The sequence below is a fragment of the Pinus tabuliformis genome, chromosome X, assembly GCF_031772625.1.
Source record: "Pinus tabuliformis cultivar Carrire ecotype Pingquan chromosome X, CPIR1, whole genome shotgun sequence".
NCBI classification, from domain to species: Eukaryota; Viridiplantae; Streptophyta; class Pinopsida; order Pinales; family Pinaceae; genus Pinus; species Pinus tabuliformis.
In genome coordinates, this window is record NC_142308.1 from 585,717,398 (window position 1) to 585,789,486 (window position 72,089).

The window sequence follows — 72,089 nt, forward strand, 5'->3', positions numbered from 1 at the left end:
TTAATTGAGGCAACATTGGAAGGAGGAGGAAGAGAAAAAGTTCCCATTAAGGCAGAGTCTTTGAAAATACCTGCTCTGAAATTTTAGTAAGGAATTTTGGTTTTCCCTACATAAGTCACATTACATGTTGAAGAGTTAGAGGAAAAGAAGGCCAATTGATCAATTGTGACAATTTTCCCTTGGTGGGGAAAACGAAGCACACAGAAAAGGGAAGAAACCACACAAAACATTGCATGAGTCCAGCTCCGACCAACTAGAAGTTTGTAATTGAGATTAGCATCAACAACCTCTACTTCTAAATTGACCATCTTTCCTTCCAACTGAATGGGTAAGGAGTTGAGAATACCATATGGGTGGAAACCTCAACCATCGAAAGCTTCTAAAGTGTTTGGAGACTGGTTGAGAGGAGGGGAACCAATGGCTTTCCAACATGATATGAACATGATGCATGTGGAGGCTCCTTCATCAACAAAAGTCTGGTGGATAGTCTTGCCCATAACAACAACTTGTATAAGAAAAGCAAGTTGAGGTGGTAGGCGAGGAACATGGTTTTCAAGATCAAAAGTAATCAAACTAGAATCCGTGGGATCAATTCCTCCAATAGCGAATAGAAAACCCTTCCATTGTGACAGACATGTTTAAAGGACTTCCAAGGCCGACATCCCTGAGGGTGCTTGAGCCAATTCTTACACTACTATAGTGTTGGGAAGCTCGCGCATTCGGATTATAGGATGATTTCCAAAGAACACCTTTAGAGGGTGGTCGGATTATGGAATCAGTGCTAGGTTTCTCAATATGGGGAGGACCAAAACTGGGCAAAGTGGAGGAAGAGGGTACATCAGTGATATCTTTCTCCACCACAAGTTTCTCAGGAGGCGGATAATATTTTGACCTCGTGGCTACTAAAATCATTATGAGCCACTCATGAACACTTGAGAGCTTCCAGAAGTTTGAGTGTGGGGTTGGTCTACCAGTTTCATTTGCTAAGATGGGAAAGGTTCCTTCAGCACAACTGGCATCCCTGTGGTTCCTTTCAGAAGATGACTTGCTTTGGCACGTCGAGGGAAATCCTTAGTGTAATGATCTTCATCACAGATAAGGAAAGGATATTTAGGCTTTTGCTTAGATGAATCATCAGTCGACAGTTTTAGGGAATCCTGTTTAGGGGTATCTTGTTTAGCTTTTCCTTTACCCTTCTTCTTTCCTTTTGAGGATTTATCTGCTGCGGTAGACTGGACAACATTTACCTCTGAGGATTTACTAGGATTCTTAGGATTATCAACAGTATTGGAAGTTGCAATGGCCAGAGTAGATTTAGGTTTTGAAGAAGTAGCCAGAGTACTACTAGACCGTTGAGCCACATATCCAATGATGCCATTGATAGGTGGTGATTCTATGGGTTTGGAAGATGCGGGGCCATTTGAAGCTCGTTGGGCACCTGGTAAGAGTTCATATAACATGCGAGATTGTGAATAAACCAAATTCAAATACTAGGCATGGGCGATGCCTTGTTCCTCATTCACACAACCACCCATGGCTATGTATTTAGCGATAAGAGGGATGAATAATTTAGTAAACCATTCAATCAAAATTTGATCTGGGATATCAAATTTGATGAGATGACGCCTACGCCCCCATTCATGGATATGATCAGAGATATGAGTAGAAGTCATTTGTTACAAAGACGTTAAGGGATGGGTTCTAGTCTCATACCGGACAGGAAATTGGAAATGGGTGAGGAAAGCCATGGCCAAAGTATTGAAATCTTGGAAAGCATCATGAGGAAACTTGTGTACCATTTAGCAGTAGCACTCGTTAAAGTGCACTGGAAAAGACGTAATCAGATAGAATCATCGACCCAAGAGTTAGAGGAACACCAAAGGTGGTAAGTCATAACGTGTGCTTGGGGATATTCCCCAGATTTACCTTTGAATTTGGGGCAATCACTAGGTATTTTAGTTGGTACCAGAGGTAAATATAGTGAGTGAAGTATCGAGTCATTCATAAGCCTTGACACATCAAGTAATTCTAACATTGCCAAAAATGGTAGTTGTGGATTGCATGGGTTATAGGGTCTCTGGTATGTACCCAACTAAGTATTCCAACCTTGATGAGTTTGGTTATGCCCCCATTATGGTGGGTTTTGTCCATAACGTGGTTGACCATATAGATATTGACCATATGGAGGTTTACCATAAGGAGGTTGACCATATGGAGGTTGACCATTAGGAGTTTGATAATAAAGAGTTTGGTTATACTAAGTTCGGTGACCATATTGGATGTATGGTGTTTGAAAAGCAAACTGACCATACTATTGTTGGTAAGGTCCCTGTTGCATTTCTTGTGACTATGACAATGATTGTTGGTAAGGCCGTTGTTTGGATTGGTAGGAAATTTGTTTCTACGTCGACTGTGAGTAAGGTCCCTACTAGAGTTGAATAGGAGCTTGTTGTCGCTGTTGCTGGTAAGGTCCTTGTTGGAATTGGTAGGAAACTTGCGGCTGCAGCTGCGGGTAAGACACCTATGGTTGTGGTTGCAGGTAGGAAACCTGCAGCTGTGGCTACTAGGAGGAATCTTGCAACTGTGGTTGAATAGGAATTTGTGGCTACAGCGAAGGATTACCAGTCCCATAATTATATTTCATTTGAGTACCATATTGCATTTGAGGACCTACCTGCTGATAACGAGTTTGGAGTTATTTAGAACCATTTGGAATGTAAGGCTATTGGTAGGAAGGTTGAGTCAAAGGGACTTGATGACCTTGTAAAGGGGTCCCTATGACGTTACCTGATATAGATGGAATTAGCATTCCACCTGGGTTAGAAACAACACCAATAGGTTGACTTTCCCCCGATATGGGAGGAGGGGGTGGATAGTTTCCACTAGAAGCAGGAGGTATGTAGGGCAGAGGAATTTTCCCCCCAAACATTGGAACAGATGAATTTGTAGGTTGTCCACTCACATTGGGGACCGCAGTTACCATGGCTACAGTAGGAGGAGCAGAAAGATTAAGAGGAACATGTGCTTCACTTACCGAAAGTGTAGGTTTGGTAGGGGTTTGTGTAGTTACCAGCATGTTTGGACGAGCTGGTAGTAGAAGTGACACCAGAGGACCAAATGGGAATGTGAAACAGTGAATTTACACGCGAATCGTTTAAAAAAAAAATCACCAAGAAATTTATAACCTGGTGGAACCAAGAGTGTACTATAAGTAGGAGGTGTGCTTGGCCCTATCGTCATGTAGGGAGCATAAACATAAGGAAAGCCTTCAGGAGGAAGAAGTAACAAAGGATCAATCTTCGTACAGGGAATATGAGTTCCAGAAGTTTCCACTGGAATACCTTGCAGTGTCGACCATTCAGGTGGATTATCACCTTTTATTACCATGATTGGGAACAACTCTCAGTTGGGAACCTGAGTCGTTCTGGGAGAAGGACTCAAGGGTGCGTTCGGAGTATCAAAAGGACTATATGGATGTGGAGGTGATAAATACACAGGAGAATCTAATTCAAAGAGTGGATTAGGAGGAAAAAGCAATAAATCCGAAATAGGTTAAGGACTAGCCGAAGGAGAGTCCTGGGATGAGCTTACCGACTCTGGAGGTAGTCGAGAAGCAAGGGGTTGGATGGTTAGGACAAGACCGAGTTTAGCTCCTTGGTTTTCAAGGGATTTAGGCTCAATGGTATCAGAACCTACAACTTTAGGTGAATCGAATCCATCAGTATCTCCATAGATATCTGGGGTCTCGTTTGGGACTCTTAGTGGTTCTGCCACAATGTCTTTTCAGAAAATGAATCAGAAATGTGTGTTGGTGAATGCTTTGGGCTCAAATCCAATTTTACAATTAACCATTAACATTGAGGACAAAAGGAGATTTTCATTTCACGATTATTTGTAATTCCGTGGTCGATTGATTTTATTAACAAAAAAAGAAATAAATCAAAAAGGGGTAAACTAGGCATGAGGGTTTACCAAGCAACCATGAACTGCAATATACACCTTAGTGAAACTGAAGACTTAACGTACGACAGCCAATCTCCCTGAATGTTGTGTTCAATGTATCATGGTATATAAGGTGGCAGACTCTGTTACCTATGGATGGATAGCAACCTATTGGGGACTTCCAAAATATACGCAATGGTACGTGGGAGTGTAGTCAGTAGTAGTGTTGTCTAATGTGTAACCATTCAATGAGAGAATTCCCATATACTTACCATGTGTGTAACACCTCCAATATACTCGAAAGTACTGGAGAACGATCTTATACACTTTCATACATGGAACGGGATTTCACCCCCGAGATACAACACTGACAAATAACGACAGCTCCTACGTTTAACGACGCCAGAACACGTCTCTAGCCTAGACCTCTAAAAAAATTTCTTAATGAAAAATTATCATTAGGTTAATTGAGGTAAATTTTAAGTTGATCTTCAATTAAGTTTCAGTTTTAAGGCTCAAAGACCGATGTCACCTGAACACCTAAGATGCAACTAGAATGAAAAAATGATTATTTTCAGTTCAATGGAATCTATCTAACATAGGGAAGAGGTTCACACACTGACACAAAAATCAAGTATGCCACAAAAAAATATCCCTAACTATATCTTTCACTTTCACTATTTTAATGCACCCAACAAAAAGTAAAATGAGATTCAATTTGTTAACATGCAGCTACATGAATCGTTCACTTTTCTTTTTCAATGCACTCACCGAAGTAAAATGAAATTCAATTCAAATGCACCTACATGAATCTTTTCACTTTTCTTTTTTGAATGAATGAGAATGCACTTCTTTCAGCTTTCAGAATCAAGCAATGTGATCTATGCTCGATTATAATCCAAAAAATGACTTTTTAATGGAATTTAACCTAATGCAATTTCGAAAAGTAAATCTTGAGATAAAAGCTAAAACAAATGCAAGTGTTTTTTCTTTATGATTTCCAAAAGAACTAATAATGCTTAATCAATAGCAAAATCAACATTCATTTCACACACACAAGCAGTAATGAGTAAAACCAATTGACCTAAAACCCTAAGGACCCAACTAGACTTTGCTTCCACTACTTCAAAGAAATGGGATGAATTTTTCAATTCAACAGGAAATCAGCCAAAATACTGAAAAATCCAAAGCACACAAAGTAGGAAGATACCTCAGAGGTCAAGACACACTAGACCTTTCTGACAGAAACCCTAAAAATTCTCAAGTTTCAGGGATCAGCACGACTGTGCCAGTCAAAACCCATGTTGACAGGGCTTTCAGCGCTACTGTAATTGAAAAACTATGCTGGCATCGTGACTGTTCTAGGATAAAATGTGATGGACGCAAGAGACTTGGAAAAATAAAAATAATTTCAAAGAAAAGTCCAGACTTAACACTCCAAAGGGCCTACTTAAAATTCAGACCCATACTGAATCTAAATTACATATTACTAAGGTGTTGGCCAAACTAATCAAAAATACCAAACACAAAAAGGAGGTTGGAAGGGCTATCATATCCCTAGTGGAGTCGCCATTTTGTTATGCGCACAATCCCTTTTGGGGACAAAAGCGATCTCTCTAGTCCTATAAGAGGATCTAGCAGTAAACTAGACAAACATGTGGAAACTTTCCTAGTTTATATCAAAAAATACAAAGTAAGATTGATGACCTACCTCACTCTGATGCTAAACACCCATTGATGTCATCCTTGATCTTCTCACTTCCAAGTTCAATCCTCTTTACGTCGTTGTGGATGAGTACCTATAAGGAAGATAAAAAAAAAAACAACAAAGACATACATAGCATAATTCATTCTAACATAAACTATATGACAGGTCTAGGAGGATCATACCAAATGAATAATGATTTACACACTTATGGAAAGTAAACACATGATGTACTTATTAATAGAAAATGAGGGAAGAATACAACCACTTAAGTCTTGATGTTGGAAGCCTCCTTTGAATGAGTTCCAAAGTCCTAGCCAAGACCTTCAAGCACTCCTTCTTCATAGTTTCAACATAGGAATGCAACCAAGTAATGACCAACTCATTATGGATAGTGGGGATCTCAATTATAGGGAAGGAGAGGGAGTTAAGGATCCATAAAAGGAGGGAGAGGTTCCACAACTCAAGGGGAAGATCCATGAGAGTAGGATCAAGGACCAAGAATTGGAGATCTTGCTCTAATCCTTATTCACCTGTAACCAGCTCGTCGTTCTCGAGGCTTCTAGTAAGAGAAGCTTCTCCTCCACTTTAGGAAAAACTGCTTGAAGAGGTTCAATGCAAGTTTTCCCATAAAAAGTCACACTAGCGGTGCTAGGTCAGAAGAGTGCAACAAGTTACCAGCACGGGTCACCAGTGGTGCAAAACGCATTGATCCTGAAAACTAGGTTTTTGACAAGTTTTCTCAGGAACTCTTTCAGGGCAACTTTTCTTCTATTCTTCAAGGATGCTTCTATATATGTTTCATGGTGAATACAGTGACAACTTTCGTCATTTTGACGCTTTAGGATACAGGACGGGAACTGTGACAAAATATTGTGTAATAAGTACACAGCCCCAAGCATCGAAGGCCTCACGTTCCCTCTGGACTTCGGCATCTCAATTCAATATCAAGCACTCAGCCTCCTCAAGATGGTCCCATAGCTCTTCAAGAGCTACCCTTCAAGGGTTATAAAAGACAAAGGAACCACTGGCATATGTAGTTGTTGATTGAATTTGTCCCCAACCCATATGGTGTTACATATTCTCCCTCGCATGTATGGGCTCCCATGAGATCATCAAATAACCTGACCCTCTCGATGCATTTTCATATTTCATATCAATCACCACATCTCAACATGTAGCCAATGCATTAGTTATAATCCTAACATCATAGAAACTAATCCATATCCCTATATGGCATATCATATCCATCATGAAAATTCAACATCGTTATCATAAAAAAATAAAAAATAAAAAAAATAAAAAAATAAAAAAAAATTAAGTAGCACATATGCTTAACATCATTAACCTCTCATCAAAACTATAACTAATTGCCACATACCATCACATCATGAAATATAATCACAACATTATACTTCAACATTTCCATATTGACATAACAATTAACTGGAACCATAATCTTATACATAGTACCATAGAGTATCAATAAAATTTAGGCAATTACACATGATTAAGATGTTTTAAAAAAGAATTATCTAAAAAAATTCCTTTACACAATCCTAATTTTATAGGAAAAATCATCATTATAATCTATTTACTTCCCTTAATTTATGCTTAAATCTTTATACTAAATCTTCATAAAAACGTTAAAATCCATACTTCACTTTGCATGTCATTTCCATTTCAAAATTTCCAAAAACATTTAACAATTTTATTAACTAGAATAATTTTATGTATGTATAAAATTTTGAGTAACAATTAGAAATACAAACCATATTTCTATTGACAACCAGGTTTATAAAACTTTTACTTACTTTATATATATTTTATAACAATATTATAACATCGTTACTTTATTATCATATATCTCCAAATAAAATTAACTATATTATTCATATTTAAAAATTGTGATAATATATTTAGAGTATATATTTTTAAAATATTTTATAATATCATAATATATGGATATATGAATATTAAATATATCAAAAGCCCTAAACAAATATCTAATGACCCAAACAGCGAAAATAATCTGGGCTCTGACGTGGCCGTAGGCGGGCAGGTGGCACGTGCGCATCCCTGCACCTGCATAGTGACAGCATCGACATTAAACTTGGTAATTTTTTGCTCCCGCGATAGTTGTTACCATCACCTATCGACCTGTCGGCATCCGTTTCCTGTGTTCTCGGTCAACTGACCTTCCGGCGGTTTCGGTGGCGGTTTCCATTATGGACAAGATGGACATCGAAGAGGAGGCCCTAGATTATACCCTGGATCCGTTGGAGGGACAGGCCATTTTCAGTAGTTGTAGCCCTAACCCTAATTTTGATTGCTCTGCTCTTTCTTACCCAGGTTCCTCGCCAATTGTCTCGCTCCCTGGAACTTCGACCTCGCCACTATGCTTTGGATCTCTCTCACTGGAGACATCGGGCCTGGATTGCCCCCGCTATCACCCGACACTCTCGATCTTCTCACTGCCATTTCGCCTCCTTCGCCCACTTTCGATCCGCATCCTGCCCATAACCCGTCGCCCCCCCCTGTTACAAACCCCATACCTCCTGTGTGCCCTAATTCCATTCCCTCGGGCTGTTTCAACTCACCGGTCATCAAGTTTAAAGTCACGACTCCTCAGAAGGATGTGGACTCAGATCCGCTAATAGAACACCCATCGGCGCCAAGAACGGGGAAGAGAAAGGTCAAGTGCATGAAACCCTCGGCAAAGGATCTCACCATCACTTTTGGCGAAGATATCCTGATGGGCGAGGTGGTGGATAAGGCCAACAGGGTTCTTGTTGGGCATGTTAGAGGAAGAGCATATTCAGCGACCAGGCTCACCAATTGGGTAAAAGAAATATGGGGGGGCATTCTACAAGAACTTCCAGAGGTTTAGAGCCTGGCCAGAGGTTGGTTTGCTTTACATTTTGCTAAGGCAGAGTATACTAATCTGGTTCTTGCGAAATACTGGCATATAGAGATGGCACCAGTCCTTCTCAAGCGCTGGTCCCCTTTTTTCAATCCAGAGCGGGAACAAATTGGAGCAAGACCTATTTGGGTGCGTTTACGAGGGCTACCACTTCAATTCTGACCGGAATCAGTGTTTGTCAGGATTGGGAGCACCCTGGGTACTTACCTGGAATACGACAAGACCTATGTTTAGTCTAAGAGCCGTGCACTAGCTAGGATCATGGTACATTTAGACACAAGGGAGGGCCTGGAAGAGAAGATTACCCTAAAATGGAGGCACTACACCAGGGTTAAGATCTTAGATCATGAGGGCGTTTCGTTCCACTATAGAAGGTGCCATAAGGTAGGGAACGTATTCAAGGAATGCCCTTTGCTCTCAAAACCCACAGAACATCTGGGCTCTCCATCGCCTCAAAAAGGGAAAGCTATAGTTTCGGCCACTTGAATCAGCATTCCTGTCTCTAAACAGCTCAATCTTGGTGAATCCTCAAAGGCTGCGGAGGAGACCTTCAAGTTTCCCTCAGCCCCCTGACTCGGGCAAGAGCTGCTGCAGCTGCGGAGTTGGCTCGAAATTCGGGTACTGCTCCTCTCTTTTCCCTTTCCTCTCATTTATCTTCATTATCACATTTCGTTGTTTCGTCATTGGAATTATCTTCACCATTAGCACCTACACTCACTTGCGAGATATCCATCCCTCCGCCCATCATCGCCTCTTCCTCCCCTACCTTGCCTCCGCCCCCATCCTCATCTGGGGTTCAGCCACCTCCCATTCGGTATTACCTCATTCTTACAATCTTCGCCCTCAGCATATACCGAATCCTGACTTTCAATCTGGGCTAGGTCTATCCTACATTGGATCATCTTCACAATTTTCCCGAGGACGTAAATCTTTCCTTTCTAAAGCCATACAGAAAGTCGGTGCAGAAGTTGCTTCTGGCAAGAAATCCACTATGGAAGGGGTTCTTAGAGCATTGTAAACCCCGGGAGGGGTTCCACCATGAAATGCCTCTCATATAATTGCAGAGGTCTGGCTAGTACCTCCAAGAAACTACCCATGCGGAGGTTGATTGATATAGAACCGATGGATATTATCCTACTGCAGGAAACCCTGGGTAATGCTGCATCTATTGAGCAAACCCTATCCACCATCAAGCCTTGATGGCACTTTCATGCCCTGGATGCCATAGGTAGATCTGGGGGATTAGCCATAGGATATAATCCTCGAACCATCAATGTATCTACCACTTGGGGAGGTGTTGGTTTTATTGGATTGGATCTCTTCTCGGTTGAGCTTGGAATATCCATCATAATCATCATTGTAGATGGCCCCTGCCAACGGAGAGAAGATATCTAGCGGTCCTTTCTACAATCAAATATCACATCTGTGGATCAGGTAATCATTAGGGGCGATCTAAATTTCTCCAAAGGATATGGGGAATCCTGGGGATCACAAGCTCAAGTTGACCCCATGTCCGAATTCTTCAAGAACATATTGGATCAGCATAATCTTATAGATGTCCCCATGATCAAGCCTATGCCCACGTGGAGGAACCGAAGAGTAGGGGAAGCAGCCCTAGCTAGAAGGCTTGACCGTTTCCTGGTCAAAATTCCTCTGCTCCAAAGACTATCCAGATATAGACAGTGGGTGGAGTCTAGGGGAATATCATATCACTCTCCTATTTACCTGGAGATTCTTGGAACTAATGCCAAGCCAAAGGCCCCCTTCAAATTCATTCATGTTTGGCTACAAGATGAGGGATATTCAAGTTTAGTCAGGTCTTGTTGGGCCTCCCACCCAATTACAAATCACAGATCAGCGGCAGAAGGGTTCTACCACTACTTATCTTAGCTTAAGAACATAACAAAGCCATGGGCCAAGGAGAAAAAAGCCAAGGATGAACAGTCGATTACAAACATTGAAGCTAAGTTGAATAACTTAAAGGATGACAGAAATCTAGGCTTTACATCAACAGAAGATAAAGCAAAGCTGATAGAGCTTGAAAGGAAGAAAGACAAGATTCTCTAGGAGAGAGAAGAATCATGGAGACTGAAGAGTAGGGCTATATGGTTACAGGCAAGAGATGAAAATACCAAGTTCTACCAAAACTTTGCTAAGGGAAGGAAAACTATGAAGATTATTTGGAAAATGCCTCTACCTGATGGAGGGCAAGCAGATAATTTCCAAAAGCTATCCAGATTGGGCACCTCCCACTTCCAGAATCTGTTTAGATCCCCCCAAGAAGCCAATCTTGCAGAAATCATCCAAGTGGCTGGGCTTTTCCCTAGATATGGGGGGCGGGAAGATGAGAATGAACTTAATTCGCCTGTTACCTTGGAGGAAATTGAAGGGGTCTTAAAGTGGTTCAAAAAAGACAAAAGCCCGGGACCAGATGGGTGGACAATCGAATTTTATCTGGCTTTCTATGACTTACTGGCACAGGACCTGCTTCAGGTGGTGGAGGAATGTCGGACATCTGGCAGAATGTATAATGCCATTAACTCTACCTTCATCTCTCTCATCCCTAAAACTGACTCCCCTGCCTCCTTCAATGACTTCCGGCCCATCTCCCTTTGCAACTGCCTTTACAAGATCATTACCAAAATCATCGCAAATCGCATCAGGCCTATTCTATCTCAGCATATTCTCCCCGAACAATTTGCTTTTCTCGAAGATCGCCAGATACATGAAGCCATTGGTACCGCTCAAGAAGCCATCCATTCCATCCAAGTCTGCAGACTAAAAGGCATCATCCTCAAAATTGACCTGGCCAAAGCATTTGATCAGGTGAGTTGGCTTTATATAAAAATGCTTCTTATACACCTGGGCTTCCCCCATCATTTTACTAATTGGATCATGGCTTGCATATCGACCCCCACCTACAGTCTTCTCATTAATGGCTCTGCCTCTCCTTTCTTCCATGCTGAAAGAGGACTCAGGCAAGGTTGTCCACTATCTCCCCTTCTCTTCCTGATCGTCATGGAGTGCCTTAGCAGACTCATCTATCATGATAAGCAGAATGGCAGATTATCAGGATTAAAGATTACTGATCAGTGCTACCTGACTCATCTCATGTTCGTGGATGATGTCCTCATCTTCTTAGATGGCAGTATTCCTGATTTAGTTGCCCTTGAAAAGATACATGCCACTTTTTATAGGGCCACGGGTATGATGGCAAACCATGCAAAATCTACCATTTCTCAGGCTCACACTTCTGCACATGAGTCCAATTTTTCCCTTCATCGCTTCCCTTATAACCCTTGGCCACTTGACTGGGGCTTCAAATACTTAGGCTTCTGGATCAAGCCTTTGGGACATAAGATTTCCGACTGGACTTGGTTGATCACCAAATTTGAGAAAAAGATATCCCATTGGAGCTATTGCTTTTTATCCTGAGTAGGTAGGCTGGTGCTTATCAAATCCGTCCTGGAGGCAACTCCATTATTCTGGATGGCATTAACCTGGATACCTAGAAGCATTCTAGCTCGTCTCAAGCAAATCTGCTGCAGATACCTATGGACTGGAGGACAGGACAAAAGAGTCTTTGCTTAAATTAGCTAGAACAAAATTGCTTTGCCTAAGAAGTGGGGTGGATGGGGCCTTAAAGATCTCCCCTCCTTTGTGCATGCGCTAGCTGCAAAAATGGAATGGTCTTTACTTACTAAGCAAAATCTCTGGACATACATTTCATATCACAAATACATCAGGCCCCTACAAGTTATGGACTGGATTCGATTGCCTGGTTGGAATAGGACAAGCATATCATGGGTATGGAAAGCTTTATTGAGCTCACTTCCCCTCATTCGCAGTCACCTTGCTTGGAGAATCAACGCAGGAATCGGTGCCCGTATTGGGATGGACCCATGGACTGGAGGAGGGGGTAGATGTTACCTTCCGCAAGAGCTTACCTTATTTCTTAACCGGCAGAACATAAAAACAATTGCCCATATTGTGGATCATGAGAACTCCACTGTTCTTTCACAAGTTTGGAAATCAGCCACTCAGCTTAACCTACCTCCACACTGGCACCATATTTGGAACGAAATTACCAGCGCATTGAATGAATCTCATATTCGCATCAAGGAAGGCCCAGACAAGCTCATGTGGGGTAAGGCTGAATCTGGTTTCTACTCACCCAAGGAAGGCTATTTGTGTCTGATCCAAGACAAACAACCTAAAATCATTCTGAGATGGTGGAAGCACATTTGGAAATTAAAATCACCCCCCCGGACCAGAATTTTTTTCTGGTGCATCCTCCGAAATAAGGTACCTACTGGGGACTTGCTAATGCACAGATCCATGTATGGTCCTCATTGGTGCATACTTTGTAAACAGAGCACCGAATCGACCGAGCATTTGTTTCTCACCTGTAACACAACCAAACAAATCTGGATAGACGTGGCTATTAAGATCAGGTTCACGGGTACATGGGAAGGTGACAACATATCTGCAGCGTGGGAAGCCTGGAACAGAGCACGTTCAGGAAAAAACCTATCGTGCCTTCCTCTGATCATATGCTGGGTAATATGGCTGGCCAGAAATAAACTGACTTTTGAAAATGGCACGATCTGCTGGCAGTCTATTATTGCAAAAATCATTGCTTCATATCATGAACTTCCCGAATATTCCCCACCGCGGCCACGCAGACCATCTGCTCGCGTTCCTATTGACTATTCCATACCATGGCCTTACTTCGATGGTGCTGCTCAGCAACACGGATGTGGGGGGGGCTTCATTCTTCACCTATCAACACAGTATTACTTCAAAGTCAAGATGGGTCTTGGCGAAGGAACGAACAATTATGCAGAACTTATAACTCTTCGACATCTTATGCACTTTGCTTTAAATCATAACTGCAGAGATATACGGATCTTTGGTGACTCAAATATTATTATCAATTGGACCAACAAGATAACTAGGTGTCACGCACACACACTTTTAAATATTCTGGACGAAGTGATGCATTTCAAATCTCTTTTTAATACCATCCTTGTTCGTCATATCTATAAGGAGCATAACCACAGTGTCGACATATTATCCAAGGAAGCTACGCACCTGCCAAGAGGACAGTGGATAATCCACGACCAGAGGGGAATCACGCAGTACCAGTACTACCACAGGCCGTATATAGATCAAATCTACCAACATATGGAGGGTTTCTAATTTTTGCAGAACTACCGCCATACATGCAGATGTAGATAACTTAGTTTTTTATTTATGATCAACACCCTGCGCGGTGTAATATGTTTATAAGAACTTTATACAACATCATCATGTGTGATGATTTTTTTAGTTTTGACATAGCCATTCACAGGAATGGAGTTGCAGATATTTTGGACATACTGATACAAATCTCATATGCTGAACAGCATATACTATATGTAATTTTTCAACATATAATGAAAGATTACGATTTTTCCAATGAAAAAAAAAAATATCTAATGACCCAAACTATTTAAAAATAAAGATAAGGTGACTATATAAAATTTGATACATAGCATTCGTGATATTATTTTTACATATTTTCCAAAATATTTAAAATAATAATTTAAACTAAATGAGAGTTAAATAAAACAAAATACACCTTATAATCATGAAATAACTTAGGCCTAAAAGTCATGTTGTGATTGAATTATAAGTGAATTATAGTAGTCCATTTTAGCAATAGAATTAAGTCAACCAAAGTTAATTTAAACTAACCAAAATTAGAGGTTGTGGATTAAATTAAACTCCCCAAATCAAAGGTTGTGATTCTAATGACTTTATTACCCAAAAGGCATATTTTAGTTGAGGCTAATAAAATATAAAATAAAACAAAACAAAATCCAAAAATAATGATTGAAACGTTGTTTAGGTTTTTTTATCATATTTTTATGGCGCCGCAAATACTTAGACTCCTCCAGATTCGAAGGGTCTCATGAACGCCCAAATATATGTGTTATTACTCTTAGTACTAAATAATCATACAAAAGTTATAAAATATAAGTTGCAACTAAATTTTAGTGATTTGTGCCTTCTCATATATGTATTATTTTATCATCAAATTTTATAGTTTTATATGTATAATAAATAAGGAGAAAATGTTAAGGCATAACATTTTTTTTAATAAGATTTGGTATGTAAATGGTTTTATAAAAGTTTATAGGTCTGTAGGTTGTAATCTAGCTATGATATTATATGTAATGATTCAGAATTAAATATGTAAACTAATTACATTAACATTGTGATAATAATTGATACAAAACATTCATCTGATTTAGCTTTGAATTTTTGAAACTATTAATATAAAAGATTTATCTAGGACGACGACATATCTTACTACTAATTTCAGAATTGTAATTCTACCCGAATCTTGTTAACCGCAACAAAGTTTTGGGGATGACTCTCCACCTAACCATAGGGGCAGCGGCATAGATTCCTTCTACAATTGGTCACCCCCGAGCCTTCAATCAACTACTGATGCCATGAAATCTTTTGTCTTGCAACAATATCTTTCGAAAAGAATGAATGCTTCTCATCTCCCTTTTCAACCATTAAATAGAACCAATTGTTCCAAAAATAGAAGGGGATTCGAAAGAGATCTGTATGTACACAATCCATGTGTCAACATGCCAACCATTATCTCTGTGTTTTAAGTTTTACTTAACTCAATATATTTATTTTTAATTTAACTCTTTCTTATTTTATTCCTTCTACTGTTTGTTAACTTTATTTATTCTTACTATTTTATAATTTATTTATATATATTTATTTAGAATTTCAATTTATTATTTATTATTTTATTTATTTACTATTATTATGTTAGATCTAAGACTTTTGTGATCCATAATGTAGAGAGCAGTCTTTCGGATTAATCACATAGTAAGGATTGGGTTGATGTTTCAAACCAACTAGTGTGGTTCATCCTCAGGTATGGTTTCTCACCTTGTCCTGAGGATGAACCACACTAGTTGGTTTGAAACATCAACCCAATCCTTACTATGTAATTAATCCGAAAGACTGTATGGTTTCTCACCTTGTTGTGAGGATGAACCACACTAGTTGGTTCGAAACGTTGACCCAATCCTTACTATGTGATTAATCTTAAAGACTACTCTCTATACTATTATTATATTTTCTTCTTTATTTATTTGCTATTATTATCTTTTTTTATTATTTAGTGATATATTAATATTATTTCATCTATTATTATTATTATTATTGGTATTATTAATTGATTTATTATTACAGGGCATTACACTAATGTCGGCCAATGCATGACATGAGATTATTGGAGTTGTCTCTTCTAGCTCTAGATCTTGTGAAGCTTCCACTTCTTGATCTTCTTCATCTTCACAATCTATGTAGAATAATTTCTTCTCACTACATTTATGTCCCTTACTATATTTTTTGCCATAGTTGAAACACAGTGCCTTTGCTCTTTCTTTCATTCATTTGTTGACGGTTCAACCTTGTCTGTTTAGGAAAGGGAGCATGATTTTCTTTATAGTTATTAGTTACCAATTTTCTAGTGACTATATTTTTACTTTCAACTTTCCTTGCCAAACTAAAAGTATGCTCTAGAGATTTAGGTTCAAAGAGATGTGCCTCATGTTGGATGTTTTCCTTTATAGTTCCCATAAATAGGTCTAACACGTTATCCTCTGAAATATTTCTTATTTTGAGACTCAAATTTTGGAATTGTTGAATGTGCTTTGTAACTAGACCTTTTATGTCGAAGATATACCAATTGACTAAAGAATGTGTTGCTCTTAATATCTCCATAATGTGTTATTGGTTCCATTGTAAAAATGGACCAGGATATAACATAATCATTTTTCTTTCACAAATCCATTGATACCATACATGTTGGTCTTGTTCTAAAAACACTAAAAGAAAAAAGGTCATTGGTGAGGGCCGAAAATGGTCACCATAAGCTCATTGGTGATAGTCAAAAGAGCCTTCATCACTAAAAATTGAATGTCACCAAAGGTGGCGTCGCCAAAAGTATAGTTGCTGTGGTAACATTCAAAATTTGTCACCAATAATGATTTATAATGACAGATAGTAATCGTCACCATTTCATATGAGAAATGGTGACGAGCTTTAGCCTCCCTCATGAAAAAATTGAACATCACCAAAGGTGGCGTCGCCAAAAATATAGGTATTGCGGTGACATTCATGGTCCATCACGAATAATAATTATAATGACGGATAGTGACTGTCACCATTTCATATGAACAACAATGATTTATTGTGATGGACCTTTCATGACTGTCATTGTTGATGCATATATATGGTGGCGTTCGTTGACCATCACCATTTCATATTTTGGTGAGGGTCGAAAAATGTCACCATAAGCTCATTGGTGATGGTCAAAAGAGCCTCTGTCACCAAAAATTAATCATCACCATTCCATATAAATATCATGGCACGATGGAATCCAACCATAAACCTCCTACTTGTAAATCGGGTGCTCTTCCATTGAGCTAACACCCTTTAAAGAATTAGACTTTAAAAAATTGGACCTTGAAACTTTATAAACTATAAATTCTACAACTTTTAATAAATTATAAAACTTTGTAAATTCTTGGAAAATCTTTTACTAAACAAGCAAATTAGCATCGAAGTTGTCGGTCCCTACCTAATGGTTATGGAAGTTATGAAAAGTGAGTGGAGGTAAGATACTCAATATGTTCAATTGAATACTCAATTAGAAGTGAAATTTTGAAGACATTTATAGCCTATAAATGACCTAAAATATGCAATTACACCAAAGATTGATTTCTCACCTTGTGAATCATGTAAATTTGTTGTGACAACATAAAAAAATTGCATCTAAAAGACTAATTTGCGTGCCATAAAGTAAAAACAGCGAGTATATATGATGCAATTATGAATAATGAGCTAAATGCTTGAATCTTATTGGCTATGGGCTCTAGAAAACAAATTGGGAGGGCTTCTCGTTATTAATTAATTCAAAATGTCAAAATACAACAATGAATAACAATGATCCTGAAATCTCACCACTAAAAAAATGTTAAAATTGTAAGCACAAAGTTTCTAACATCCATTACACCAACAAAATATCCAAGGGGCATTGAAACACTTCTAAATCCACACCAAGCATGAGTATTCAAAGATCCAATTGCATGGATACAATGAAAGCACTCTATACCTCTCAATGATAAATATGTCCTCTCACAAGTACTTCAACTAGCAAAGGGGTGTGAAAACTTCATCAACATGCTATTCCATTGAAGGAGAGAGCTAAGCCTTTCAAACAAAAACATAGGCCTACAAAACAAAATCTAGCTCCAATTATATATAGTGAACTATAGAGGAAGTTAGAGGATAAGATCATTATTCCTAAAAGGTATTCATCATAGGTAATAATTTGGGGCCAAAAAAAAAATGATGAAATAAAGTGTATGTGTGTGTATTGACTTCAGAAAATTGAAACAATTGTCTCTCAAACAAAACTACCAACTGCCAAACATGGACCATTTGCTGCAAAAAGTGATGGTGAAACTATCATGTCTACCTTGGATTCATTTTGAGGATATAATTAGGTTCTAGTAGAACAGGAAATTCAACATAGGATTGCTTTCACTACACCATGGAAAACCTTCATGCACTTGAGGATGACATTCAGATTGTTGAACATTGGTTCTACATTTGAAAGAGGTATGGATTATGCATTGAAGGACATCATCGACAAGATTATTTTCATTTATCAAGAAACCTGACAATTTTCTCTAAATATAGGAATGCACATGTCTGGCATCTCAAGCAGGTGTTATGGAAGATGTAGATAATTTGTGATCTCACTTAATCCAAAGAAATTAGTTTTTGGTCTGAATGAAGTAAAATCTTGGGCCATACTGCATCTAAAGATGGTGTGAGGAGTTATCCAACAAGGGTGGAAGGTATTCAACATCTAACCTTTCCACCCAATAAGATGGAAATTTAATCATTCCTTGGTAAAATCAACTTCATCAAGAGGTTCATACCAAAATTTCTGAAATTACCAAACCCATTTCAACCATGTTGAAGAAAGATCAAGAGGTCAAATAGAATAAAGAAACCAAGTAGGCTTTTCAAGAAATTAAGGAGAGGAAATGTCTTCAGCAACAATATTGATAAGTCCTAAATATGCTTTTAGATTTTCTCTTTTGCAAAATTTATCATGCCCTAGTCACTTGCCTAGTGACAGACATACCATTGAGGTTAGTTGTAGCAAAATATTGCCTAATGCATATAGGATTAGGATGGAAGAATCTAGATGGTCTAACCCTTTGATGTATGTATCCTCTAGAAGTACAAAGAAAGTCGGAAATGCATAGTCAGTTCTATGGTGGACACTATTTAGCAAAGATGACTCTGCACAAATTTTGAGAGCATGTTACTATTCACCTACTATATTTTCTGATATGCATACATTTGTGAGATCGCATCAGTCTTGTCAACAATTTACAAGAAAACAGAAGGTGGAAACCTTGTTGTTGTAGCCTATGCTGGTTGAAGCACCTTTCCAACAATGGGGATTGGAATTTATTGATAAATTCCATGAGAATTAAAGTAAAAGTAATGGACCATCACCGCCACTGATTATTTCTCCGGGTGGGTTGAAGAATCCCCTACAAAGAAGGAAACCAACAAAATGATAATTGACTTCCTAAAAGAAAATATCATCACAAGACTTGGAGTTTCTGCTAAAATCACTACAGAAAATGCCAAAGCATTCATATCCATTAAATTGGTGAGGATTGGTTTGAATTATGGAAAATTCTCCCACTCATCAAATTATTATCCCCAAGGGAATATCTTAGCCAAATGTAGCAGCAAGAACCTAATTAAGATTGTAAAGAAAACCCTCAGAGACAATAAGGAATGTTGGGACAACAAACTTAAGTTTTCCCTTTGGGAAGATTGCACCACCAGGAAAAGAACTACAAGTAAAAATCCTTTTGAGCTAGTCTACGAAATGAAGATGACCTTGCCCATCAATTTGAATACAAATTGTTGCAACATTTCACTTCAGATCAAGAGGTAGAGCAGGCAAGCATAAAACAACTGGTTGAATTGGATGAGCAAAGGAGGAAAGATTTTGAAAAACCCATAGATATTCAAGGCAAAAATAAAGAAGCAATTTGACAATAAGTCTTAGATGAAATCATTCAAAGAATGAGACATTTTTTTGATGTGGGATAAGAGGCATGGAAAACCAGTTGATCATGGAAAATTTGTCAGTGAAATGGATGTCAAATGGATTTGACTATGTATTTTAGCTGCATGGAGGTTTGTTGATGCTCATACCCTAGAAACTCACTTAGGATACCCAAATGGAAAAGATAATTCACCAATCATCCCTAGAGCTTGAGTAGGTGCATCTGCTAATGCTCCCTCTCTAATACATTTATGAAGTCGAGTTTGCAAGGAGAAAGGAAAGTTGGTCCATAACATCATGAAGGTAACCATTTTAAGGATATGTTCTAACTTGTCATCAAGTACCATGGAAATTAGCCCAAGGGGTTAGATCAACCATTTGATACCAATGTTGCTTGACATTTGGCAAGTTCCATGCCAGCAAGTGTCCAATGCAAATCCCCCTTGGTGAGGTTCACTAGTCTACACCAACAATTTTACTAGGGATGCCATCCATGATTTGGGAAAACATACCTTGAGTTTTCCCATGAGGTTTTCCTTAGGTAAAAAATAATATTAATGGAAATTATCAATCGATAGCTTTATTCTCATACCATGTGGGTGCTCTCAAAGTCTCTTATGCCTTTAGTCATAAAGGCATTATACCATTTCAAACATCTTTCGATAGTCTTTAGATGAACCAAGACTCATGATATGGTGCTAATTTAAATAGATCTAAGCAAGGTCAACCTTGTGCATAATTGTGTAATAGAGATTCATCATAATGGGTAATCTACATTAGTTACTGTTAGAGCCTAAATCTGCCTTAGGCTGAGGAAGGCAAAATTCAGGATAACCACAAACCACGCTCAGTCTGGTAGCTAGCCCTGCCAGAACAGGAGAGGGCTCTCTCCGGGTCACACTCAATAAAAATAAACAATAGGGTCTGAGATGACTCAAAAATGAATATTGATTTTAGGCTAGTAAATAGATATGGAAAAAGGCGAATTTTGAATGACTGAATTTTCCGAGCTACGTGAGACCAAAGGACCGCATGAGCTGGGAAATTAAATTAAAGACACAGGATATTTCATGAGGCAAGATAGGCGGGAGGTTTAGCAATCAGATTTAAATAAAATGGGGTGGAAAGACTGTTGAGAACATGCTAAAAAGCGCATACACATGAATCCTTTTCAGATAGAAGAAGATATACAAAATATGAATGCTTTACAAGGCAGAGCATAAATTGAATTCTACCTCTTCTACTTAAGAGCATTCAACCATAAATGATTATGAATGGATGGTAAACATAACAAAATACATATGAAACATAGAAATAAAAACACATTTGCTAAACTCACACCACAGGGATCTCATGAATCAGAGCTACATCATTCTATTAATTTCCAAGCCAAAACTGTACAATGAAAATGCTGAGTTTTTCTCCACGCTATTCCTAGAAACTCCAACCCATTACAAATGAATTTCAATACAATAAATAAGCTTTGCTATGAGAAAGTGGATCGACCCAAAGTTGAGGGATTGCTTAATCATTACAAGTGGAAATGAAAAGCCAACCATCAGTAACAGGAGCAGCGTTACATTTAATTTCTCTGATGGCCAATAAAAAAAAACAAAAATGTAGCGTAGATCTTCTGGGGGGGACTGCTCGCCTTCCTTTTGGTCGTTTGAATAAAAACTATTATTTTAATAACATGGCTCTTAAATAAGATGCGCTTTTAATGAAGAGAAAACATATATTGTTAATGAACGGGCCCACCTGCAATTTTCGTTTAACTCACCCATGCGCCAATATTCACTTTCAACTGTCTTCGCTTCTAAACCACAGTACATAGCCAAAAATAGTTGAACAAGTTTTGACAAACTTACTTGGAGAAAATCGCATTGAAAAAAATCAAATTCTCGCAAAGCGGAAGTGATTTGGCCTTTGGGTCTCTGTGCGCCGCACCAAAAGATGTATGCGTCGCACCACTTTGGAGATGGTTTTGAGGCACTTCCTGAAGTCCAAATTGAGCCCAAGTGTGCTTGTTGGAAAGCCATGCCTGTCTACTTTCCAACCCAAGTAAAATTTTTCAATTTGGATGTCATTTTCCCCTCCAAAACTGCAATCTCCCAAGACTGCTTCCTGTGTGTCAAAATAGGGGCAGAGAGGTCATTTTTTGGGTGTTTTTGACCTCCTGAGGACTCAAAACTTGCCCAAACTTCTTGGCCATGCACCAAAAGTCATGATTTTCCATGGAAAATCCAAAAATATAAACTTTTTGTCATTTGGAGCTCCCTATCAAAAGCGTGCACCAGGTGGCGCGGCGCACAGGGAGAAAAACCCTGTTTTTTGTGCAAAAAATTTCAAAATGCAAAAATGTGCTCCAAATTTCTTGAAATTTGGGTTGTACCTTCTCCATCACATGTCATGCTGGACCAAAGAAGCCTCGGCCAAGATTCAAAGCCGATCTTGCTCTTTTTGCCTCTTTTGTCTTTTTGTCACCTTCCTCAATTTCGCCTTTAGGCTCCTGATTCTCGCTTTGGAGCTCAAGTTTCGGGCCATGTAATGGTAATTCATGCGCCTCATCATTGCTTTTTCCCTATTGGCCTTCTCCAACAGCTTCTCCAAGTGAATGTTCACTTTCTCTAAAACATACTCCCTGTCCTCATCTCTTTGCTCCATAGGTCTACCTTGTGCTGCCATGATGTGTTGTCGGTTTTCCTTGATCAGTTGCAACTCTATCTCAGCTTTCCAATCCTCAAGTTGTTTGTTCCTCTGCTCCAGGTATTTCATATTCCATTTAGCTCTCTCCAAGTCAAGGGATAAGGCTTGGATCTCTGTTTGTTGCTCCTGGATGATCTCTTTAAGCTGTGCACTTTGCGGACTCGTATCTGTATCATCATCATGAAGGAGAATGAAGTCGGTCTCTCGTTCACCTGATGGCCCCTCATCATGCATTGGCTCCTTACCTCTGTCCTGTACCTGTAGTGCTGATGTCGGAAGCGAGGCCCCTTCCACCCCGGGTGGAGATAACACTCGCTTTGCTGCTGCAAACAAATGTCTAGCGCCCCTCTGATATGTGATGAATACCGGCACACTAGCGGTCTCATGGCGCTCATACTGATGAGAAGGTCCCCCTGTCTCAAATCTAGTCTCTGAAGGTCCCTGTGAAGCTCGGAAGAAGTCACGAGAGATGAAATCATCCCAAGTGATACCCTGTAAATCAAGCTGATGCACCACCAAAATCTTGATGAGAGCAAAATGACAAATGTTGTTGAACTGCTGCTCAGGGTCTTGTGTTGCACAAGGGCGGTCATCCTCTCTATGTTTCGGCATATGAAATATGGGATGTTCATCATGCGTACCCGGGTGAAATGCATGAGAAACCTGATGTGATAAGCATATAACCAGGAGAAACGGCCTTCACAACTGAAATACTTCATAATTAACTTCATTAGAGGGGCATATTCATCTTTAAGATATTGGAAGGGAAACACCCTCTTAAGCTACCTCAAGAAACTAGGTTTAACATATGGCTCATAATGTTGTCGGTCAACTTTTTGTCTCTTGTTCCATGGCTCTCCAATATTAGGCATGCCGGTAGCTAATGAGATAGAGTCTGTTGTAAGTGTGAAAGTAACACTGGCCAAAGTAACTTGAGCACCATGTAAATGTAGAACAAATAGGCGAGCCAACTCATGGTGAAATTGAACATTTGCAACCTTTTCACAAAACTCATAGCATGACTGAAACTGAAAACAAGAGACGGCAAGAGGGCAGGCCTGCAATTCTGTGAGGGTAGTCGGTTCTTCTCTAACATGTCTGCCACTTTTATGAGGCCTCTGAGGTGCATGTTTTTCCGTGGGTGAGTCACTTTGAGTTTCCACCTCATAGTCGGATGAATGATCAGATGACATAATTGATGCTATGAAAACTGCTTGGAGAAATGAATGTTGGTCGCAAGACTGTGTTGGACTGTTGTTGTAATATGTTTGAAATCTGTCACCAAGGGAGCAATGTAACAAGGGACTGTTAGGGAGGGAAAATATGAAGGGATTAGGAGTATTAGGATAGATTTTATTTAGGGCAGTGTAGGAGGGTTTGGGAACTTTGCATAGGGTAGGGTTTGGGGTTTTTACATTGGGCAATGGGTGAAAGGGAATTGGGGATAAGGGTTTAGTAATTTTAGGGGATAGGGAGCAATGACATTCAAAGGGATATGGTATAAGGAAAAAGGGAATGAAGGAAAAAGGGACAGATGGGATGGAAGGGGAACCTTGGTAACAAAATGATGAATTTGCAACCCTTAACAGCAATTGACATAAGGATTTTTAGAGGTAGGGTTTGGAAATTTTGTTTCAAACATTTGGAACCATAAACCACCATCACACAACACACAAAAATGGATGAACCACCGAGATGTCGACCCTACCTGGCACATCCAAGCAATTCAATGGCGATTTGGAGGAATTTCGGGCGTTTTTTAGGTGTTAGACTGTATGCGCCGCGCGCTACCGATGCGCCGCGCCCATTAAAAATTGCACTGGAGGATCGCGCCCAATGCGCCGCGCTGGCCCAGTGCGCCGTGCCACCTACTGTATGCGCCACGCCTATCAAGACACCTCCAACTTCGCCCAAAACGTGCGTTGGCTCACCCAATTTACTTTGAAATGCTTCTCTCCGACATTGGCATTTAAAATGACCTTGATTCTTATGAGAAAATTTGTAATAAAGACATGGAGACATGGTTTTGATTTTTGTTTCTTCAAAACCCTCTTTTGCAATGTTTTGTTTTGGCACTTTTTTCCACAATTTAATGCAACTTTGTATTTCACATTTCCTTTTTGGATTTTTGACTAAAATGATGAAATTTTTGCCAATTTTTTGCAGGGGTAGCTGACATGGAATTTGGCAAAGGATGATCTAAATCTACTTTTGAAGTACTTCATGGTGGATAACTTTACATATTTATCATAAACATTAATTTGACAATTTCCTCTTCAAAACAAAGTTTTGAAGAGGAATCACCCTTGAGTATCATGGATGATGAAAATCTGGGGACGAAACTTGTTGAACCTCCCTCTGGCCTGCTGGCAATATTGGGTACTTTGAAGACATGACTTATGAAACCCTAGACCTATGACTGACATGATTTTTTTGCCCATCAAAAGACCAAATATTGACTGTCATTTAATGAACTTTGATGAACAGACCTGAGCCAGCAGGTACAAAGCATGAGGGGTAATGACTGACAAGACCCTTCCGTCAGATTATGGCATGCCCCTAGTGGAATGCAGCTGAGTGAATGGAGCGAGACACCTAAAAATGAAATGCAGAAAGAGTTTTGATCTCCGACGGAGGACTGACAAGACCAACTCTAACAGTTACCATGCACCATCTATTGGGTGTAATAAAAAGCAGTGGAGAATGAATTCCAAAAGTCAATCCAAATGATAATGGTAATTAATGAAAAATGTCACTTACAATGTTCAAAAATTTGAGAAATATTCAAGAATGACAACTTATCTTATTCAAGAAGGAAGCTCTCCAAGAGCTCTCCTCTAAGTAGGAAAGATTAAGGATACAAGATCTAGATGAAATGAAATGCAAGACGAGTTTGTGTTTATACCCAGAATGGTTCTCTTGTGATGCATTGTTGGACCAATGTGGAAATATATGTTAACAAATGTGGTCTAACCTTTAAACCTAACTTTATTCTAAGTTCTCTCGAAAGTTCATAATCCTTAGGTGGTTGAAATTTGACGTCACCAATAACTGGTTGACAAAAACTATTAAGAAGTGACACCAAACATTCAAATGGCACATCATTTTCTAACTACTACATAGTGCATAACATTTGATATTACATTAAACGAAAGTCAACAATAATAACACATTGTGTTAATGAGTGTTGTCCTGTCTAATGTTGGATTAAAAGAGCTAGTATTTGATAAATTGGAAAGCAGAATTGCAGGGTTTAAATATTTCTTTGTTTTAATGATAACTATGTCCTCCCACAAGTACTTCAACTAGAAAAGGGATGATTTCTACATTTTAATATATCGGTGTGAAATAAAGGACAATGTAGTTTAGACATGAAAGAGAGCTTCTTTACCATAAGATGCAATTGATGTGCAACTGATCCAACAACCTTTTGAGAGTCAGAATCAATCACATCATAACCTTGCAATAACCTGACATACATTGTTGGCACCTAATAAAAGAAATAGTGCTTTAGTTTAGGAGGTGATAACTAAATGCTTATTTTTGTCCACATAGGACATGCATCTTGCAAAAATGATCATGGGGTACAAAAGGCCATTGTCATAACCAAGAATAAAAACCCTTTCACATGAAATAGGGTCAGTACCACATTCTACAAGCACAAAAGACAAATTCAAAAACAATATACTTATTCAATGAAAGCATGATGAATCCTATTAGCACACTTTAAATTGAATAGATTTTCTTGTTTCAAGAGAATACTAGAAAAAATTAATTGACAATTTAGAAAATAATGATGTTCATTTTTGGATTTTCCCTGAATTTGTATTTTTCAGGTATCGATCTGATGGAAAACAATAACACAAATGAGACTAAATGAACACAGTCCTCATAACAATGGTTTTAAACTTTTACTGTTGAATATCTTACAATTGCAATAATTATCAACACATGTATCTACTATCATTTGATAACACTACAATTTGATAACTTAAAAGCAATACAGCTAAAACACAAACACAAAGACATATACATATGTTGACAACTTAGACAAAACAACTATTATTAAAGAGGTAGTAATTAAATGCACTACTATAAACAAGCTAGTAATAAAATACATCAATACTCATGATAAAATCCACACTCATCAACACTTATTAATACATTAACACTTATCAATACTCATGTGACACTCATAATGAATGAGTTAAACTATTGCAAGATATGGTGCTTGGGACTCATCGCCTCTTGTTGTTTTACTATATGATTGATTATGATTAACTTATTAGGTGATGATTTTGTATATTTCTTTGTTTATTGGACTATTGGTGGTAGGTTGAGACCTGGTCGAAGAATGGGAACACCCATGTTTATTGTTCATGTTCCAATCAAGGTGACACAATATTTTAGAGCTTAGGAAGCCATGGGGAAGGGAAAACTTGTGAAAATGACCTCCAAAGTTAACTTGACTAGAAGGGAAAAAGGAAAAGGGTTTTTTATCTAAAAATGAGGGACTTATAACCCACTCGCTTCACCAACATGGATCCTTGTGGAATTGTAATGTGATTCTTGTTCTTAGCATTATGCAAAGATCTTTGTCTTCAGAATGGCTACTAGATATTTGTTCTTTATGTAAGTCTGAGTGGAAAACCACTCTAGAACATTGTTGAGGATTAGTGAGATGGCTTATTCTTTGGTATAACTTGCAAACAATCAACAATAATAATTCAAAATGATAACCAAGACTGTGCAAATACTCTATCTTTGAGAACTTAGTTTTCGGTGCAACTCCTTTGCATGTTGTTGTCTAGTTGAACTAGATCTCTCAATATGCTCAATGCTAAGACACTATCATGGTTTGGTGTGTATGTTTAGTTCTGCTTGTAGTGGTTTGAGAAATTGTAGACTTCTCCTAATTTTTCAATGCTTTAGGCAAGACCAACTAACTAATGGTGCCAGCTATTGATGAATGACGCCCATTAGGGTTAAACACCAACTGCCAAAACTTCTTAAGCACAAGGTATATAACTCTATCCTCAATGCAACCAACTTGGCATAACAATGAAATTCCATTTCAAATGCAAATTGTAGTCTGCACCCTTCTTATCAAATATGTAAAGCCAACAATTTTGCTTTTATTTAGAAATAGCCCACTCTATTGATGAAATATGTTACATATTTGATAGTCCATCCACAACAAAAAGGAGATGAAGCATTCCCACTCCCACTCACTCAACAGGGTAGTTATGTCATCCTTCTCATTAATGTATATGAAGATATATTCATGACACTACTAAAAGACCATGTCATTTGTAATAAATCAAAATATCTAATAAAAAATCTCTCCCTCTTTTGTTGTTAAGTTGGGAGAATCAGAGATGTGGTGTGTAATAACAGGTAGATTTGAGTTGAGATTGAGACTGCTCATCTTCCTAAAAAAAATACAACTTTATGTGCCTATGTTTCTGTCTGGATAGATTTATACAACATTAGATACAGGAACAACATTTCTATCCAATTAGCACTAGCAAATGTCTCAAACTGCAAAATAAACAAAGGAAAATAGTCCATCCAAGGGCAAGGAGCTGAAAATAGAGGAAATTTTCTAATATTTTGGAAAATTCATATGTTTTTGTATGTGTAAAATGTATACTCTAGGATTTTTCCATATTGGATTTTAGGCAATCAATTTTTTCTGTATTGAATCGAATTAGAATTCGAACTTAGTAACTATGGTTTTTTGCGGCTATTGTTCCAGAACAATGCTATGACCCACCATCATAAGCATGAGGGATGTGGATACCTTAGAAGTAGTCAATCTAAAAATCAATAGCCTAAATGAACTTACCTCTACAACAGCCTGCAAGATCAGCAAAAAAACCTTTCTAGTGCAGAGGATAAGTAAAAGACCTGATAAATGCAAGTCCTTGTAAATGTATAACAAAGAAATTAGATATTCAAAGGAGGAAGAAATAGATCTCATAGTAGATTCTGCAGTGACCATCCTCTTAGTCCTATCTTTATGGGTTTATTAAAAATAAATTGGAATGTTTGCACTAAATTCAATGTGCATATTTTATCAAAAACAAGTGGTTTAAACTTTAAACAACTCTTTCCAGTTAAGTTGCAGAGAGTTGCAAAATTTTAACATCTAGAAATAGAAAATTGAGGAAAGAAAGGGAGAGATGCATATAACGAGTTTCAGGCTTTTTGAGTAGGAAAGAAAAGGAGTGGTGCCTCTTTTTGGTAGAAAAACTTAAAATGCACAAAATTCATAGATTGTGAAGTTTAAAGATGCTTAATCAATTAGGTAGGTAAGAATATGTCACTGGAGTAGGCTTACAACCACGAGCAATCATATCTTTAAAGATTCCATATGCACAGTTAACTTGGCCTGCTCTGTTGAACCCACAGATCAATGTATTATGAATCACAACATCTGGTACATGCCCCTCTGATAGTAGTTCTTTATATAAGTCATTTGCGTGCTTCCCCATGCCTACATTTCCAAAGTGGTTTATCAAGGAGTTATAGGTGAATAGGTTTGGAACAAAGCCGTTTTTTCCATTTCATTGAAAAGTATTAAGGCCTTCATATACCTCTGTGCTTTTCTCAATCCATCAATGATGATATTATAGAGAGTGGTATCTGGCTTCAAGTAGTGAGTTTTCAATTCCTCAAAAAAGTGAAGGGCATCATCTATCCTACCCTTCATACAAAGGCTATCTATGAGAACAGAGTAAGATTTTAGATCTGGTTTTATGCCCTTTGCTACCATTCTGGAAAAAAAATTGCATACATCATGTAAGTTCCCTACTTGCCTAAATGTTGGAAATAACACTGAGAAGGGGGGGGTGTGAATCAGTATTAGCAAGTCAATAATATTTCATTTCCATATTCTGATTCATATACGCTACTTCAGATAATGAAACTTGCCTGTATACGCAACTGTATATAAGGCAACTAGCATATACCCTGTAAACTTATAATTTAGTTAATTCTTCATATGTTGATCTTTAATCTGTGCATCAGAACCATATAGACAATAACCAGGAGCAGTAAAAACAAAACAGATATGAACACAAGATATAAGGTGGAAACCCAATGTGGTTGAAAACCACCTGCTGCAATCGTCTCTATCTTTCTTTTAATAAGAAACTTATTTTTACAATATTTTGTACTAGTGCAGTCTTATACCAGTACACAGGCTTCTACCTACAGAAGGCTACAACCTTCTCTCATTCTCCAGCTTCTCCTGGAAGGGAGCTACAACCCCCTAGCTCTTGTACTAGCTGATGTACTAATACGTAGGTGCTGACCTACAGAAGGCTACAACCTTCTCTGTTCTTCCAGGGACCACGCTTCATAAATTTTCAGACTGGATCCATCAATAACATCAATCAAAAGTCAAATATATTTGCATCAACCAATCTCCTTTGCACCAACCAAAACTGAATCAAACAATCACTTCTCTGAATGCTATAACTAGAAACCAGTAATAGTAACCAGAACCCAGAATACTGCAACAACAATCAGAAGTAGCTAAAACATATTTTATGTGGTGTACGCTACTTCAATGTGTGCATACGCATTCTTCCCAAGGAAAATCTGCGTATACGCTATTTTGAAATCCTGAACCAGCGTGTATATGCGCCTTTGCTATAATGACCCTGCGTACAGATCTGTAAAAGATGATTTAACCTTTACAACTATTCAGAAATCAGTTATACCCAGATCTTCAGATTTACAGATTACAACATGCATCGATTATTCAGATAAAAGATCAAAACCACACAAAGATACTTCTCTTTAAGCCTTAAGATCTTGACCCATCAATAGAACTTGTCCTTCATCAAGCACTCAGGTTCATCCTTGATTCAGATCCAGTTGTGCACCATAACCCAATCACCTGTATTCTAGATCTTGTTCTTTATTAGATATTCAATTCATGAGTGACTTTGCCTAATGATCTTCTCCTCCTTTTATAGTCTTAGGCCTTACTCAATACCATGGTCCAAAACCACTTAGAAGCAATACCTTGGACCAAATACCAAGGACCAAAAGTAGTTTTCCAACATGTACGCGCCTTTATTTGCATGAAAGTGCGTGTATACATTGTACGCGCCTTTCGTTCTGCTAACCCGCGTGTACACACGATTTGGACAATAGGGAACCTGCGTATACCTCTCTTTCTTCATTCTGTGAGCCTGAACTTTGATCTGTCATCTGTGTGAGTTGCCATCAAGGACAACACTTGTGTCATAGCGCCAAGTTTGTGTCATAATGCCAAAAATATCCCCCTTTGGACTTGATGGCAACCCCAAGTCACTCTCCCCCTTTGTCATCAAGGGCAAAGGGTTATGCTCCCCCTGAGTATATGCCAAATTCTCTGATATACTGAAGTGTGTTGTCCATGCTCCCCCTGACTGTAAGCAAGGGCTGCAAAAAGATGTTCTACAAGAAGAACATGACTCTATACACCATACATGACTTTCCTATCACCAAAGACACATACAGACATCCATCTCCCAACCAAGTGGGGATATACCAAGATTGACTCATCCACCCAACCAAGTGGGGATATACCAAATGTTTATACATGACATATCAGAACATTACATCATCCATCCCATGCATAGTGGGGAAACAAAATAGGTCGTTAAATGACCTTGATAATAAAAGATATACATGACATAGAGACAAAAGATCTAAAATAAGACTATCAACAACTATCATCATCAGCGTCTGTCAATCATCATCCAGATCAGCAACCATGATCTCCCTCTACACCTATTCCACCTGAATCTATGAATTTGTACCAAGATCTTCTAAGATATTGCCAACAATGCATTATTAGAAGTATATGCTCCCCTTGAATCTGTGCCAGATGATCATTGTCAAACCCATATCAGACTCATTTCATCTTGATTTTGGTCCACTGTTTTTCTTCAAACCAACATATACGTGATTGTATCCACAAAAACCGGCGTATGTACGCAGATACACTTCATGAAACTCGTGTACAATCATTTTTCTCTTAAATAGATAAGTTTCAACAGCATGATGATGCATCAACTACTACCAGCTTATGTCTAAGATATTCAAATGTCTCTCTGGGCACTGGTTTGGTGAATATATCAACAACCTGTTCTTTGGAGGGAACATACTCCAATTTGACCTTTTGTTCAAGCACTTGTTCACGTAGAAAGTGATATTTGATGGGTATGTGCTTGGTCTTGGAATGCATGACTGGATTCTTTGAAATACTTATTGCACTTGTATTATCACATAGAATGGAGGTGGGTGGAGTACATGTGATCTGAATGTCTTGCAATGTTTGCATCATCCAAAGGAGTTGTGTGTAGCAAGATGCAGTAGCCACATATTCTGCTTCAGCTGTAGATAGTGCAATTGAACTTTATTTCTTGTTGAACCAAGATGCTAATCTGGAACCCATATAGAATGCACCACCACTAGTTCTTTTTCTGTCATCCACGCTTCCTGCCCAATCTGCATCTGTATATGCATGAAGTGTAATATCTGTATCCCTAGGATACCATAAACCAAAATTATGAGTTCCTTGAAGATATTTGAAAATCCTTTTGACTGCTTGAAGGTGTGAGTCCTTTGGATTTGCTTGGAATCTTCCAACTATTCTTACTGCATGCATAATGTCTGGTCTGGTACCTGTTAGATAAAGCAGACTTCCAATCATGGATCTGTAGGTTGGTTGATGTACTGCTGCTAATTCATCATTTGAGTTGAGACTGCATCATGTTACCACAGGGGTACATACTAGTTTAGAATCTTCCATGCCATATTTTTTCAAGATCTGCTTGAGGTACTTGGTTTGTGATAGAAAAATACCATCTTTATTTTGTTGAACTTGTAAACCAAGAAAATATGTGAGCTCACCAAGCAGGGACATTTCAAATTCTTTCTGCATCACCAAAGCAGAGTTTTGACTCATGGCTTCTTCATTGCTACCAAAAATGATATCATCAACATACACAACAAGTATTAGCAATTTATCATTGTCAATCTTTGTATATAGATTGCTATCAGTTGATCCTTTTGTAAAACCTTGTTGATGGAGGTATTTGTCAAGACGGTAATACCAGGCCCTTGGAGCTTGTTTTAGACCATAGAGAGCCTTTCTAAGTCTGCATACAAGTTTTGGATCATTTCCAAGGATGAATCCATCTGGTTGCTCAATATATACTTCTTCTTCTAAGTCTCCATTAAGAAAGGCAGATTTTACATCCATTTGGTACACTTTGAAGTTCTGAAAGCTAGAAAGAGTAAGGAACATTCTTATGGCTTCAAGTCTAGTGATAGGTGAAAAAGTTTCTTCAAAATCTATACCTTCTTGTTGAGCATATCCTTTACAAACAAGTCTAGCCTTGTTTCTAATAAATTCTCCATTTTCATTCAGCTTGGTTTTGAATATCCATTTGGTTCCAATGATATTCTTATCATGAGGTCTAGGAACTAATTCCAAAGTATTATTCTTTTCAATTTTCTCAAGCTCTTCATTCATGGCCTTGACCCAACATTCATCTTTGCAGGCTTCATGTACATTTTAAGGTTCGATGGTGGAAAGCAATGCTAGATAGCTTGAAGCTTCTGTAATAGTTCTTCTTGTCTGCACCCCTGCCTCTTTCTGTCCCAAAATTTGAGTTTCTGGATGATTTTTCTGAACATACCTGGATGGAGTCTTTTCTTCTACCATTATCTGTTCTTCTAGTGCTTCATTGGTTTCTTCTTCAGAATTAGTCTGATTTGATGTGGAAAGATAATCCTCATCTTCTTCAAAATCTTCAATTTTTACATGCTTTGGATTTTGGCCTGCTTCATCAACTACAACATCAATACTTTCAACAATTTTCCCTAGTCTTTTATTATAACACTTATATCCTTTACTTCGGGAGGAGTAACCAAGGAGAATGCCTTCATCTGCAATAGGTTCAAACTTGCCAAGTTTTTCATCCGTCCTTTTGATGTAACATTTGCTTCCAAAAACTTTGAAGTATTTTATAGTCGGAGTCTTACCATACCAAAGTTCATGTGGAGTTTGAGTGTTGTTTACCCGAACGTTTGTTTTGTTGAGAATAGTGACGGCAGCAAATGCAGCTTCACCCCAGAAGGTTGCAGGAGTTCCAAACTCATCTAGCATGGCACGAGCCATTTGTTGAACAGTTCTGTTCATCCTTTCTACCATTCCATTTTGCTGAGGACTCCTCGCAGTGGAAAATTCTCTTCTTATTCCATGTTCTTCACAAAAGTCGAAGAATTCATCTGAGGTAAATTCCCCTCCTTGATCAGATCTGAGGCATTTGATTTTGTGATATGATTCATTTTCAACCAAAGGTTTGAAGGCTTTGAATTTTTAAAATGCTTCATCTTTATGCTTTAGGAGTCCTATCCAACACATTCTGGAAAAATCGTCAATGAACAATATAAAGTATTCTTCTCCACGAGGTGACTTTTTCCTTAATGGACCACATAAATCAGTATGAACAAGCTCAAGAGGCTTACTAGCTGATCCTTCCTTCTCCGAGAAATGTGCTCTGGTTTGCTTACCAAATTGACATGACTTGCATATTGTATTTTTTGGAATGCTAATATCAGGAAGATCACGAACAGCCTGGTGTTTGCATGCTTTCCTTATTTGAGGGAAGCTTAAATGCCCCAATCTTCTGTGCCATAGCCAATGTTCATCATTTTTGCTTAGGTAGCACTGTTGTTGTCCTCCCTTGAGTATGTATAAGTTGTTTGGATTTATTATGCCTTTGATCATGATTTCTCTTGTATCAAGCTCACGAACAACACATCCATTTGATCGAAATACTACTTCATTTCCTTGATCACACATTTGACTAACACTTAATAGGTTATGCTTAAGACCATCAACATACATAACATTCCCAGCTTTAACCTTTTCTTTTAAGAGAACAGAACCTTTACCTTTTATGATAGCAGGAGTGTCATTTCCAAATGAGACCTTCTTTTCCTTTTCTAAGGCATTATATGGCTGAAGTTTTTCTTTATCACCTGTCATGTGTTTCGAGCATCCACTGTCAATATACCATTGATTTTCTTGTCCTTCTGCATACAAGGCTATACCACATCTTTCTGTTTGTGGTTCTTTCTTTCTCCATGTTTTGGGACCCAATGAAGTTTGCTCCTTCTAAGATGTTTGCCAAAATTTACTCCTGCATTCAGAATCTTCATGATCGAAGTTGTTACAGATAGAGCATTCTATTTCATTTTCAAGAGGAGAAAAGTTATTATAGGTCCTTTTCATGATCCTAGTCTCATTCCTTTGATTTCGTGCTTCTCTAGTCATGATGGTCTTGTAAGCAACACATTGAGCAGCTTTGTGTCCAAAGTTATGACATGAAAAACATTGGCCATTAAAGTAGTTCCTGCGATTATCGAATCTACTGACCTGGTGATTCATTCTTGAAACAGATTGAGTATGATTTACCTGAGGTTGGTTGTAGCTTCTGTTCATCCTTGAAGTAGATTGAACCTGATTTACCTGGTGATCTGCTTTATGCCTTTGTTGACGATTGTCAAACTGTTCACTTCTCCTTGTTGCATCAAGATAGCTTTTGGAGGTTGACGGCCTCTGTGCTTGAGATATTTCTTTAGTATATCCAAGACCTGTCTTTATCAGAGGAGATCACTGCACTTTGATAATTTCATCTAAAGTTTCTGATCCTTTAGCAAATATGAGATTGAGAGCTTTTGTTTTCTCAATAGCTTTTCTTAGACCCACAATTTCACATTCTAATTTTTCATTGTGTTTTTCCCTTTCAACAAGTTGGAATGTCAGAGTATCTATAATCATATTCTTTTCTTCTAAACAAATTTTAAGTTTAGGAATATCTTCATAAAGACCATAGATCTAAAGCATCCAAGAAATCATCATCTTCAAAAGCCATCAGAAGTCTATAATCATTATTATTTTCATCTTCATCACTATTTGATAAACCATCGCTATCTTCATGCGTATAGCAGCTCTTCTTACTTACACTTTGTTTTCTATTCCATTTTTTTGATTCCTTACCTTTGTCAAGCTTATCTTTGTGAGGACATTTGGCAGCATAATGATTGACTCTTCCACAAGAAAAACATTTGAAAGGTATTTTACCTCTGAATCTTCCAAAACCCCGTTGAATGTTCTTGACAAAGTTTGCTTCTTGCTCTCCTTCTGACGTATGTCCTGATTCATTGAGTTCTCCTCTTCCTAAAGCTTTGAATGCGACTTCTCTCATGTCTGATGGACCCCCTTTTCTCATTTCGAAAGCAGTTAGGATTTTGTGCAGCTGTGTCATAGTAATACTCTGAAGATCCTACTTTTCTTCTATGGCAGAAACTTTTGATTCATACTTAGAGGACAAGGACCTTAAAACCTTTTCAACTAAAGTAACTTCTTTTATCTCTTCACCCAAGTTTTTCATTCGATTAACAATCTCATATATACGTAAGAAGTAATTAGCTATACTTTCATCATTGTGCATTTTGAGAGTTTCATATTGAATTCTGAGAGATTGTAGTTTTGCACGTTTTACCTAATTGTCTCCTTCATATCTTAGAATGATCTTGTCCCATATTTCTTTGGCGGTTTTGAGCTGCATAACCTTGACAAATTCTGATTGTGACAGACTCCCCAATAAAGTATTGACAGCCTTGGCATTTGTTTCATACTGCTTTTTACCTGTCGTATCTGTAGGAATTGTTGATGGAAATGTGTATCCTCCTTCCACGATTTCCCAAACATCTGTTCCAAGAGATTGAAGATAGGTTGTGGTTCTTACCTTCCAATAGACAAAGTTGCTCCCATCAAATATTGGTGGTATAATGGATCCTTCTCTTTCGTAATTACTCATGATGATAGATCTTCCTTCAAGCAATCAAGCTTCTTCTGAAGGACCTGCTCTGATACTAATTGTTGGAAATAATACTGGGGGGGGTGAATCAGTATTAGCAAGTCAATAATATTTCATTTCCATATTCTGATTCATATACGCTACTTCAGATAATGAAACTTGCCTGTATACGCAACTGTATATAAGGCAACTAGTGTATGCCCTGTAAACTTATAATTTAGCTAATTCTTCATATGTTGATCTTTAATCTATGCATCAGAACCATATAGATAGTAACCAGGAGTAGTAAAAACAAAACACATACGAACACAAGATATAAGGTGGAAACCCAATGTGGGTGAAAACCACCTGCTGCAATCGTCTCTATCTTTCTTTTAATAAGAAACTTATTTTTACAATATTTTGTACTGGTGCAGTCTTATACCAGTACGCAGGCTTCTACCTACAGAAGGCTACAACCTTCTCTCGTTCTCCAGCTTCTCTTGGAAGGGAGATACAACCCCCTAGCTCTTGTATAGTTGATGTACTAGTAGGTAGGTGCTGACCTACAAAAGGCTACAACCTTCTCTTTTCTTCCAGGTACCACGTTTCATAAATTTTCAGACTGGATCCATTAATAACGTCAATCAAAAGTCAAATATATCTACATCAACCAATCTCCTTTGCGCCAACTAAAATTGAATCAAACAATCACTTCTCTGAATGTTGTAACTAGAATATAGTAACAGTAACTAGAACCCAAGCCAAAACCCAGAATACTGCAACAGCAATCAGAAGTAGCTAAAACATATTTTATGAGGTGTACGCTACTTCAATGTGTGCATACGCATTCTTCCCAAGGGAAACCTACATATACGTTGTTTTGAAATGCCAAACCAGTGTGTATACGCGCCTTTGTTATAATGAACCTGCGTACATATCTGTAAAATATGATTTAACCTTTACAACTATTCAAACATCAGTTATACCCAGATCATCAGATTTATAGATTACGACATGCATCAATTATTCAGATAAAAGATCAAAACCACACAAAGATACTTCTCTTTAAGCCTTAAGATCTTGACCCATCAATAGAACTTGTCCTTCATCAAGCGCTCAGGTTCATCCTTGCTTCAGATCCAGCTGTGCACCATAACCCAATCACCTATATTCTAGATCTTGCTCTTCATTAGATATTCAATTCATGAGTGACTTTGCCTAATGATCTTCTCCTCCTTTTATAGTCTTAGGCCTTACTCAATACCATGGTCCAAAACCACTTAGAAGCAATACCTTGGACCAAATACCATGGATCAAAATACCATGGACCAAATACCACGGACCAAAACTGGTTTTCCAACATGTACGTCCCTTTCTTTGCATGAAAGTGCGTGTGTACGTTGTACGCGCCTTTCATTCTGATAACCCGCGTGTACACGCAATTTGGAAAATAGGGAACCTGCGTATACCTCTCTTTCTTCATTCTATGAGCCTGAACTATGATCTATCATCTGTGTGAGTTTCCATCAAGGAAAACACCTGTGTCATAGCGCCAAGTCTGTGTCATAATGCCAACACTAAATGCATGCGTAAGACTAATATAAGAAGCATAATTAGGCATGCACCCAGCTTTGGCCATCTCCTAAAAGAGATCGTTTTCCTCATCCACTCTTCCTGCCTTGCAAAGCCCATCAATTAAAGGACAGTAAGTAAAGGGTGAGGGAGGACATCCATTTTCCATCATGTCATCATATAGACTTAAGGCCTCATCTACTCTATTGGCCTTTACAAGGCCTGAAATTAGAGTGTTGTAGGTAATTGTATCCATTTTGCATCCTCTTGCAAGCATCTTGCCAAGAAATATAAAGGATTCATCCATATTGGAAACTTTTCCAAGAGCATCAAAGAATGAATTATAAGTGAAAACATCAGGAGTATGGCCTAATGTCTTCATCGCTTTGAAAAGATTCCAAGCATTATGGAAACAATCAGCTTTACAGAGGCCATCAATAAGCACATTATATGCTACAATATCAAAAGTAACACCTCTATGTATTGATTCCTCAAACAATTTGTGGGCATCAAACACTCTCCCTGCCTTACATAGTGAATCGATAAGAGAACATACCACATAAACATCCCAACCGACACCTTTGTTTAGCATCTCTTCATAAAGCAAGATTGCCTCATCTGCCCTGCCAGCTTTTCCCATGCCATCAATTAGAGTTGCACACATGTTATCATCAGGAACTAATCCCCTCACTCAATATAACTCCCTATACAATTCCAAACCATAATATAGCTTCCCAACTTTCACTAGCCCAGGTAGGAGACTACCCAAGCTGATAAGTTATGGAGACAGATCATCCTTCATCCGATTAAACAACTACAAAGCATCATCTATTAGGTCTCCTTTAACGAGACCATCAATTAATATATTGTAAGTAAAATCATCAGGCTTGTACCTAGTTTCTTCCATTCTTTGCATCATCCTGCAAGCCAAATCTACTTCACCATTCTTGGAGAGGCCATCTAGGATTGAATTGCATGTAATAACATTTGGAGGGTTGTTGAAAATAGCAACAAGAAATGCTAAAAATAGCATTCAAAATATTCCAGTTTTAATTTGTCCTTGAATTAAAATTCAAATTTAGTCTCACCGGTTGCTTGGAAATAATTAATTAATTCATTATGGATTAATTAGTTGGAGAAATTCAAGTTAGAAGTCTTTCTGAAGTCATGCAACAGTTATCCCTTAAATTAAGGAGATTATCCCTTAATTAAGGAGATAAGATTGAGTTATATTTGAGTTGTAATTAGTTAGCTCAGTTTAATGAGTTAAGTCAAGTTAAATTAGTTCCAAATTGTTTGAGGAACTAATTGTGAGTTCAGTCAATCAATGCATGCATGCATCCAACTAGTGTACTACAGATAACTGAAGATTCTCTCATAAATAACTCATACATTTCTATTCAGAGAAAGACCCAGCTGAGATTAAAGGCAGGGATAGTGTACTATCAGTTGCATGAGTTTTCCTATAAAGGAAACTCATCCATGCATAAGGAATAAGGTTCCGTGAGGATTGCGCAGTTTTACAGGGTGTGAGATCAGTGTGAGTGATCAGTGTTACACTTGGTAACAGTAGGATCACCTAGGAGAAACAGCGCAAGTTAATAGGAGCTTGGAGGGCAGAGGAGAAGGCTTGTGAGAAGCTTTGATTGCCTGTGAGCATCCATGAAGATTGTACTGATAGTTGGCTAGCTGTGAGAGCTAAGGCTTTCTATAATTATGATGTATTTCCACCTTGTATGATAATACAGATAGTGGGGTTTTTATCTGAGGCTTTCCCCTGAGTATTTTTTGTGTCTCATGTGCATTGATTCTTCTTCTTCTGGTTATATGTGTTCAGCTCTGATTCAGCTCATTCTTATAGCTTCCGCAAAGCAAATTGATAGTAGAAGTACATTATAGTATTTTTCTTTGGTATATTGCATTATCGGGTTAATCTACAGTGAGATTTTCTACATAGATATCAGAGGTAGATTTGTAGAGAATTTGAAGAATTTCTACATGGTATCAGAGCAAAGGTTATCAGGACTGTGAACAGTATACTAAGAAGAGAATTTGAAGTTTGAAGTTCGAGGTTGCAAGTATAAATCGAATTCATCTCATACTTCACGTTGGTCAATGGCGTTCTATGGCTTGAGACTCGAGTATGCCTTGGATGGCAACTCGAATTACATAGCATGGAAAGATCACATGGAGGCTATATAAGAAGACAACGGCTTGAAGGATTTCATTGATCAAGAAATACCAAAGCCAGGTTCAACTAATGCACAAGAGTTGGCTGAGTGGAAGAAGCGTGTGGTGAGGGCGAGACAAATCATCCTTGAGGGAGTTTGAGACCATATTGTCTCGAGTCTCCACGGGAAGGATACTCCATATTCAATGTGGAAGACATTGAAGGACCTCTACCAAAACAGTAGCGACCAAAGGAAATTGGTGCTCAAGGACAAGCTTAGAAGAATCAAGATGGAGAATGGCGATACTGTTTCCACATATTTGAACAAGCTCACCACTTGCAGAGATGAGCTTAGCAGTGAGGGAATAACTATTGTCAATGATGATATGGTGAGCCTAGCTCTCCTCGGTCTTCCAAAGAGCTGGCATAGCTACCAGGACTCTATGAATGGAAGGGAGAAACTGTCGGATTGGGAACGACTGTGGTCAGATCTCATCCAGGAGGAGATCAGGAGGAGTACACGAGATGGTTCTTCATCCAAGGAGGATGTTGGGACTCAGAAATGTCATATTTTCATCCACCTTTTTCTTCACTATTCCTTACATTTCATCATCCCATTAACCTTTTATCATATCATTTTCATAAATACATTTGGGTTTCACCTTCTTATTTTCCATTTTATTCATTTTTGTATTACAAGTGAATTTATGATTAAATATTAGAAAATATACATATTTTTATATATATCTCAAGAATATGTGAGTTTTGTGATGTGTAGGAAATATGTGAAGAATTAATATCTCCTCCACCATATTAAGGAGATAATTATGCAAGCCTATTCCTAAGGAGAAAATCATGGAGAATCTGGTTGGCATATCTTATCCTATTCCTAAGGAGCAAATCATGGAGGATTTGGTTGGCATATCTTATCCAATTCCTAAGGAGAATATCATGGAGGATTTGGTTGGCATATCTTATCCAAGATATGTGAGAGATTTGTGGAGGATTCAAAGGGATCATATTTTGTAATAATGGGAAAGTAGTTAAAAATGGTTGCGAGATTTATGGAACTAAAGAGAGATCAGTGGATGATCATTATGAGTTTGTTACTCATCCCATTGTATAAATAGGAGTACAATCTCCTCCATTTGTAATCGGGAAGTTTTTGTAATCTTAGAATTTTGGAGTATGTAATCTTAGAAGCTTAGAGTTGTAATCGTTTAATGTTATTTTCTTGCCTGTGAGTTTATTGATTTGATTAGAAGTTCTTGCAAATAATATTCATAGTGATAGCTTGAGAATTCGATTGCTAGATCATTGAACAATATCTTGTAAAAGATTTGATCAATCATTAGATTTCAAAGTATCTCTGTGGACTCTGTTTTCATGCATTTAAAATTTCAGTGTGCTTAAAAGAGCTTTTGATTTTCATGAATGCTTAGTGTGTTAGCTGGAAAGATCTTTTGTGCATAATATCCTTGTAAGAGGGTTGAAAACTCAGTCTAGCAACACGTTGTTTCTTTAGAACAGTTAGATAAATTAGATGATCTGAGTGTTAAGGTGTGAGAGGAAACATATTTCAATCTCCTGTAAAGGAGTGTTGTAGCCTGTCACAGTAGACACTTAGTTAGGTAGATGAGATCCTTTTATGTCTATAGACTTTAGACACGTGCCTCTATGTTTACCTAGCACCCTAGATTGGCCACTACATTTTGGCCACTACTTGAAAACCAATTCTTTGGCTAGTAAGAATTCCTTGTTTTATTTGTTTACTGTTTGGTTCATCGCTTCAATAATGACTTGAGGACAAGTCAAAGCTTTAGTGGGGGAGAAGCATCAGCATTTTTGTTTTCCTTATCTCATCTCCTCATTGTAAATTTTCAAAGAGTTTGTTTCAGCACTTCAGTATTTCAATAAAGAAGTTGTTTTTGTCTTTGTTCTAATCAGAGGGACCTGTTCAAGCAATATGCAGTGGGACCTGTTCAGAAGACTATGTTACCAGCACTAATATTAGAGGGACCTGTTCAACAAACATTAAAGGGACCTGTTAAAGACTGCTACATCAGGCTACTTCAACAAAGTTTCAACAGAGTTTCAAAGGTTTCTTATCATCAAGGCTACATCAACACCAAAGATCAAGGAAGCTGCACACACAACATTCTTCAGATCTCAGAGGGACCTGTTATATCCAATTTTATCTCAGAAGGGACCTATTATGGACAGTGAAGATTAGTCATATCTAGACAATAAAGATCAGTCCTACCTATGCATGCCAACTCAACTCTTGGTCAACCAACAAAGTGTAATGTATTGTTGTAATTTTTATTTTTAACATTTAAAATTCTTGAATTATTTTAGTGTTAAATATGATGATTATGATTGCTTATGATCAATTTCAAAAACACCCCTATACCCATCACCCTTGTAACATTCCTAACTACTATCATTTCCCAACACACTCTAGCCTATCGCCATATTCCTCCTACGATTTTTAAATCTTCTCCTACACCACCCTTCAAACCTTGTCATTAACTCCTCATTCTTGAATCGGCCATCAAACCTTATCATCGATCCATCATCTTCCTAATCGGCCAAGTACCAACAAGTAATGGACAAGTGGTGAATCATTGGAGAGCCAAGTGTTAAACGATTTCATTCATTTTTTTTGAATCGGCCAAGTTATAAAACGATCGTTTGACCCAAGTCGACTCATGCAACAACTATCTGTTATCATCACTCCAGCACTCCTTATATGTCTACGGCGTTCTCATGATTGTACCTATGCAAACCAGTACAGCTCCTCTGTCTTTGTGATATGAATGCGCTCTGCATTATCATTATAGTAAATTGGGTAAGGTCGGTTGTTAAGTTTCATTTCATTCTCAGTTCGTAAAAAGGGTGTTACCATACTAGTAATTCAAACTCTGTGATTTCAAAGAAGGTCGAGAATAGCAGGTGCTACAAAGGGAGAGCATAGTAATTGGGCTCACCACGAGTTTCTACCTCCGCCATAATCCGAGGACTTTAATCCGGTCGCTGCCCAAGTTATTGAAGAAGGAGACCCCGAGAACAGAGGGCGCTACCAGGTCGGTTGAGTGGAGCGCAAAATAGAGGTAACAAATCAAGAGACCCTTGTTGAATTATTAAGCATAAACAAAAAGGGTTATAACAGGTGTTTCTTTGTCAAAATGACCAATAGAGCAGAGCCTACGACAATTGATAGTTCCCAATATCATGATGACTGTATTACAATTTTAAGGGAAAAACAATGGTTATCCTTCCTAGAGAAGTTTAATGGGAACAATGAAGAAGTAACCAAGTAGTTTGCATTTACATTTAATGGAGAGAAAGCATTGATAGGCAACTTCTCTTTTAGGATTTCAGAGGATACCATAGCACAAACCTTGGGAATCAGTCCAGAAGGAGAAAAATATTTCAAAACAAAACAATTTAAGGAAAAATCATGGACTCAATTCATGTCTAGGTCAAGGGTTTCCTCTGTCAACTGGAAAAAGGGTGTCCCTAGAAGCTGGTTGATGCACCCATGGGATGAAATGGTGTACATTATTCAAAAATTTGTTACGTGTGAAGGTCGTTACAGCATAGTCTATCTATATCACATCAAACTCCTGTTGCACTTAAAATGGCAATGCACCATTAGTCTACCCTATTTCCTCTTACAGAGTTTGACTAAGATGTCAAAAACTATTCAAAAGCAAAAGGGTAATGAAGATAAAAGCTTGTATCATTTTGGGTTGATTAAAATTCTAATTGAATTTGAAGTGCAGAGGAGGGGAAAAACATGGAAGGAATTTTTGGTTGCTAATCAAATCAAAGATGGAGAAGATGATCAGGAGCAGCAAGAGCACTCAGAATTTATGCTTGATATTGATGAGGAAATCCCTGTGCGCAAGTCAAGCAATGTTCCTCCACACAGCAGTAGTGTAAGGACAAGAAAGATGAGGCAAGAAGCTACCCAGAAAATTGAGCAAGACAAAATTTTCACTACATATACAAGAAGATCAAGGAGAATACAAAAGACCCAAACACAAGAAGATCAACCAGAGTCAAATGCACATGCACCGATGGACATTGAGAGCAGTGCTCATTCACAGCCAGGACCGGAAGCCGAAATGGAAGTCGAGAGTAACAATGGACAAGGGAAAGAGCCAGCACCTGCAAACAAGAAACAAAGGAGGTTAGAAAAACAAATTGAAAAGCTAAAAGAAGAATTGATGGAGGCCAACATGCTAGAGAAGGTCATCAAGAAGGAGAATGAAATGTTGAGAGCTCAGAGCAAGAAGACTCAGCAGAAAAATGAGAAGTTGAAGGAGCAAATCAAAGAACTCAAGGCTGAACAAACCGACATTTGCAAGTGGGAAACCAAATGGTATACTCAAAAGAAAGCTCTCAAAGAGAAATACAAGAATTTGAAACATGAGCTCCACGTTCAGAAGAATGCCCAAGCTCAGAAGAATATAGATGCATTGTTACAAGCGGTAGAGGCACAGGCAGGAACAGAGTATAAAGGGAGCACATCAGGATTAGCATGAGGACATGCTAAATCATTGAGCTTGGGGGAGATGTTGGTACCATTTCATTGCCATCCTTTTCTTCTAGAAATCCATCATTTGTCTATCTTTTTCTCCCATAAACCCCTCATAGTCCATTGAAATTGATTAATCAAAGCATTATAGTTGTTAATTTACATTAAATTTAATTTGTGAATTTTTATGTTAAAAATTAGGAATTTTCAACAAAAATTACAGGATGTCATGACTTCCTGTAAATGGTTTATGATGTGACACGTGGCATGGCAGGAAAATCAAAACAAAGGATAGGAACGTGATCTGGAATGTACATACATGGTGAAAGATCTATTCAACAGCGAATCTAAAGCTCCTGGATACATGGTCAATGCTGGTCAAACCCAGCCTTTTTGGTCACAAAGGCAGCAAAAAGCCAGAGTTTCCCAAACTGATTTCATTTTGCTTTGGAAATCAGTTAAGATTAGAAAAGACAAAAATCACTCTTTTGTAAAAGCAGAAACATCTGCATAATGTATGTACATTCGATTTAGAGGGAAAGTTAGTGAATATAGGATAGGAGACAAGCAGATAAAAGACTGCGTATTGTATTGTCCAGAACGATTATTATTCTTGTGTATTGTTTCCAGAACATTGCTCTTGCATCTTATTTCAACTTCCAGAACTTAATTACAGTCATCGTTTTACCCTTACAGTGCTTATGCGTTAACATTCTCATCGCTTGAAGTTTCTTAAGTGTGCCATTGAAGCGTGGACGGGCCCTACGTGGAGATTGGTATACTTTTATTTTCATTTCCATAGCGTTTTCGAATCTGAATAGTGTGAATAGTGTTTAATGTTATTTTCTTGCCTGTGAGTTTATTGATTTGATTAGAAGTTCTTGCAAATAATATTCATGGTGATAGCTTGAGAATTCGATTACTAGATCATTGAACAATATCTTGTAAAAGATTTGATCGATCATTAGATTTCAAAGTATCTCTGTGGACTCTGTTTTCATGCATTTAAAATTTCAGTGTGCTTAAAAGAGCTTTTGATTTTCATGAATGCTTAGTGTGTTAGCTGGAAAGAGCTTTTGTGGATAATATCCTTGTAAGAGGGTTGAAAACTCAGTCTAGCAACACGTTGTTTCTTTAGAACAGCTAGATAAATTAGATGATCTAAGTGTTAAGGTGTGGGAGGAAACATATTTCAATCTCCTGTAAAGGAGTGTTGTACCCTGTCACATTAGACACTTAGTTAGGTAGATGAGATCCTTTTATTTCTATAGACTTTAGACACGTGCCTCTAAGTTTACCTACCTTGGTTGATATTAAATCTAGTCTAATCTAGCACCCTAGATTGGCCACTACATTTTGACGTCGTTGCCCACTAAAAATAAAAAAAATAAAATTTCACAAAATTCATGCAGGTTTGAAAATAAAAAAATGGAAAACTTGGAAACAAATTTTGAGGATCGATTTATCAAACATTTGGAGGATTCTATAAATGTTTTTGCCGAGCATATTTCATCTGACCCAAACAGGGAGTATTACTTTTCATGGTTATTTTAAGAATGGATTGATTTTAATATCATGATTAAGTCAATTTCAACACTTTGATTGTCCTTAATATGTTTTATTAGTGCCCATGGGGCTTTGGATTGACGGTGAATGGGTGTGTTGTTAAGGCACTCCTTGCGATAGGTCACCGGTTCAAATCCCCGTGGGTACTTAGGTTAGTCTAATAGATAAAAAAAAATAAAAAAAAATAAAAATATGTTTTATTTGGTATGAAATTTTTGCGTAAGAATCATGAAGAAAATGGCCATTTCTTCTTGAGCACACTTATGTTTTCTTTCTGCCAAGTTTTTTTTACAGGTTACAGGATAATCAAGTGGTCATAAGGAGATTACATTGTGACGACAATTGGTCTTCCAAAGACTACAATTTATGAAAAATTCTAAAGACAAATCCAACTCCACAACCACTACCTTGCACCTCCCTTTTTAAAGCAGATTTTGAATTCCACCAATTGTAAATCCATAAAGCTTGACATTTCCATATCCATTTTTCACAGCAAGAGTTCATCTTCATACACCATGCATTTCCTTACATCCATTTTTGGATGCTCGAAGGAGCTAATTCTTCACTGCACATATCATGACATTTTCCACTACACAACGATCCTTTTGTGTCATGATTACTCCCTTTTTCCTTCCAAACGCCTAGACCATCCCTATGTTACAGCCATCTTCCATTACCTTATCTTTCACGACTTCATGCATGCCTATTTTTCTGAATCGCATACATTCCTTTATCCTTTTCAGTTTATTTTTGCCTTCTAGTTTTCCTTTTGAATAAAACTCATTCCCTTTCCATGATTACATTGCCTTGTTTTCCTCGCCATGCTGATCCACACTGATTTTCCGTGAGTTCTTTCCATTATAGTCCTACCAAATCTTTTTGTACAAACTCGCGTTGACTAATGTGGGATTCCTTAAGGCCCACCTTTCAACAAGTCTTGCCCCATCGACATCAACACCTTATCTGGGAAATAGACTAGAGTTCCTTTTGAGTACCTAGAGGCTTGCATGCCTTAATGGCAAGTTCTCTCGCTGACGATCATGGGAATACATCAGTGTCCCTTGATATTCAGATCTTGCAAGTGGCTCGACCTCAACACATCCATTCGCACTTTGCAAGATGTACTCGGGTACCTTGGCACTCATTGACATCAATGGTGAGTTGCCTCACATTGGTTAACGGCATACATCAATGGCCGGTAATCCAATGATTTCTATTCATGCTCGACATCGACACATTCTTTCGCATGATTAGAATTGTACCAAGAAGTTTAGTAGCAGGTGAAGACTATACACTTTTTCACGACTCCCTCAGCAGTTACAGCAGCATGAATTCTGATCTATGAGAGTACCACAGTTCCACTTTCAGCATTTATCTTTTCCATGATTCAGCATCAGCAGTTCAGATTCCTTCATTTCCCAGGATCTAGTAACAACAACATCAGTCACATTTTCCTGATCCAATAGCAGCAGCAGCAGCTACATTCCTCTTGCATAGTTCATCATTCTTGGGTAAGTATAGGTATGTTGTTTTCTAATATTTAATCATGCAATTCCTTATATGCTAATTTGAATATTTTGGAAAATTCCCTCACCATGCTAAATTTCCTTTCATGAGCCATGTCAAGTTGCATGAGGACATGCAACCAATTCAGTTGAGGGGTGGGGGGGGGGGGAACTATATTCACTTCCATGATTCCATTTCTTCACCACACTACATATTCACTTCCATGATTCCATTTCTTCACCACTATCACTCCATTTTTTCTCATTTACCATTCACCGACATTTATTTTCCAATGATACTTTGTTGCACTTTGCTTCATACGTAATATTGGCATGCTTCATTAATATTACAAAAGGGCTTTATTATGCACATTGATAGCTTATGATTTCCAGTGAGTGTTTACATTATTATTTAATAAAAGAGAACAGAAAACGAAATGAATGTTGTTAACACAAGGATCAACATTCTTTGTATTCATGTTTGTCACACAAGAACCAACCATAAGAAAATGTAAGTTGTTACTCATGTCTTTCACATATCCTGGAAACATTCATTATTAAAGACATCATCATGTAAAGCCAAAGTTGTTCAAGATGCCAAATGTTCTTAAAGAGACCCATGCATGGTTGCATGAGGACATGCAACAAGTTCAGTTGGAGAGGATGTTGGGACTCAGAAATGTCATATTTTCATCCACCTTTTTCTTCACTATTCCTTACATTTCATCATCCCATTAACCTTTTATCATATCATTTTCATAAATACATTTGGGTTTCACCTTCTTATTTTCCATTTTATTCATTTTTGTATTACAAGTGAATTTATGATTAAATATTAGAAAATATACATATTTTTATATATATCTCAAGAATATGTGAGTTTTGTGATGTGTAGGAAATATGTGAAGAATTAATATCTCCTCCACCATATTAAGGAGATAATTATGCAAGCCTATTCCTAAGGAGAAAATCATGGAGAATTTGGTTGGCATATCTTATCCTATTCCTAAGGAGCAAATCATGGAGGATTTGGTTGGCATATCTTATCCTATTCCTAAGGAGAAAATCATGGAGGATTTGGTTGGCATATCTTATCCAAGATATGTGAGAGATTTATGGAGGATTCAAAGGGATCATGTTTTTTAATAATGGGAAAGTAGTTAAAAATGCTTGAGAGATTCGTGGGATCATATTTTGTAATAATGGGAAAGTATATTAGTGGATGATCATTATGAGTTTGTTACTCATCCAATTGTATAAATAGGAGTACAATCTCCTCCATTTGTAATCTGGAAGTTTTTGTAATCTTAGAATTTTGGAGTATGTAATCTTAGAAGCTTAAAGTTGTAATCTTAGAGTTGGTTTGTAATGAAGATTTTGAAATAAAGGATCATACTTCAATTTTGCTTCTACATCTGAGTCTCCATTGAAGTGGTGTGCTAGTGGAGTTATGGAGGGCCCCCATGGCCTCACTTGCATGCTTATTTGTTTATAATTTATTTTATGTTTTTGTTTGATTTCAGCTTTCAAGTGTTGTTAAATGTTATAATATTGGAAGAGTCTTATTTGAAGGTGTTCTTGTAAGAGAACCGTAAGATCTCATACAATTATTAGATCTAGGTTTATTTCATTTCAGCTTTTAATTTCTTATTAGATGTTCTAATGTTGGAAGAGATCTTGTAGAATATGTTCTTGTAAGAGAATCATAGATCTCAAACAATTGTTAGATCTAAGTTTGATTAGTTATTGAAAGAGATCTTAATGAATATGTTCTTGTAAGGGGACTTCAAGATCTTGGACAAATTAGGAATCTTTCTAGATCTATATATTTTAGATAAGCACTTCTAAGTTTACCTTCCCGGGTTGACATTAAATTAAACTCTAATTTGCATCCGCATTTTAGACCACACAGAGGATGAAGAAAATCTAGCCTTAGCGAGTAAGGAAAGGAAAGAGAAGGAGAAGGATTCTCATCCAAAATCGAATTCTTCTCATGGAGGGAATAAGGTTGACAAGTCTAAAGTGAGATACTTTAATTGTCACAAGATGGGTCATTATGCGACTAATTGCCCATCGGAGAAGTCCAAGAAGGGATCCTTCGATGGATCGGAAGGTGAGGCATTAGCCTCTCAGTTCGAAATGGACTTCACCCTCATCGCATGCATGGTGTCATCGATGATGGGTTGTGGTTGGTTTCTTGACAATGGAGCCTCATTCCACATGACCGGAAATAAAAGTTTATTCAGTACCTTGGAGGAGAAAGACCTCAAGATGCGCATAGAGATGGGTGATGATGAAAGGTATAGTGTTTCAGGAGTGGGCACAATTGCTTTTCAAAGGGAGCATGGAGCTCTTATCAGCTTAACAGATGTGAAGTATGTGCCTGGACTGAAGAAGAATTTGGTATCGATCGCGATGTTGGAGGACAAAGGCTACGATGTTGTCTCCGGTAAGGGAAAGGTTTTCCTTCGACACATCACCACGAGACAGGTGAAACAGATTGGCTCACGAGTCAAGAACCTGTATTCTCTTGAGGTTCAAGATGCATGCAAAACCTTAAGGAGCAAGGCAAATGTTAGAGACTTGCTGGTTGAGAGGGAGAGTAAATTACCTCTAAACATACAGCCCCAGAAAAAGTCTCAGACAATTGTGGAGGAGCCACAATTGGAGATGCTAAGAGGAGACCGAGTGGAGGTATCCACTCATGTAGAGACCTCCAATAGGGGGGAATTTTGAGCCAAGTTAGCAGATGGATCACATGCAGCCATACCTCTAGGCGTGAGGTGGGGCGATGTGAAGTGATAGTCTCAAGAAGGTTGAAATTGGGCAGGGTCCATTGAGAGGTTTTATCTCATGGATTGTACCTTGCTACAAGAGCCCAAAGTACATAGTAGTGGGAGGAATCAGTGGGATTGATGTGGTCAGAGATCAAAGTGGCATGGGCTAGAGAAGTGCAGAAAGGCAGAGTCAGCAGAAGCGTAGAGTTTTCAATCGACATAGGAAATAGCAGTCAGAGACTTTGACGATAGATGCATCATTCTAATTCAGGTTGGATGTTTTTTTTTTTGCTGGAGTTGTTAGAGCAACAACACTAGAGAGAAATGTTTCATGCAGAACATTCCAAAGGTTTAGGATCAAGATCGAGTTGAATTCATTTCTTGTTGAGAGGAAGTGTTGAAAATAGCAACAAGAAATGCTAAAAATAGCATTCAGAATATTCCAATTTTAATTTGTCCTTGAATTAAAATTAAAATTTAGTCTCACCAGCTGCTTGGAAATAATTAATTAATTCATTATGGATTAATTAGTTGGAGAAATTCAAGTTAGAAGTCTTTCTGAAGTCATGCAACAGTTATCCCTTAAATTAAGGAGATTATCCCTTAATTAAGGAGATAGAATTGAGTTATATTTGAGTTGTAATTAGTTAGCTCAGTTTACTAAGTTAAGTCCAGTTAAATTAGTTCCAAACTGTTTGAGGAACTAATTGTGAGTTCAGTCAATTAATGCATGCATGCATCCAACTAATGTACTCCAGATAACTGAAGATTCTCTCATAAATAACTCATGCATGTCTATTCAGAGAAAGACCAAGTTGAGATTAAAGACAGGGACAGTGTACTATTAGTTTCATGAGTTTTCCTATAAAGGAAACTCATCCATGTAGAAGGAATAAGGTTCCTTGAGGATTGCGTAGTTTTATAGGGTGTGAGATCAGTGTGAGTGATCAGTGTTACACTTGGTAACAATAGGATCACCCAGGAGAAACAACGCAAGGAAATAGGAGCTTGGAGGGTAGAGGAGAAGGCTTGTGAGAAGCTTTGATTTCCTGTGAGAATCCACGAGGATTATACTGAGAGCTGGCTAGTTGTGAGAGCTAAGGCTTTGTATAATTCTGATGTATTCCCACCTTGTATGATAATACAGATAGTGGGGTTTTTAGCTGAGGCTTCCCCCTGAGTATTTTCTGTGTTTCATGTGCATTGATTCTTCTTCTTCTGGTTATATGTGTTCAGCTCTGATTCAGCTCATTCTTTAAGCTTCCGCAAATCAAATTGATAGTAGAAGTAGATTATAGTATTTTTCTTTGGTATATTGCATTATCGGGTTAATCTACAGTCAGATTTTCTACATACATATCAGAGGTAGATTTGTAGAGAATTTGCAGAATTTCTACAAGGGAATCTTCTTACCCACATTTCTTTAAGTAAATCTATCATTTCCTTGATCTTACCATCTTTACCAAGCCCATTTATCAAATTATTGTACGTCGCAGTGGTAGGAGATATATGAATGTGCTGCATTTTGTTGAACAATTTCCATGCCTCATCTGCTCTACCTGCTTTGTAAAGAATACTCAGCAAACTGTTAAATATCATTTCATCTGGATCACACTCTGTTTTCATCATCTGAAAGAGGATCTCAGTGGCCTTATCATCCCTTGCTTTGCAATAGCATCTTATCATCATGTTATATGTAATTGTATCAGGAGAAAGGCCTACTTGTCTCATCTCTTCAAGATGGTCCTTCGCTTCTCTAACTTTTCCTGCTCTTCCAAGACAATCGATACAAATATTGAAGGAAACAACATCAGGAGCAATGCCCTTCCACTTCATCTGCCAAAAGACTTGATATGCTTCATTGAACTTTCCCTCCTTAACATAGTAATCCATGAAGAAATTATAGGTAAAAGAAGTGGGTTTGCATTCATTGGTATGCATTACCTGCAAAAGTTTTAGTGCTTCTTCTAATATGTTAGTCTTGAGAAGCCCAATAATCAAAGAATTGTAAGTAATCGAATTGGGAGAGTTTCCCTTCTTCACCATCTTATCCAATGCTCCAAAGGCCTCATCAACTTTTCCTGCTGTGTAGAGGGAATTGATAAGAGTAGTGAAGGTAATCATGTCTGGCACACACCCATTATCCTCCATCTCCTTCCAAAGCTCTTGGACAACACTGATGTCTCCAAAATCACCATACTTGTGGATTAGAGTATTGTATGTGACAGAATCAGGCCTGCATTTGCTTCTCCTCATTTCACTTAGCAATTCCCTTGCCTCATTCAATCTACCAGCATTGCAAAGAGCATCCATCAATGTAGTGAAGGCCATGACATCCAATTCACAACCCTTTGTCTTCATTTGTCTCAACATACCACATGCTTCATCCACTCTCCTAGCTCTCCCTAGAACTTTGATGTAGATTGTGAAGGTGTAAACATTGGGCTTCAAGCCCAACCTTTGCATTTCTATAAAAAGTTTTGATACCTATCTTGTTTCTCCCTTTTTCCCCCAGGAACTCATAAGTGCAGAATAGCATTTCATGCTAGGTACAAGTCTTCTGATATCATCTTCTTGTATACATCCATGGCTTCTCTCTGAAATCCAGATTTTAACAGTAGAGTTATCAGACCATTGTATGACATGTTATTTAGCACAAACCTAGATCCTTTCATCTCTTCTAGGGCTAGAGGAGCTTGCTGGATAACTCCTCTGAACCCAAAGACCCAAAAAAATTGTTATAAAAGTCAGGGAATTAGGCTTACAATGTTTTTTCTCCATCAGATCCAGAATTTTTGTCATTCAATTGAACATATGGGCTGACCCCAGAATTTCTAGCATAGAATTGTACACCTCTATGTGGTGCAAGAATTTTGGTTTATGAGCTGCCCGTGTGAAGAAAGTCAGTGCTTGTTTTGGATCTATATATGACTTCAAAAGTTGTGCAACATGATGTGGATTCAGCTCTCCCTGTTGTATAAACATGTGGGAAACATCATGACTTTTAGAAATCAACCCAAACCTTGAAGTTGTTTGAGTGGTCCTTTGTTTGTTTGAGGCCCAATTGCACAAAACATTCTGGAAAGAACATGCCATTAAAGTGATACTTTGAAATCTGAAAACCTTTTTCCTCTTCTGCATTCCCCAGTAAAAGTAAAAGCCACCTCTACATATCTTATATCGCATGCTCCAAGTGCACAAAGCTACATTGTTTTGACCTTCTATTCCTCGGCTCCAACCATATAGTTAATGAAACTCGATCTTTGCTCTCCTGTCGTCCTAATGTAAGGGGAAATTGTTACTACCAAGTTACCAACTAATCAATATCGGCCCAAGCAAGAGAAGAATGCAATCACCAAGAAACTTGTTGACAAGTCTCCATTCAAGGCTTCATCTCTTCAAAAATCATAAGCATTCCCAGGACCAAGCTCCTTGAGACATTAAATCAAATGTTGGGCATGAAAGCCAAAATCGTAATCAAGGAGTTAGTAACAGCGGGAATGATTCTTCTGCCTGAGTTTAATAATTTGTACTTAACCAAATCATAGTTTGTAGAGATAGTCCTTATAAAGGGAGTTATCTTCAAGATCTGAAATTTGAGTCTTAATAGAGTCAAAGAAGCGAAGATCATCTTCAATCTATGTGTATTATGTGAACCCGCAGAGAGTCTTATTGAAGATCGAAGAACACACCTAGAAGGCATCATATTAGTGGTCTAAATTTATAAGGTTCTAGGTATATATAAATAAGATATCCGAGTCCTAACAAGTATCCTAGAAGCCGACTTTGAAATATAAAAGGATCTTTGTGCATAGAGGGAAAATTTGAAATTTCCACTTCACTAATTAAAGAAGCCCTAATTAAGGGAGCATACTTAGGACTATAGATATATATCATTGAGAAGGCCTGTAGCAGCCTCTCTGTCTTAAGTTATGAGTCATGAGACCCTGAAAGAAAAACTAGTCCTCATATATTGAAGAAGAATTAGATCTGCTTGAGAAACATTTCCTATGCTTGTTGAAAGTTTGTGGGTCCAATCTGCAAAGAGAAAAACCTACAGGTGTCTTAGCAGCATAAGGAGAATATTAAGCGGCATGCACCGCAATCCAAGTAAAAGAGTGCCATCCTGAAGCAATTCAAATTCTTGACTCTTAGACAAGTCCTAAACCTACTTTGAAATTTATCTCGTATGAAAGTTGAAGTCTTAAAAGGAAAATCAGTCCACCGTAAGTAATACACTGTGAAAATAGGAAGCCCTAGCCAAAGGGTTGGATACCTATATTAGCTCTTATAAAAAATGAAGATGGCATCATATTTGCAGGCAAATCAATATTGGCATATATTGATAGATACATTCAGCATTAGAAGAAGTATCGAAATTGTGTCCATATCTTTCTTCAAGACACCTAAAACATCTTATCAAAGATAGTTGTTCAGACATAAATGATGAGTGATTCGAGCATGCATGGGTGACCAATATTCATTAGATATTGAACTACAACTCACATCTATCTATGGCTCGTTTACCTAAGAAGGAGCCCCGCACACTTGACGGGTCTGTGTCTTGCACTATAGAGATCTTTGTGACAAAGTTAATTATTTTTGCACAACTACGGGCCATCAATGTTATATGTCACAACTATATGATTCATGTTATGTATGGAATCAATATCACATGTTATGACTTTATTACAAGAGAAAAGAATTATGATGATAGGTCATAGTTAGTCTTAGCACTGTAATCTCGAATGATCTATATGCTCAACACATCTGACATTAGGTATCAATTTTGGTACAGCATAATTTGCTAATTATTTGATATGATCTAATAAATTGGATCAAAATAATTATTGCTATACATGCCTTTAATTTCTTAGACATATATAGAAACAAAGTGGTCAAATTTTGTCCTAGACCCCGAGTTCTGTTGCAGTTCTATTAAACTCTTCAGGGAGGAACCAAGTAAATTGGTAAAATTATGCCATGGAGCTTAGTCTCCTTGTGATCTTAAGACTGTCCTTATGTCTGAAGTATCCACTGTAACCATCCATATGGTTGACATCCAAGAAGCTATAATATGGACTCATTCATATATATATTCAATCCCTATCTTGTAAGAAAACTGACCTAAGAAGGATTGTTGAATGAACTGATATTCTTGTCGTTCTCTAAAGAAAAAGTTATGGATGTGCTGATAAGGCCAAGAGCTTGAGTTGAAAGATTCTTAGTTTTAGAGGATTCATCCCTATATGATATAGTGAGATCAGACCCTCTATGAAGTTTTTTTCACAAACTACATCAGGTCGAGATCCTCTTATGCAGTGAAAAGGACCTACTAACCAAGACAGAGTTGGTGCCTTAGTTTGGCCTGTTGTCTGAGGTCCAAATCAAGGTCAAAGGTTGTCAAAAGAGTTTTCTTCAAAAGGGACAGTGTGAAGATGCCTAGAAACTAATGAAATCTTAGTGAATAGAGTGGGAGAAATTACTCATATCCTTATCTAGCAGCTGAATCAATGGAAGCTCATACTGGCACCTTTGAGTATCTTTAGAAGTTTGGTAGCTGGAAAAAGGGTGCATGGAACTTTGGATTAGTTCCTTGTATCAACCCCGATGAGAAAGAAAACATTGTACCATAGACCCTATTCTTGGCATCTTGATCTTATAGATATAAATGTCTGAATCATGGACTGGGTAATTTGATGCATTTGTAGTATTCATTCAGCAAGGAAGGATATGGCAGTTGTTTTGCAATAATTTCATGATGACTTTTCTGAAACTGACCTGAAGCTTCCTAGAAGTTTGTTGTTACCATTGCTACGTGATAAGTCTCATTTCCTGTAAGGGAAGCTCATGATTCAAGGAAAAATGATCACCTGAAGCAAGGTTTTAGAGGGAGCTTTAAAATCTTTGATGACTTTTCTTTCCTAATGATTTCTGATAAAGGCAAGTCATGTCAGCTGAATATGATAACTCTGGTGATGGCTTAAAGGTTGTATATGATGACCCTCTTCTTTATTAATGTAAGAAAAAGTGGAAGTTAAGATGGATGACCTAGCCGTAATGCACTTAAAGGTCTGATGAAATGTAGAAGTTGTTGATCCCTGGTGCTCTTGATAAACACCTATCATATACCTCGCTATAAAGACTCTGAGTAGATCTATGGATAAGCCCCATTAAGGAGCTACTCATTGAGATATTTCAGTGTTTTTATGTTCTGAAGTACATTGTTGAAATTTGTTGGTCAGATAGTAATGTGAATGAAAAGTGCACATCTAGAGTACTATAACTCTTGGAATTCACCTTACTTTGTGGATGAATCAAAATCGAAAAACTGGGAGCTCCAAAAGCAACAAGCATGGCTTACTATGAAGCCATTTGATTGGAGATGCTCTTTAGTGAGCCATTTGTTCTCATGCTGATTACCACCCTTTGTATATTAGCAGCAGGAAGCTTCCAAGCTCCATCATTGTTGGGTGGATAAACATATTTATGTATTCATAGCCACTTGATAAGGTCAAGACTATCTTCCTTCAAAAGGTCATAGATAAACCATATTAAGAGGGTCCTGATTGAACTTTGAGCTTTGGGAGCTCCTGGGGGTTTGGGGTACTTCTTGAAGATATGAGTGACCATAGGGTGAGTGGTTCACCTTCCCCTATAGATGCGCTATGTACAGGGTGAGTGGTTCACCTTCCCCTACGATTGATGATATATACATAGGATGAGTGGTTCACCTTCTCCTATGGCATATGAGCAGGATGAGTGGTTCACCTTCTCCTGCGAATACCCCAGTGAGAGATGCATATAGGCATCTATTGGTTGTCACATGTGGACATGTCAGTGGGATGTGGTTCATCCTTTCCCCACTTGTAGGATGCTCATTCCCTACATTTGGTGGTTGACATGTCGGTGGGACATGATTCATCCTTCCCCCACATGTAGGATCTTACCTACAATTTTTGGTTGGCATGCATGTAGGACATGGTTCATCCTCTCCCTACTCTCGGTGATATACATGCGTGTAGGATGTGGTATATCCTTTCCCTATGATGGTTGTGACATGTGACTATAGGATGTGGTTCATCCTTTCCCTACGATGGTTGTGATATGTGATTGTAGGATGTGGTTCATCCTTTCCCTACGTGTGGTTGTGAGAAAGATGTGATTTATTCTTTCCCTATTATTTCTCTAGTATCATCCTACCCATGTAGTATGGGACACATGGGAAGTACCTCTCTTCTGGCCAATGAGTTGGTAAAAGTGGATGAGTACCATAGCACTACCAATGGAAGCATCGTATATTGTCGTACTCCCTATGTCTAAGATGCAAGATGTTCAAAAACTTGATCAATTGGGATCAATTCCAACTAGGGTTCAACCCCTGGTTATGTGGACCGACTTTTGTCAGTGGAGAGTGACTAGGTTTTGTGACTCACTCTCGATCAATTCTTCTTCATTATCCATATCATTGTTCGACAGAGTTGAGACGAGATGCAAATATGGTTCATGATGACAGGATGGCATGGTAGGTGGAATCCTCCCTAGTTGAGAGGGAGTGTTAAAATTGGAAACTAGGGCCAAATTCCACTTTGGAAAGGTCTTTTGAAGAAGATAATTATGGCATTGAATTCCTCTTTTCCTGAGGACCAAAATCAACCTAAATATCATCAAATTTGGTTAAGGGGAAATGTGTTTTTGAATTTATGACCTCTCATATGCAAATTGTCAAGGTCGACCTCTCCACCATAAAGCCCAAACATCATGTCTCTTGACCCTCTCGAATTTATATACATAGAGGTGTCCTCCAACCTCATTTATCATCCAAGGTGCATTCTCATCAAAGAACACCTCTGAAATTTGGTGTGAATCTCAGGCAGCAAGGAAGGGAGAAAGGTAGCATGAGTTTGGAGAAGGCTTCTCTGTTTTAGGGTGTGGATTCCTTCAGGAGAGAGGCCGCAGGCTAGAAGGTAAGAAAAGGGTTGGTTTCATACACATGATTAGGGTCTTTGTCTTCTGTTCTGGCTACAGGAATTAATTATTGTTGCAGATGAAAGTTGACCCCTGTTTGGAGGGCCAAGGGGCCTAGAAAAGGTCTACTATCCCAACCGCAGCCACAAAGGAGTAGCACAGGTGAACAGTCGGTGATTTTCTATGGAAATAAGTTTAGATCTCTTATTGTATCTTGACTGCAAGCAATAAGGTGCTTTGTGGAGGATCCCAAGGTAAATCAAGTACATTATGAGGGCTAGAAGAGATAGCAAGTGAACCAGACCAGTTGGAGAACCAGACTAAGTTAGGGCTGATAATCCAAGATCAAGTTTCTCTTTGAAGGCAACTTTGAAACTCTTTTATTATCATTGACCTATGGGTAGGGCAGAAGGTTGAAGTGCAAACTTGACTAAGCTATCTCCTAAGCATTTGGATAGTGGTGTTGATCACCATATTGGCAAGTCAATTTTGACTTTGATTGTACTCTTTGTCTTTCTTTCTTTGTTGAACATTTGATACTAATAATAAAGAAGATTGATCAAGGGTTTTCCCCATATTGGGGTTTTTCCCTGGCTTGAGCAAATTTCTATGTTCTCTTTTCTTGGCTTGTCTTCTGCATATGATGTCTTATGTTCTTTCTTTAATTACTATCAATGAATAATATTTTATGTGATTGCTATTGAAAGAAATGGAATTTAATATTGGGCTCATCTAAATCATTGAATTAATTGTCCTAAGCAAAGAACATGTTAATCTAAAATTAACAATTATGCATTAGAGGAGGGGGTTTTCAAAAAATTTGGGCTAGTCCCAAATATTTTATCCATTCGCATTTGGAATTCAAATCAAAATGTCACCATGTCGGGGTTTTCGGGCCTACCAGGTCTTTAGAAAGAAAAGTTAAGAATTCGATAGGGCAACCATCTAGCGGTTCGAAGGCCCTATTCCCTGTTCCAATTGCGCATTGTTTGGGTCCTCTAGTTTTGGCTAGCCCAGGGCTTGAGGCCATTTTTCAAGGGCTACAAAACTCTTCTTGGGGTTCTCTAGCTCCGAGTTTGGTTTCCCTTTTGTCCCAAAGATCGGAGGAAGACATACAATGTGTTATGACTTTCTTAGGGTTTTCAAAAGTTTCAAAAGTTAGGACTTTATATTTGTTTTCTTGTTTGTCCTTCCTCTCAAGTGTCATTGGCCTTGCCCTCCTTTAGTGAACTAGTGAAGGAGAGCCTTGCCCCAGTGATGGAGGATGGTCGAATTGATGTTGAGAATGGTGTTGGGGTTTTTGAGGAGAAACCCTCTTGTGAACAAGGAGTTGTGATTCAAAAGGAGTCTGAGAAAGTAAGGAAGAGGAAAATCAATCGTAGTGTGAAGAATAAGAACAGGGTCCTCCTTTCTTTGGTGTTAGGAATCGATGTCGCCATTCAGAAGACTAGGAAAATGTCCCAAAAATCCCTTGTGGGGAGAGTAAGGTGTCGAAAATTCAGGTCCTCGACCCTAAAAGCATGTACAAACAAGGAAATCTAGCCTATTATCAAATGTCCTCCAGAGGTGTCTCTGCTAGCCCGAGGTTGGATTCATTTGTGCTTACAAGACATGGCCCTTGTTTGTTGATTGTTGAAGTCTTTGTATGGTTTGAAGTATGCCCCCAGGTATTAGTATGCAAATATTAACCATTTTTATTTCAATCTCGGATTCAAACATTGTGAATCTAATCACAATATCTATGTATTACATGATCATGGTGATACTTTGACTATTGTTGTATATATTGATGATTTAGTTATAACCAACAATAATATTGATTTAATTCTTAGATTGAAGAAATTATTTACTATCACTTTTGAAATGGCAGGAGTTAGGATGAATCTAATTGCTACCTTTGATGCGTTCATGCTTGACCCTTGGTTTAATCTGCCTTGAAAGAAAAAGCAATGGATTGAATGCATAGAGTTTAGTGTCTGCTAGATATTTGTATGTTAATGCTTCTTATTGTGATATACATTATCCGTTTATATGTCTGGTGTAAGACTCATATGGAGATTTCTATCCAACAACAACATCTTTGTGGTAAAACGTGTGTTGTCAGAGATTGCTCCATCAAAATATAGCAACCAAAAGGGACCTTATTATGCACACAGATGAAGAATTAAGGAGATTGCTATCTATGATTGTTCATGTGGACGTATGGGACAAAATTATACATGAAACAAACCTTTTTGTTCAGCAAATCAAGATCTAAGAAGGAAAATGTGTGATTATATATACATGTGTGATAGTATTTGGAGCAATGCCAACCTAACCCACAAATTTGTTGACATTTTGCTGGAGCTGGCCAATAATTGTTCTTGAAGTTAATAAATAGGTAAAATAGGACTGACCTTTCAATACAAAATATAAACTTATAGGAAAATTTCCAACTTGTGAAAGTGTAAAAATTGGTATGGTTCAAAGGGACCAATCCCTTTGAAAAGTCTTAAATGTGGCAATGAAGGTTGAGCCTCATTCTAAAACCCCTTTGGGCATCCATCTTAGGAATTGGTGTAGGATGAAACACTTCAGAATAATTTTTGTAGCAGTGATGTCAACACTTGTTTGGTGACATGGGGTTGGAGTTGGCCTTTCAAAGCTCATTGGTCTACTTTGGAGATTCTTTAGGGTGATGCCTTAGATGCTTTGGAGTACGAGGGCATGATTTGATATTTAGTTTGCATTGAAGAAGATTTGGAGGTTGGATACTGAAACAAAACCCCTTGTTCTGAATAGGGAAGCACTTTCCTCTCCACCCCTTGAATCACTTATGGAGGTTGAAACCAGAGGCACTTTGGAACACTCCACTGGCTCAATTCTGCCAAGGAAAAGCATGTCAATGCAACAAGTGGTTGTAATATTGATTGGTCAAGATGGATGAAAAGACAAAGTTGTAGAACAATGGAACAATGGAGCAATTTAGAATTGGACAACTTTCATGTTGTGTAACTTAAAGGTTGAGGGCATAAAGCATTCTTATTGAGTCATATAACAAATTTACAGTATGGGAAATACAGTAATTGTGTGGAGCTTGGGAAACGCCTTCTTATTTATGAATATCTTGGCAATGGAACTCTCCATTATATGTTACACTTTGCAGATGACAGTGGTAAGAGATTGACCTGGAACTCTGTGTGAGGATTACACTAGGCACTGTCTAGGATATAATTTTCCTCACTATATCTTCTAAGAAAAGAACAACAAAAAGGTGACAAGGGTTACTCTATAAAAACATAAAAAGGTGTGCTAGGAACTATAAAATTCTACACCAAGTGTAACACTCAATTATGGAGGTGTCAGGCTTAGCATTACTCTTAAATTCAGGGTATTGTTGGCCCAAATCTGAAGTTTCAAGCAAGCATTTCAAAGACTATTAGAGGCTACAACATATAAGATTAGTTTGTATCAATAGAGGAAGTGTAGAGGATGGGTCTATGCCTCCAAAGAAGTGAGTTTCATCCACTACAACATTCATGTCAAGTAAGCCAAACAACCTGATTTTCCTCTTGGTTCCAAAAATGATACCCTTATATAGAAGGGTACTATATCTGATGATATTTCAACATCTGATGGGATGGGGGGACACAAAAAGGGCACATGTATCTGAGAGTTTAGACTTAGAAAAAGAAACCCCACCAAAGGAAATAGGAAGAGAACTGGCAATGGTTCTTGTTGAATCAAACTTTGAAGGATGGTCGAAAGTGAAAAAAAAGAAAGGCAAGAAAGAGAAATTAAGTGATTATTTTCACACTTAATTTCGCATATTTACTTTTGTAAGTTCTTTTTACAGTTTTTTCTTTTTCACTCATAGTCATGAGGCGTATCTCTGGAATGCTTTTAGCATATGCAAAATGTAATTTTTTTCTTTCTTTCATGATGAATAAAATTATGGGTATCTTTTCTTCATAAATAAACAACAAAAAAATGGAAGCTACTGGAGTAAGGATGAATATAATTACTACCTTTGATGTGTTCATGTTTGACCCTTCGTTAAATCCTTCCATGAAAGAACAAGCAATGGATTGAATGCTAAATTTTAGGTTCTACCACATCTTCATATGTTAATGCTTCTTGTTGTGATATACAACAACCATTTATATGGCTGGTGTAGGACTCCTATGGAGATTTCTATCCACAACAACATCTCTGTAGGAAAAGGTGTGCTATCAGAGGTTGTTCCATTGAAATAGCAATCAATAGGGATCCTAAGCTACACACAGATGAAGAATAAATAATATTATTATCTATGAGTGTCGATATGAAGGTCTGGGACAGAATTATACAAACAACGGTCCTTTTTGTTCATATGATCAAGATCTGGAAAGGGAAATATGTGATTAATACTATATATATATATATATATATATATATATATATATATATATATATCTATATATATATATATATATATATATATATATATATATATATATATATATATATATATATACGTGTCTGTGATAGTATTTAGTGTAAGGAAAATCTAACCCACATTTTGTTGGAGCTTATCTATAAGTGTTCCTGAAGATGATGAACAAGTAAAGCAGGACTGACTATTCAATAAAAAATATAAACTGATAGGAACAGGGCCGACTTGTGAAAGTGTAAAAATTGGTATGGTTTGAAGGGATCGATCCCTTTGAAAAATACCTTTATGCGAAGTAGATCCCTGGAAAGTGTCTATGTCTCAATGTTAGTGACATCTCAACACATTTACCAATTTTGAGAGCTTTCGTAGGTAGGAAACAACATATGTAGAGCATTTAGGTCAATGGGCCTCGCAGTTTGTGAGAAAGAGTGAGCAGATCACAAAGTATTTGCTTATTTCACTACTTGCAGAATATATACAATTATTTTTCAGTAATTTCTACTTATGAGTCATATGTCTTTTAAAGTAAATTCTACTCATTTTCATAATTTTAAGGGGTTTCATGGATCCAAAAATAGAGAATGAACAAATGGAATAAGAGATTACTAATGGCGACATCGCCATCAAGGCTCTAAAGCATCTTGTCAATTCCCTTGGGGCTGACTGAGGAGTGCAAGATTCTTGCAACAGTCCTGGCGGCCGCAATGTTGGCCTTCTGAGCATCCTCTTACTCGGATCTTCTGCTCCTTCTCCTTTACTATGATAAATGGCCTCCTAAACTCATCAAATGCCAATGTCATCCATGCAAATAGTAACAGAATGCAACACAGAGATTAAAGATTAAACATACAAGTGTGGCTGGAAAAAAAACAATGGATTTTTAATTAGAAACCTGACGTGCATGTACTCTCTATGTTGAAGACTAAATGTGGGGTGAAAATTCATTGAAGTTACAAATGGAACATACATTGGCACCAGCAATAGATTGAATATCCGATGCTGCGGTTCGATGGGTCCACTGCTGATAAAACCCTCATTGACAGCTCTCCGCAATCTCATTTTGGCTCCTGCCTTTTGAAAACTAAACAAATCCTCCTTGTCCTGGAACTCAAATGAATTAACGATTAGCTTTTTCAAAAATGTTGAAATTTTCCCTCCCCAAAAAATAATAGATACAATTTTAGTTGTATTAATTGAGCAACTAACTATTACACTTACATAATTTTCTGGTTTATGTTCGAAAACATTTATCACATAGTGGTATTTATCATAATAACAAAAATTATCTAATTTTAATGTTGGGATTTATATGCAATGATTTTGTTGTTAAATTTTACTGGATATAATTTGAGATCTCTTAAAGGAAACAAGTTATTTTAACTTAGTTGTACTGAAAACATTTATGTATTCTTGCATATTAGGTGGGTGCAAACAAAAGAGAGTATATAGTAAGTGGATTTAATAGTTAAAAACAAGTGTTAGTTTCTTAAAAGTCATAGGACAAATTTGGAAGGGGTAGGGTATGTATCCTTCTCTAGGTTAAATAAATTCAAATTGTTGTGTGAATGGGGTTGTAAGACCCTTTGTTTTCATCTTGAGAAAATGGAGTCCTCTCCTAGTCACTCGCATATTTTAGGTTGTCATAAGAAAAATAGGTTCTTTGCCTTAAGATGTGAACATTTAATTTTAAGCAGTGTGATAAAACAGTTTCAGCGAGGCATTAACAGATGGAACGAGCATGCACATTTGGAATGCTAGTGTTATGTTATACTTGAGGCAAGAGTGCATGTCTAGGAAGACTCTAACAAGGAATGAAGAGGTTGAATAATTATGAAGCAAACTTAATACATTTGATGAGTTGCATGAAGGCAACTTGGCATGGGTACTAAGTGAACATTCCTTGATCAATGTTGATACCCTCTCCTTGGCACAACCACTTTGCAAGACGAAGAAGAAATGTGAAATACATGTGTGACCCACTAAAGAAGTTGGCATGGTTGTTGCAACATATATAGATGGTTATGTCATGTTTCAAAATTAGGTGTCAAAGCTTGGAAGGTGACCATTGGAGTAGATTTGTCATGGAGTGCCAAGGAGGTGCAAGGATCTAAAAAGGAGCAAATTATACAAATCCAACAAATAGGCCATATTGGGTCAAGATATTACTATTTTGGGATATCCAAAGTTGAAGGTGCATTTTATGTGTAGTTTAAGCAATTGGGTGCATGCCACATCTTAATGGTATCTTGCACTTTTGGTGTGTGTTGGTGGAGTTAATGCATTGTGCTTAATGAGAACTAGCTATAATGTGTTCCATGAAGGAAAAAATCCCACAAGTTAGAGATGACTTAACCATTTGGCATCGTAAGGTGTGTTATGCCCTAGTTTGGAGGAGATAATTGGAACCATCTTAGAGTGTGATGGGTAGTGCTATTGACTTAGGTCCACTTACATGGGTTGAGGTGTAAAGGTACCCCATGAGTTGAGGAAAATGATTACAATGCTTACCTATATAAAGTGTTTATGATATAAGATTAATGATTTTTTGTTGGAGAATGGAAGAGGAAAATAATAAAGGAGAGGCATTGAGGTTTGTTGTAAATTAATCAAAAGGAAGTGAAAATGTCTCTTTTTAGGAGGATTGTTCAAGTTGTCTCTTCAAATAGGACTAAATTTTAGTTGTGGCTAGGGAGTTGGCCTCAAAAGCATTGATTGGGTACTCTAGAAATCCAAGACCTAACATATCTAAGCTAGTCCATTAGATAGATTCATCTTGGGAAAAGGTTGCAAAGGCTAAGGTGCAAATCTCCCCTCTTTAATGTGGGTTTTAAACCTTCCATTTGAGAATTCTAAAAACAAGGTCACAATATTGAAAGGAGGTCCTTTATTTCACCAAAACTCAATGCCAATGTTTAATCCATGGTGTGATTCTTTCTATTTGGGTTTGGCCTTGAACGATGAGATCTATCTTTGGGTCAATTTATCAGTTTGTCATTTCATTTATGTGTTGAGAAGATATTAAGGGCTATAGGGGATAAAATGGTTATTTTCAATACCCCTCCCTTGAAACCCTGTAAGAAGATGGTGTGCCCCATTTTGTTGTTGTAATATTCAACCACGAGCTCTCTTGTGAGGATGTCGTTGAAGGGAGGGTATGCAAAGGAAGTGGAAAAAATAAAAACTTCATGTTGAGTCAAAGGAGTGTGTATTATAGGTGTCTCTATAGGTCTTAACAAAGGTGAAAGAGAATGGAGTTTACCTCTTATTGCAACGCCTTCTATTCCACCATTTGAGGTGCTAGAGGGCATTGAATTTAAGGATCATAGGTGAAAGTTCACAAAGATCTTAAAAATTAGAAGGTAGGTGTGATTTAGTGTAGGATTGATTCTTAAATAATTGAATTTTTAGGTGATATTTCCTAACCTTTGTTTCCATGGAACCCCAGTGGACAGTTCGTAGCATTTTGATCATTTTATGACATCTACGACATTTGAATGGGATGCCCTCGTAGTCTAAAGTATTAAGAGAAGTGATGCATTGATGTTGGAGTTTCATTTCACCCCATAACTCATCTCTGATATCTGAATTTATCAATACCCTCGCCACCTTCATCTCCACATAGTATTTGAAAGTGAGGTTGACCTCCAAGCATTCCCCCAGCTTGTTTCCAATTTCCTTAAGAGCCTGCTTCGACCAGAATTGTACATTTAGTCCCAACAACTAAACCTAGATAGGGGCCTTGTCTAGTCTCTCCCAAGTGGGATCAAAAAGAAGGGTCCAATGCTTAAGAATGAAAGGGGTGGAATCAATACTCCAAACCTTATTCAGACCCAGTGAACCTCTTCAGACTTGACGAAAAATAAAATGAGCCAACCTCTTACCAGTATCATTTCAGCGCGTGTCAAGGAATGAAAATGAGAGCTAACACATGCTAGAAAATGTCAATGCATGTCAAAGAGTGTTAGGGAGTGTCAGGGCATGACAAGGGAGAACTAGGTAAAAGTGCATGGAAACAAACGAATAAGAGTGTCATCCAGGGAGTGTCAATGAATTCTAGGTGTCCCAAGGACGAAATGTTTTAGGAGAATTTCATAATAGTACTTGCAAGAGGTAAGCCTACAATTGTGATAAGGGGATGAACAAATCAGTTTTAGACAAAGGGGTAATTTGGGCTAGCTAGGGACAACACTATTTTTTCGATGACTTGGTTGGGTTCCCAAGTCACAAAAAAAGTAAGCCTATATATGAGGGTATGACAACTAGGGAGTACCAAGGTGTGCAAGGAATGCTAGGAAGTGTTAAAAAATGCTAGAAAGTTCCAAGGCATGTTAGGCATGACAAGACATTCCAAGTTCTAAGGCATGCCAAGATGTGTTAGGTACTAGGGTGCAGCACCAACGCATGTTAGGGAGTGTCAGTGAAACACAAGGGAGGACTAGTTTCAATTGCATGGAAATAAATGAATAAGAGTGTGTGATAGGAAGTGTTAGCAAGTTCTGGGTGTGTTAAGGAGGGAGAGACAAGGTATGCTAGGTAGTGCCAAGTAATGATGGAGTTCTAGGAAAGCATGCCGAGATGTGCCAAGTGCCAGGGTGTGCCAATGTGTGTCGAGGAGTGTTAAGGAGTGCTAGGGAAACATAAGGGAGCACTAGGTCATAATGCATGGAAATGAATGAATAAGAGTGTGTGATAGGGAGTGTCAGTGAGTTCCAAATGTGCTAAGGAGGAGTGACAAGGCATTCTTGGTAGTGTTAAGGAATGCTAGAGTGCTAGGGTGGCATGCGACCAAGATGTGCCAACACGTGCAAGGAAGTGTTAGCTGGGAGTGTCAAGGAAACACAAGGGAGCACTACGTCAAAATGCATGGAAATGAACAAATAAGAGTTTGTGATTGGAAGTGTCAATGAGTTCCAGGTGTGTTAAGGAGGGAGTGACAAGGTATTATAGGCAGTGTTAAGGCATGCTAGAGGTTAGGGCGACATGCCAAGATGTCCTAGGTGCTAGGGTGTACCAACACATGCCAAGGAGTGTTAAGGAGTGCTAAGGAAACACAAGGGAGCACTAGGTCAAAATGCATGGAAATTAATGAATAAGAGTTTGTGACCAGGAGTGTCAATAAGCTCTAAGTTTGCTAAGGAGAGAGTGAAAAGGTATGCTAGGTAGTTCCAAGGAATGCTAAAGTGATAGGGCGACATGCCAAGATGTGTCAGGTGCTAGGGTGTGCCAATGCGTGCTAGGGAGTGTCAGGGAAACACAAGGAAGCACTAGGTCAAAATTCATGGAAATGAATGAATAAGAGTGTGTGACAGGGAGTATCAACGAGTTCTAGGTGTGTTAAGGAGGGAGTGACAAGGTTATATGCTAGGTAGTGCCAAGGTATGCTAAACTACCAAGGCATGTCAGGAAGTGCTAGGGTGTGCTAGGGAGTGTCAAAGCATGCCAAGGAATGTAGGGGATACTAACACATGCCACATAGTTCTAAGGCATTCTAAGACAGGTCAGGTGTTATGGCATGTCAAGATGTAAATTGTGTTGCTTAGTTGTTTTATGGCCACGGTTGGATGTGATGAGACTTGTCTTGGTAACTTGTTAAGTGGGATGAGTTGAGATTGGACATGAGTATCCTAAGATGAGTTACAGGTAGTTCTTAGGTGAAAAAGGCATATGTTGAATTTCCACGACACGTGAGAATCTAGGTTTGGTCTTAAAATATTTGATGCAAACACACTCAAGTGCCACAACACATCTACTTTGCACAACAAAATCTACACACATCAAGGAATCAACTAGTGCACATGACAATTTTTAACTTTTTCAAACCCTTCTTTGTTATATTAAAAACTATAATAGAATAGGCTAGAGCTCATGTACTATGGATTATTTCCCTTGACAATCACAGTGATACAAGGAATACAAATAAGGCTTGGTGTTAGTCCGATGACAACCAATATACCTTAAACAAGACAACACTTGACCTACTTGTTGATGGTGGCCACACACAACCCTTTCAATCCATGTAAACTGAACACATCTGGCAGGTCCTCTTGCCTCCCATTCTACAACTCCTCAATCTACCTCTATCAATGAACTCAACTCCTTTAGGTTACTGAACTCGACTCAACAAAATTTTCCCTCTAGCTACCTCCTTTTTCCTTCAAGGTCTGCAACACTTAGGGTCTTCGATCAACTGTTCACAACTCTGTTTGTGAACAACTCTTTGGTCTACCCATTTTTTCCATACTGTTGCTCCAAGATGACAAGTCTAGGGCTATGGAGGTCACCCTTCTTCTCATTGACTCAATCCTCTACAATACAGTGAACTAGGGCTAGTTGGCTAGCCCACTTGACTGCTACTTTAGTCCTTAAAAGTCTACATGTCCTTAGGCCCAATACACCTACCCTTCTACCAATCTTGTTGTCCTTCACAAGTACAGGACTTAGGGATCTTCTTTGACAGTCACCTAATAACCCTCCAACTATACTAGGACTGCCATCAATTTTCCCAACCATAATCAATTCTTTTACCAATCTAGGGCCCACAACACTACCCTCATCTAGGGCTCTTCAAATATGCCACCTAATAGTGATTTGAGTCCTCTCAAAATCACTATTCTTGTGTACCAATTTCTTTATTTTCCAATCTATGAAAAAATTTAAACTACTCCTCTTATCATCCTTCTAAAAATTTGTAGATGACTGAACTAGGGTCACAAATCATCCACTAACAGTCCATTGACTAATTGTTTATAGGCTGCTTCAGATCTCTGTCCAAAACTCTATGGATAGTCCACCAAAATCAACTCCTCTTCATGTCAATCCATTCCTCATATGATACATTTCTTCTATTCAATATTCTACTTAGGTTCCACCCTCCTTTGGATTTGTTATCTCCACACATACTTCTGCAAACCATCTTCCATATATTTGGTCTATATTGCATAGATAAACCTCGCTCTAAGGGTCACGACCCCTCTTCTTCTACGCAGATTTGTCACAGTCTTAAGGGCATACCTTATGGATTGAACATGCTAGGAAACCACCCTAACTAGGGAATTATACTTATATTCTAATTGATTTAGAACAAATCCTATCCACCCATAGAAAAAACAACAACTCTTGCCTCCATAAGAGACTCGACCTAGCTCATATGGATCCATATATTTTGGGCATTTCTTTTACTGAATCTTGACCTGAACTTCAGATCTCTACGACCCTCAAACTATGGTTACCTCAGTCAATATTACACCTACGACTACTTATGTTTTGGCCCTAAATTCTAGTGTAGGCCCTCCTCCATTTGTGTTGGTCTTTATCACATACCTTGCAACCCATTAACCACCATAATATAGGGTCTCAACCTTATCTGTTATTTTATAATTTGATGCGGCCTTCACACAAAAACACCACTGAAATCACATGCCAAAATTCTCATGAGCTGCCTCTCTTGAGCTCGATCTACCCGAAGAGAACCAACAGTATGCCATCCTACTTCCTAGCTTGAACCCATTAAGGTATGTGAAATTATTGTGAACCCTCACATGATAATCTTACTCTTGGTGGATGATCATTGCCTTCCTTTAGCAACCCTTATTCAACCCTCTAACTCGGCCTACTTTAGGACTACATCTCTCCTGGCCTTCTTAATCAAATGAGCTCCTTCTCACTTGATGTTCTTGCCTTCATAATGCCTCCTTAAATAGAGTTTCCTAGCTAGGCCTCTTAGGAACCCTCTAGAACTTACAAGTTTTATCCACTTAGACCTTAAGAAATATTAATTTTCCTTTTTAATTTTCTTTTGGATTTTAAACCCCATCTTGGGTCCAAAACCCCTTCGCTTGGGTTTTTTTCCCACAAATCTTTTTGTGACAAAAATCACACAAACCCATCTCATTAGCTATGGAGTACCTCCCAAGCTACACAATTCAACCACATATCGTAGTTGTAGTAATCGTAAATTGTTCAAGCTCTTGTCGTCAAGCAAGGACTTTTTTGGGTTCCCAAGTTGCAAATTAAGTAAGTGTGAGGGCATGATAGCTAGGGAGGGTCAGCAAATGACAAGGAAAGAAAAGGCGCGCTAACACATGTTGGAAAATGTCAATGCATGTTGAGGAGTGTTAGGGAGTGTCGAGGAATCATAAGGGAGAACTAGGTCAAAATGCATGGAAATGAACAAATAAGAGTGTGTGTCAGGGAGTGTCAGTGAATTCAAGTGTGCCAAGGACGAAGTGTGTTAGGAGAAGTTCATAATAGGATTTGCAAGAGGCAATCCTACGGTTGTGATAAGGGGCTCGACATATCATTTTTAGACAAAGGGAGACTTTGCGTTAGGCACAACAATGTTTTTCCTTTAGCTATTATTTGTATATGACATTTGGCACATTTTGGCCAAATGCTCATGTTTTAAACTATTTTACATAATTGCATATTGTACATTTTTGTGTATAAGCTTTGGGGCACTCGGTTTGTGTCGGCTTATATCATGTGTGCCTTGAGCATCTTGTGGTTCTTGTAAACTCTTAGTTAATGCTCTATTGTTTATATGAAATAGACATACATTGGAAATATTGTTTGTGTAAGCTATGTTTCTTATTTGTTTTATGGCCATGGCTAGATATGATCCTTGTCTCGGTAAGTTCTTAGTGGGACAAGTTGAGCTTTGACATGAGTGGCTTAAGATGAGTTATAGGCAGTTCTTACGTGAACAACACACAATATACTTGTAATAGGTGCAATTGGTCAAGTTATTTTAGTTGAAGCAGGCCATTGTCACATTAACTTCAATAGTTAAGGACTTGATTGGGTTCCCAAGTCGTGAAAAAATGTAAGGTTAGTTGTGAGGGTGTGAGTTCCAAGGCATGCTAGGGAATGCTAACATGTGCCAGATAGTGTGAAGGCATGTCAAATATGCTAAGATGTGTCAAGTGCTAAGGCATGCCAAGATGTGCAAGGGTGTCACAATACGTGTCAGGGACTGTCAAGGCAACAAAAAGGAGAAACAAGTTAAACTACAAGGAAATGAACACATAAGAGGGTTAATAAGTCATCAATTTACCTTTTCCAAGAGGGTCATGCTAGGCACACCAACACTAGGTGCCAAGTGCCAAGTGTTAGTGCATTCTAAGTGCCAAATATTCCTCTATTACTTCTCATTTACTTTCCAATAGTTGATCTCAAATAACTTTAATATTAAACCATGCCAAAGCATACCAAGGCATCTCAACGAATGT

At 38.0% G+C, this 72,089-nt stretch overlaps 1 pseudogene; it reads right to left on the bottom strand.

Moving 5' to 3' along the window:
• Positions 1–28,766: 28,766 nt before the first annotated feature.
• Positions 28,767–53,666, bottom strand: LOC149141370 (uncharacterized; annotated as a pseudogene).
• Positions 53,667–72,089: the final 18,423 nt, after the last annotated feature.